Genomic DNA, 72,089 nt, shown 5'->3' with positions numbered 1-72,089 from the left:
ACCTGGCTCTATGTGAGGGCCCCTAGAACACAGCAGTGCATGGAGGAGTCTTGCGTTGGCCAAGACCATTGAGGTCTCAACTGAAGTGGTGTTTTCTGCCAAGGGCAAGCTGGCAGGAACAGGTGGGCAGGGGCATAACTTCCATCAGTGCTCCCACTCACCTCCTTCCTCTCCCCACTTATAAATTCTTGGTAAAAAGCTAATTTTCTCTGCAAATAAAGCCTAAGGCAAGTCTCCATTCCACCCAGATTGTCTAAGCCCTTCCTATTTAGAACTTCTAGAGTCCATTATAGAAGAAGAAAAATAGCACAGTTCCTGGCACATAATAAGTACTCATTAGATAAAGACCTAATACATAAGAGAATGTAAAGAAGACAAAGACACAAGTAGGAAAGTGTGTGGCATCGGAGAAGTAATATTTTTTGACCATCTCTTTTGCATCGCTTTACTTATAATAATGTGTTTGAGCTTTTGAATGACCTGGGAGATAAATGTGATTGTCTCATTTAGTAAATGAAGAAACTGAGATTTGGGGAACATACCAAACTCATTTCTGGTCTCACACCTGATAAGTGAGAGAATTTGGACCAGATTTGCCAAATGCCCAAATCCACCATCCTCCCACTGCTCACATTACCTTGAACAGCCCTGATGATGGCATAAGAAGGGCCCGATTTGGCTTCTCGTCTAAAAGTGCTGGAGGAGGAACTCAGAAGCCAATTGGGATTCTGGGGAAGACTAAAACTGAATTTTTTTGTATCTGTTTGAACTAATTTCAGTGTTCTCAGTGAGTTAGTCACATGGAAGAACATATGGGACTTGACACATAGTAGGGATTCAATACTTGCAGCACAAAGTGAACGGATGAAAGAAAAGGATAGATTAACCAGAAGGTGTTTGATTTTAACCTCAAAGCCACATAGATAAGCATGACTAATGAAAGAGAAGTGGAAATAGGGTCACTGGGGAGGAAATCATAAAGATGGTGAATTAGAGCAATCTATGAGCCTGAAAGTAATAGAAGGAAATGAGAAACAAGGCAAAAACATACAGATTTTTGCGTCTTCTGTTTAGTTCTCCAACAATAGAAATGTGTTCTGCCCATAGTTCATTGAATAATCTATTAAATAAACTCAACCACAGCCCTTGGAAAGTTGATGAAGCTTTTCAGGGTGCATTTCCCAGCATCAGGGAAGGAAGTCCTATGAGGACCCAGTACCATGAAAGAGCTACCACACTCAGATTGTGATGTTCCTCATGTTGTAATTATAATATTATAATCTTCGATATATAAGATATAATTTATTACAATATTCATTGTGAGCTTTAGTTTTTTTTTTTTTGTTTTAGGTTTTATTTATTTATTCATGAGAGACACAAGGAGAGAGGCAGAGAAATAGGCAGAGGGAGAAGAAAGATCCCTGCAAGGAGCCCGATGTGGGACTCAATCCTGGAGCTTGGGATCACAACCTGAACCGAAGGCAGATGCTCAACCGCTGAGCCACCCAGGTGTCCTGTAAGCTTTAGTTTTTAAAAAAGATTTTATTTGTTTATTTTTAGAGAGGGAGAGGCAGAGAGAGCACAAATGAGGGAGAGGGGGAGAGGGAGAGAGAATTTCAAGCAGACTCTGCACTGAGCTTAGAGCCCAAGGTGGGTCTCGATCTCCCAACCCTGAGATTATGACCTTAGCCAAAATCAAGGGTCAGATGTTTAACCCACTAAGCCACCCAGGTGCCCCTAGCATGAGCTTTATTTATTTACTTGTACTCAGTAGGGAAGAAGTTTGCTACGGGCTGTGGCTAGCAGAAGACCCACTTCACCAAATCCTGGCAGGTAAGGATGAGGAAGCATCAATGTTTCCTAATAAATATAGGAAATGGCTTTCAGATGGTACTAATATTCCTGAGATAAGCTACAGTGCCTGGGTTTGTCCCTTAATACTTTTACCCCATGTCCATTTTATTTATTTTATATATATATATATATATATATATATATATATATATATATATATATTTGAATATAGTTGACACACAAATATTACATTAGTTTCAGGCATACAACTTAGTGATTTGACAAGTTTATACATTATACTGTGCTCACAAGTGTAGCTCCCACAAGTGTCCCATTACATCACTGTCACAGTATCACTGACTATACCTTATGCTGTGCCTTTTATCCTCGTGACTTACTCATTCCATAACTGGCAGCCTAGATCTCCCACTCTCCTTCACCCATTTTGCCCAACCATAACCCTCCTCCCTCTGGCAACCATCAGTTTGTTCTCTGTATTTGTAGTTCTGATTCTGCTTTTTTTAAATTTCTTTTTAAGATTCCATTTATAAGTGGAAGCATATGGTTTCGGTCTTAGTCTGATGTATTTCACTTAGGATAATACCCTCTGGGTCCATCCATGTTGTTTCGAATGGCATGAGCTCATCCTTTTTATGGCCATGTAATACTCCATTATTAGGTTGTTTCTATGTCTTGGAGATCATAAATAGTGCTGCAATAAACATAGGGTACAGATATCTTTTCAAGTTAGTGTTTTTATTTTCCCTGGGTAAATATACAATAGTGGAATTATTGGATCATATGGTAGTTCTATTTTTAATGTTTTGAGAAACCTCCATACTGTTTTCCACAGGGGCTGCTCCATTTGCATTCCCACCAACAATGCGAGAGGGTTCCTTTTTCTCCACATCCTCACCAGCACCTGTTGTTTCTTGTCTTCCTGATTTTAGCCACTCTAAGAGGTGTGGGGATATCTCATCGTAGTTTTGATTTGCATGTTCTTGATGATTAGTGATGTTGAGCATCTTTTCACATGTCTGTTGGCCATCTGTATGTCTTTTAATACTTTCGAGGTAATGCCTTGCTGTCTCTCACACCACACTTTGGTGCGATTCCCAGAGGTAGAATTCTAATGTAAGAGGATCAGGGGTCTGCTAGAACAGGGCATTTTTTTATGCTCATTTGGCCTGTCTCCTATTCTGTGCAGGTGATGGTAAGGCTCAGGCTCAGGCAGCTGCTTTGCGGTTCTCTGGTTTGGACACCTGGACGAGGACAGGTGGGGGAAAGTGCTGAGCACCTCATACAACCTTAACTGCAAGTTGTTTTCCACTTATGATTATTATTACTTTAAATAGTTCCATGAATTTAAAGATGAGAAAATCAAGGATATGCGAACAGTGATTCCTCCACCTTATATCAGAAATAATATTGACATATGTAATAGCTACTATAGGTAGCCTTGTCCATATTTCTTGGAAAGATAGAGGAGCTCAGCTAATTTAATAGCGAGGTGGATACATTCATATTATTAATTAATCTTATAATTTATCTGATTAATTATTCATATCTTTAATGAGTCTTGCTGACTACCACACAATTAATTAGGAAGCATTTTGATACACTGACGAAATACATGGGATTTGGAATCAGGCTGGTCTTCCATCCTGGCTTGGTTATTTATTGGCTGGGTGGTCTTGAGGAAACTAACCTTACAACCTTAGTTTTTTCATTTATAAAATGGGCATAAGAGCTATAGCTTGCTAGATTGTCATGAGGAGTAAATGAGCTAAACTGTGCAAATCACTTAGTTTAAGAAGGTCTATCACATATCAAGTCTCAGTGAAAGAAAACTTGTATATTTGTTGGATTGCAAGATGTACATTTTCCATATTTTGACATTTCTGAAATTGCATGTGTCTTAAAATCTTTTCGAAGAGACTCTCCATGTGGTGGCCAGAGAACCTATTCCCATTGCTTTCCCACGTTCACATGCCAGCCTAGCCAGGCAGAGAAAGTAGGCGTTCACCTCAGCTGAGTTGATTCCATTGGTGGTACTGTGGGGGCTTAGCATTTAAATTCAATTTAGAAGCGTAACTGTAGAAATCAACAACTATTTTTGGATGAGTCTACATAATTGTACAGCATTAAAACAAAAAGTTACTGTAGATGCAGAAGACTGCCTGTCACACATCAGGCAATGCAATTAAAGAGATTAGAGAAGGCCAACTTTTTCAGAATACATCATAGGATGGATTTTCAAAGCCAGGAGAAAGGTGCATTTAACTAATTTTGTGAAGGTCCATCGCTCAAGCTCAGAACATCAGATAAAAGCCTTTAGTTGACTTTCAAGAAAGGGATGTTAAATTCCAGCGATATGTAATTCAATTAAAAATCCTAAATGCATAATCAAAGCAGAAATGAAGACACAATTTCAGATTCTTTGATATGCTTTACAATTAAATTACCAATCCAAAAATTGCAGTATCTATCAAGACAACGGGCATGGGTTATGAAAATTAGAGTAACTTTATGATCTAAAAGTGACTCAGAATTATTTTTATACGTTGTAAAAGAAACTTAGAGTCAAATTTTGATGGCCATATTGATACTGGAGACAAAAGTGGTATGTGATGGGATGAACAAACACACAATCCTGAGGCTTTTAGATAGATAGATAGATGATAGCTGGCTAGCTAGCTAGATAACACGGTCTTTGCTTTTTCTGGAAAAGTCAGTGAATGGATGCTTTTTAAGATTTTATTTATTCATGATTTAGAGAGAGAGAGAGAGAGAGAGAGAAAGAGGCAGAGACACAGGCAGAAGGAGAGGAGGAGAAGCAGGCTCCATGCAGGGAGCCTGACGTGGGACTTGATCCTAGGACTTCAGGATCATGCCCTGGGCCAAAGGCAGACGCTCAACCTCTGAGCCACCCAGGTGTCCCAAATGGATGCTTTATATAAGGGGTGATATCTTAGAATCAAGAGACTGTAATATTATAATCAAGATAAGTGGAAGTTTCATGTTGGACCTAACAATATTTGTTTGGAGTGTGTGCCCAGCTCACAGTTCTTTCCTACGGCCATTTTACGCACCATAACTCCTTTCTCCAGCCTCAGCTGATCAGCACAGGCATGCACCCCTGGTTTATGTTGGGCCAGAGTTGCTTTCCCAGAAATCTGAAATGGGGACACAGAGAAGGAATCTCTGAACTTGGGAGGGATGAACACGTGGAGACATGCCATGAACATGGAGTAGCAGAGAGGGCTGCTCTGCCAAAAAAATTAACAAGGCAGGCTACTGAGAGCAGCAGGAGAGATGTCAAGAGAGAAACCCATGTTGCTTGATGACTTTCCATTTCTCCATTCCAGTTCTCCCCCAGGCCAGGTGGGGGATATTTTCCAAGATATCCTTCCAGTCCTAGGTCCCTAGAGTTACTCCTGTGCCATTAAATTCTCCACAGTTTTGCTGTGTTAGCTCAGGTTGTTTTCCACATCTTTAACGAAAAGACCAAAAGAGTTCTCACGGATCCATTTGTCTAATCACAGACTGAGCCAACAGCACTGCATTACTGTGGTTGGCGATCCCATAGCTGGCCACCTCGGGCCATGAGCACCCTCCACAGGGCTCCAGGGACCCTCCATTTTGCCCACTATGGAATGAAATTTTGATTGCTATTTTGTACCTGGTTTCCCACAAAGTTTTCAAGTTAAAAGATTGGAAAGTATTGGTTTAAAGAATGTTTTAAGTCAAATCAACACTGGGGGGCAGTAACAGAGAGGTGTGCCTGAGGCTAATGAACTCTTCAAGCTTCTTAGAACGCGACATTTAGAGCTGGAAGGACATTTTCATCTCTTAGTGCTTGTCGCCTCTCCAGCTCTCATTCTACTCTACTAATCACCCCTTCTTAGACTTTCTTGCTGGCTTCCTCAACTAGTCCTCTAAATGGTTGGGATTTTTTTCTGGGGAAGAGAAGGCCTCTAAGGGTCCTCTTCCCTTTCCATACTTTCTCTCTAGACATCTTGCCAATTTTTAGGGCTTCAAATACTATGGCAAAGTTGAAGACCAAATTTATGTCTCTGGCCCTGGTCAGTCATCTGAATGGCTGGTTTGTAGATCTAGCCACCTACTTGATCTTTCCACCTGAATGTAACACAGATATATGGCAAAATTTACGAGTGGAAAATAGGCTCTTGGCTCCTGCTGCAAATCTTCTTCAACTCAGTAAACAGCTTCACCATCCTCTCAGCTACTCCACAAGAATCCTAAAAGTAACACTAATTTTTTTGCTTTCTCTTCTCCCCCATGTCTGGTCTACCAGAAAACTCTGTTAATTCTGTTTCTGAAGTGTGCCTCAATCTCTTTTCTCCTCTTCAACGTCATGGCCATTTATTCCATGTTAACGTTTTCTAGTCTTCCCATACTAATTCACTATTCATATATTATTAAAGATGATATTCTAAAATAGAAATTGCATCAGGTCACCCATTTTCTTAAGACCCTCCAGTGACTTGCCACTGTAGCAAAAACAAGGTCTGAAGCCCTAACCATGGCCTCCAGGATTTGCATGATCTTGTCCTTTCCTCTCCAACCATGTGTCTTGACTTTCTCTCCCTTGATGGATAGAATTCACCATACTTTTTCCTTTCTCAGAAATACCATGCTCTTTCCTGATTCTTAGTCTTTGCACATGCTGTTTCCTTAATCTTATATTCTCTCTCTGTTTTTTAAAAAAGATTTTATTTATTTATTTGAGAGAGAGAGGGAACACGAGTAGGGGGTGGGTGGGGGAGTCACAGAAAGAGCGGGAGAAGCAGAGTACCTACTGACTAGGGAGCCCAATGCAGAGTTCAATCCCAGGACTCTGAGATCATGACCTGAGCCAAAGGCAGATACCTAACTGACTAAGCCACTCAGGTGCCCCAGATTCTCTTTTCCTCACTCTATGTATCGAGGCAGCTTATTCTAAACTTAAGCCTCTTGATTGTTTCCATAATAGCATTCAACATAACATACAACTGTTAAACTATTTTATTTATTTGGCTTTATACTCCCTTATCTTTTTCTCTTCTAGAGTGCAAGTCCCCTGATGTTGAGTCAATATCTACCTTACTTGCTTTTCTACTTCTAAAATCTATGAAAGTGTCTGGCTCAATGTGCTTTATGAATGAATAAGACATTTGGAGAAATTAGTTTATATAAAGGCAGTAGATCAGCAATCTTTTGCTTTTTATAGGTAATATATTCTCTGACCATTGGAATGACATGGAAAAGAGTGGTAAAATTTTATCAGTTAAGGAGATATTTGGGTGGTTTATAAGTAATACAACTAACAGGAGAATATCTACAAAGAATAACTGCAAAGTTTTGAAGGCTCTGAAACCTGAGATGGTTGAAAACAGAGAATGGAGCTGGCCCTAAGAAACAATATTCTTGAATTGCCACAAAATTTTTATCATATTATCTTTTGGCTGCTGGTGACATATTTTATTAAAAAAGAAATGTGTTTTCTTGAAATTTCTTGCGGAACTAACAATGCTCTGCTCTCCGATTTTTGCAATTGTTAAGCTTCTGTTTATTTTTCTTTCAATGAATATGGACAGGAGGTAGAAGCTTATTAATTGCTCTGACATTTCTTTCTAATATATTTCAAACCCAGGTATTCAAGTGAGCGTGTGTCAGGTTTTAATCATTGGCACTTGTTTGTTTCATAAGGCATATTGATATTTTGTACCTCGGGGTATAAGATATGCCTCTTCTTTTTCAATTCTCTGCGTTTAAAAATCTTTAATTCTTTTGTTTTATAAGATATGATATACACTATAGATACAAAGATCTTCCTGAATACTTCAATTCATGGAGGAAAATTCTCTCCAGTGATTTTTAAAAAATATTTATTTGTTTATTTATTTATTCATTCATTCATTCATTCATTCATTCATTCATTGATGAGAGACACAGAGAGTCAGAGCACAGGCAGAGGGAGAAGCAGGCTGCCCACAGGGAGCCTGATGTGGGACTCAATCCTGAGATCTTGAATCATGCCCTGAGCCCAAGGCAGACACTCAACCACTGAGCCACCAGGCATCCCTTTTCCAATGATTTTTAGGGAAAAGCAGAACTTATCCTAGGATTATTCAATAGTAGGAATTCTGAATTTTATTCTGAGCTACCAATTCCTTTCAATGTCTAATCAAAGCCATATAATTATTGGGTGGAAAAATACATCTCTATGTATGTCTATATGTTTTAGAATGCATTTATGAATTAATGGACTGGCCAAAGCCCATTCATGAACTCTAAGCTAAAAACCACTATTTCTCAATGCTTTCACATAGACCCTGGGAAATTTCTTTAGTTTCAACCCATAAATTTGACACATCAAGAATCCTGATGGAAAGGACACATTTAAGGCTAGAGCACAAGGGTTCAATTCTTCTCACCCCTCAAAGTAAGAGTTCAGGGACTTTTTTTGCCCTGAGATCAATCCTCTAGCTTGTGAGTTATATTATATAACAGCTACCTTTACTGGTGTGCTCTCTTGAATGACAAGAACTGTGCAGAGTATTTCAAAATATTTAATTTTTATAATATACTTTGAGAGATAGATAAAACCATCTTTATTTACAGAGAGATAAACAAAATAGCAGGACTAAATGCCATAGGCAGAGGAGAACGGAATTGGGCTAGCAGACAGAAGTGCTTCTACTCTAGGGAGTTCACGTTCCTCTTAGTTCGTTCAACAAACATCTCTTGAGAGTGCACAATGGAATTTCCTCTATGCTGGAGTATTGGGCTATCACCAGAACATATGAGACATAGTTCATGTCTCCAAAAACTCACAGTGCCTTTGGGCAGATAAGACAAAACAGTTTACTAATCTAGGCACCAGGCCCCTTGCTCTGAATGACGCCAAAACAAGTATGACCTATTTTTGTAAAGACATTAGAGGACATTAGAGGACATTAGAGGACATTGCAAGTAACCATATGGCACTGATACAAAAGCAAATAAAATAAGTGTGGGTGGAGTGGAATGACCCCAGTGAGACAGGCTTCACCGGAAAGGGAGAGAGGGAGGATGGTAGATGCTTGATTTCTGTTAAGGCTCCTGGGGGCTCTGTGGGGTCCTAGACTATAGAAGACAGAACACCTGCATCTACAGACTTGTAGCACTGCCCACTGGCCATTGAGATTCTTGAATATAATGCCTGAGCCTTATTTGTCTATTAATAAATTTCTTCAGGTCTTGACATAATATTTGCCAAAGAGGAGGTGCTCTCTCCATGATGATCGCATGGAGTTAGAAAGAAAACACGAAAACCAGAACCAGCACCCCTCGAAACCACCACGGTCATCACGAAAGAAACATAAATGCCTATTTATATGTACTGTTGTTCTAAATGCTAATCAAAGAATGACTTTGGTCCTTGACCACTGGGACTTGAATGCTTAATGTGGACACATTGAGGCAGACGTAGGAAATGCTTTGTATGTATTGCGGGCCTCCTTCCTTTGTGAAAAAATAATCCAACTCATTGGATAAAACAATGTAAAAAAAGAGCCCCTAATTAGTTATTTCTATTTATATGGCTGTGTTTTGTTTTGTGTATTTTTCTATTTGGTACATGATACTTTGGCTGATAATCTAAAAGAATGTTGGTTTGCTTACTCGCTGTTATAAATTACTTCTCTATACACAGACCATCTTTTATTACTATATGGAGATGTAACACTTTTATAGATAAAGCTGCCTTTATTTGTTCTTTGCTATAATTTCTAGTAATTTATTTTCATTATTGGCAAAGCTTATATAATCCCATACTAGCGTCTACTGGAGTGAATCACAGTTCATCTTGCAGATTTATGGCATGCTTGCAGAAATAAATGCCTTATGATGCACACATTAAGGTTTAAATTATCTCCTAAAAGTCCTGAGATTGGGCCATGTGGTTTGGAGGTCAAAATTAAAAATGAATTCATTTGAACTCTTTTCTTCTTTACTTAAATAATCAGACAAGTTAAGAAGGATTGGGAATTGCAATTAGCAGGCCAAAAAGTCATTTACTCCTAACACAGGTGAAATAGAAAGCTTCCATGCATGGGAGGGTTCATGAGTACTTTCCGCAGGTAAACTACATTCCCAACCCTTTTGACTAGCAATGAGGGCACAGTTCTGTGGGGCTGCCTGGGTTCTAGATAGTTTTTCAGAGCAACCACTTGGCTGCATAGCACCACCTCCACTTGTATGGTTTCTGATTATGCTGTGCCGTCCCCAACACCCTACTGATGGCTCCCTCCAGGATCCAGTAAGAACTTAGCAAATATTTTTATGGGGGGCTGGCTCTGACCTTATATTTATGACTTAATTGTTCATTTCTTCCTTTTCCCCCTTTCATGGATTTCTCTTCCCCTTTCTTTGTGGGTCTTTGTTCCTTTGTTTCTCCTTCTATCTGACTCTTTGTGTCTGCGTCGTTCTGTCTCTTGTCTTTTTCTTCTTTTTTTCCATCTGCTCTCTCCCCATGTATTTATTACATGCCCCCATATGCCAGGCACTGGGCTCAGGGTTGGGGATTATAAAGATTATGAATAAGACAGTTTATGCTTTCCAGAGTTGTCAGCCTAACGGTGTAGGGATTGAGTAGAAGAAAAGGGTTATGGAAAAAGTAACAGTAGTGATTAATAGAGGCATAAACATGATATTAGAACAACACAAAGATGTATGTAATTCCACCTGAAAAAGATCAGGATGACAGGAAATTTGAACCAAGTCTTTACTCATGCGCAGGTGTTTTCCAAGTAAACAGCAGTGGGTGTCAGGGGAGAGGCCATTCCAGAATGCACAGCAGGTGCAAAGGTGTGGAGAAAATATCAATCACGGTGGACATAGCAAACAGGGCACCTATAGTTAGTCCATTCAGAATCAGAAATTGAGGATCCCAGAGAGCAATGGTGTCTGCAACCTAACAGTAGTCCTCACCCTCATGCCTACGTAAGTCTCACACAACTGGTGCATTTTTTGCTTTGTTTTTGTTTTCCCAATAACCACTCTGAAAAATATGCAACACGGTCATGCTGGGAAGTCATTCTCCTCCTCAGTCTGGACCGACAGGTTTGGGCTGAGGGGAGTCCTATGTTTCTTTGACTTCTACTGAAAGTAGAGGCCGAGTGTTGGAGACTTGAGGGCAGCCAATATACTATTCCACTTTCTTTCCTCTAGAGTTTTGAACCAATTAAGAGAGAATTCCCAAAATCTTTTTTTTTTTTTTAAGTAATAAAGACTAGTTTGGAGAATGTGGCTTAGGTATATGGCAATACTGAACTTCACGGCTCCTTACACCACAATCAGTGAGGCTCACCTGCTAGGTGATAGGCAGGACTAAAAACCCCGGGCTTCCCTGCAACCCTGAGGAGATGGGTTATCAGACCAGAGCTCTTTCCAGGCAGGCCGAAGAACAAGAAAATGAGGCTGAAGTCCTCAATTAGCCTTACAAATAACTTCACCCACCATGGGATAAAATATGTGAGTGTGTTGGGAGATGTCATAAGAGCGACGTTTCTATTCCATGGGAAGCTGAAGCCAAATAAAAGAAGATTGCACCACCAGCTCCGAGTCCAGTTCTATCATTCCTCTTCCTCATGGGAAGAAACTGGCACTTGGGTGAGATGTGTATGTCACAGGTGGTTGGTCTTGTGACCTTTTATATTCAGGTCCCTAGCATTAACTGGTGTAAACACTGTGTTTGTAGCTACAATTCCTCTTCAAGTGGAGGCGCAATGAATTGTTTCCCAGGAACCATCTAGATCTGTGACTCTAGATTATTGCACTCTATTAAAATGAGTGGGTTTGAGAAATACTAAGTTTATAGGTCAAACAGTATGAGAGACCCAGGTTTTCAGAAGAAGTCTAGAATTGAGAACACAAGACTGGAGATGGGTGACCACATGAGCTTTGGAGCAGGCTATACATTTGGAAGGAAGGTTCTCAGATTGTTGTTGACACCTCAAGGGTCTGTTGAGTATATTTGGCTCTGGTAACATATCACTGCACTCTCTCAAGCTGACACACCCCCCCCCCCCCCAGGTCTCAAGGACTCTTTGCTTGTCTTATGATATAGATTTTGTTGGGGTGCTGCGTTCTTTCAAGATTAAGACAGCTACTCTATTCTAGCTTAGAGAGACGTCGGTATTTTTGTGGCCTTGGTTTTTTTTCAAACAGTTGAAACAAGATTTACAATTTAATTAGTAAGGAGCAGTAATCCCTTAGCACACCATGCCTTTAATGACTACAGAGGCATGGCTGCAGGGATAAGGGGACTACAGCTCTCCCGAAGAGTGGCTGACTATCCAGGGATAGAAAATGTATTGAGACCCTAATGTTATTACCTTTCTGGTTCTGTGCCCTTGTGTCCTGTGTCCCCGCAGTGGCTGCTAGATGTGCCCACAGTCTCTGCTTTATATGCTTACTCTTGCCCTCTGGGGCACTTTTGGCCTATTGGTCCAATTTTCCCTGCTTCTGCTCTTCCTCAAAGGTAGTAAATCTCTATTCCTACTGAGCATACCAATCACCTGTGGGTGACGGGTGATGCTTGTTCAAAGGGTAGAGCCCTGGGCTGCACTTTGGAGAGTCTGATGTATTAGGTCTATGATATGGTCTGGGAGTCTCACTGTGAACTAGCCCCCCCAGAGATTCTGAGGAACGTGGTCCATGGAACTTACTTTGAAAAGCACTGCCAAGTATGGCACTCTATGCCCTGCTTAATGCTCATTCCGGTATGTGGCCATGGCTCCCCTCCAACTTCTCTCCTCACTACTCTTATCTAGGGGATGAGAACCAGAAGGCACTGGGGTCCTTTAGCTTGAGATGAGACATGTTCCATGATGTACACTGAGGAGGGGTATCGAGTTGGTGAGGTGTCTCGAGATGAAAGGGACAACCTAATTATGTTGCTAGCACACATTTTCCATAAGGGTAGAAGTTCCTGGTGTGGTTCAGCTCTGTGCAGTTCAACAGAGAGCTACTCCCGGGCTCTGTCCGCATGGTGGGCATCCAGCCTTCTAAGAGCTTGTAGTTTTAGAGAGGTTGCTGTTGGAGTCTTGTTTTTCCTTCCCAAGCAGGCTGTCAAGAAGTTGGTTGGCTTCGTTGTTGTGCTGTCCATGATGCGATTTTTTGGTTTTGATTAATAGTTGGAAATGTGGTCTGCAGACTTGACTCTGAGACATTCTATGGACTATCTGCATCTGTTTAAGGATATTTGCCCAGAGATATCAAGTCTCATTACATTGTAGCAGTGATCTCCAGTTCAGGGCAAAACCAACACCAGTCATCTTGCTTCAAGGGATCCTATTACTTCTAATGGGGTATTGATCAAAGGACTTCTGAATTTCTAGAGCCACCTGTAATTGTATCTCCTTTTTGCCCTGGAACTATGCTGATTCTCAACTTTTCTCATACTATTTAACTCTTCTAGAATATTCTTTTACCTAATATTCATTTTCGTTGTTTTTAACACTCTTATTTTACCATTTTTCTTTGTCTTTTTAATCAGTCTATGTAGTCTTACTTCACATTATACCATTCATTCTTTCTTGTTCACTTTTCAAGTTTTAATTTTAGCTATTTAATTTGATCATCCCATAGCTATGGCTTTTTGTAAACAGTGAAATTGAATTTTGGGTGAATCTTTTGCATTTTTATTTAGTAGAGGAAAATTACTTTCCAGTTAGACAGATTTGTTGTACCAGTTTTTATGACTTGCTTTGTCATCATCTCAGATCCCTATTTATACCATCTTTATGAGGAGCATGTTTCACTTGAGAGTTGTTTGAAATCCAAACTGTTCACTATATGCTCCTGTCAGGGAAGTTTTATGAGAAGCCAGCTCTTGTTAGGTGGGTGTTGGCATGGTGCTAGCAATATCAACTAAATATCAACTATTTTCAATATGGCCTGGACTACAATGGGGTGTGACCAGAAGGCCAGTAACTTAAAATTCCCCAAACAGTAATTTGTATTACAAAACTTGTGCGCCTAAGGCACCTACAGCAGGTGAAAAATGCTCATTATCTTCCTAGCTGCCCTTTGGAAGAATCTGTTATATAGTAAGTTTCATTGTCAACCCTTATGTCTTAGACAGAAATGGCCCTGGATCAATTTTTAAGATTGTTTCCCTTCAGACAATTTGGCTCTGGTCCAAAGTATCCCCATGGTATCCAAAATGTTGACACCAATTCTCTCACTTGCAAGCATGCTGACTACAATTTAGTAAAAGGATTATGTTTTCAAGCAAAGGAAACCTAAACAATAATCAGACTTTAGACAGTGGGAAGATGAGACTAGTGGAAGTCTCTGTATAAGTATCCTTGGAAGTGCAGTGTACTCAAGAGTTACCACTGAGCCCTCAGCCTGGTTGGGAGCCCTACACGTGTCATCAGTCTCTCTGGTGCTGCCTCTTGTTCTGTGTATTTACAGGTCTCTGGTCACCCATGAGGTACCCTTTACCCCACATGTGCCCGTTTCCTGGTCGCTGAAGTCTCCAAACTGATGTTATCTTCCAATATTTGAAATAAAAATAGGGAGCTGGCTTTTAGAGCCAAATACTTATTTAATCACTGTAGATGAATTGTGCCTTTACCTTTCTATGGGCATTTGTAACTGAGAATCTATGGACCCTCACATATCCTGTTCTTCCATTTACTGTAGCCTTACTTTAAAAATCAGCCAGTCCACCCCCTGTAATAACAACTAACCTATCAAGGAGCAGATTTTTTGTTTTTTGTTTTTTGTTTACCCAGGATCTTAATTTATTTCTTTAGGTTCAAGTGCCCTGTATTAGAGTTCTTTAAAGAAACAGAACTAAGAGGTTATATCCATCACTAACTCTACCATCTTGCTATCTCAATCTCTAGAGAGATTTTAAAGAATTGTCTCACGCAATTGTTGGAGGCTGGTGAGTCCAAAATCTGCAAGATGAGCAATAAGGCTGGAGGCTCAGGGAAGAGTTGACATTTTAGCTCAAGTCTGAAGACAAGCTGAAGGTAGACTTCCTTCTCTTGAAGGAGCGAGTTGGCGTGGGAACGATAACAGATTTTTTTTCCTCTTAAGGCCTTCAACTGATTGGAGGAGGCCCACTTATTTTATAGAGGGTAATCTGCTTTACTCAAAGTGTACTTACTGATTTAAATCTTAATCTTAAAAACATCTTTAGAGAAACATCTAGATTAGTGGTTGATCAAAATCTGGGTACCATGGCTTAGCCAAGTTGACACATGCAATTAGCCCTCACAATTCCCCAACTTCCTTTTGGAGAACTGCTCTCCTGACCCTAGTCCATATGCTTCAAGTGGGACTGATTTCCTTTCCCAGTTCCAAGGGTGAGCATGGGACACAAGCCCAGTCGTTCATAGCACCCTGACCAAAGAGATGGCTTCAAAAATGGGCACAAGACTCAACTGAGACCCATAAGAGCCCTTTCTGGGATTTCTGCTTCAACTACCAGGACCGAGGCCTTTGTTTCATTCTGAGTCTGGCTGCTAAGGGCTGTAAATCTGGAGATTCAGGAGACCATCTTTGCACCCACTCCCCCCACTCCATGGGGAAAACTTGCTTGAAAATGAAGCCAACCCAGGAGAAAGAAAGGAGGGCCAATAAATGAAAAACGAGAGATAATTTCTTACAGACATCATATAAACATTATTTTGAAAACCTGAATTCAGCTATCCTGTCCATGGATTTTTAAAAAATTATTTGAGCTAATACATTCTTCTTTCTGCTAAAGCTAGTTTAATTTGAGTTTCTGTCACTTGCAATGGAAATAGTTCTGATCAATACACAATATGCTGGGCACTATTCTAGGTTCTTTCCAGAAGCAGCCACTTTCAACAATTTTAGCTGTTTCCTTTCATATTTATCTCGATGTATCTAAATATGCTTTTATTGCTATTTCTTGATTGGGTTGATTTTGCTCAGTAGCAATGGATTTCCTGTTAAGATGATAGAGGATCCCTTCCTGCCTCTCCGTTTCTCCTTCCTCACTCCCTCTATGGTTATATTATATATTATCATTAATTATTATAGTTATATCAATTATTATTAAACATTAAGATGTTTAGTTAAATGGGTATTTAGGAGTTACATTAATATGACTTTATAAAGACTGTTTACAGTTGAACCAAGCACTGCTTCCTTTACAATTATGTCTTTTCTCTGAACATTTTAAGATTTATCTCACAATTAATAATTGTCCTGCTTTTGTATTTCTTTGTTTTCTGTGTACCAACTGCTGTGTGTTTTTCCCCTAAATGCTTCAACACATCTGTCTACCACCTAGACAAAAATTTTGCAAGCACTGACAATCATTAATTCCATTCTTTGTTGCATCTCCTCCAATAGCCACTATCCTGCATCCTTAGACTGGTCCAGAGCTCTTGTCCAGAAATTTCCTGGGTGTGTGTAGGAGAATCTATGCTTTGAATTTCAAGTCTTCCTTTCTTGACTCTTCTCTCTTAATTTTTTAAAAGATAGTATATCCCAGTAGCTTCTTTGAAAGATAAGCATACTGTTTGTTTGGTGGGAGAATTACCAGTTGAAAATTATTTTCCTGTAGAATTTTACAAACATGGTTCCACTTTCTCCTGGGATCCAGTATTGCTTTTGAGAAGTTGGATGTTATCTTTTTTTTTTTTTTTTTAATGGTGCCACCTTGTCTTTTTTGTACATTGCAATGAGCCAAACAAACAAACAAAAAATGCAAGTAAAGAAAAAGTTTAATCACACAGCCCTCTATACAGATATCTTAAGCAGTAGGCATTCACATCTCCGCATGAACAACGCACTGGGAAGCACAGCCCCACGTGCATGAAGCGTGGGCGGCTCCAGCGCTTCCCCCAGCCCCTTTCCACCCTCTTCAGTGCCCCTGGAGCTTCCCTGGCCCCGGGGTCCCCTGCTGCCATCACCACCAGGTCCTTCCTCGTCCGCCAGCTGGGGAGTTGTAGCTGCTGTCACCAACTCCTGGCTCCGCTCTGGACTGTGTACCACAGGACTGTTGAACATGCTAAGAGAGGTTGGGACCCGGCTGGGTTCAGGGGGACACCCGGGAGGGGTGGTGACCCTCACAGGTGACATGGAATGAGAACCAGGGAGCTGCTGGAAAAAACAGCGGTAGGTGCCTTGCTCTGGCGTCCCAGGTGGTGGCGGACGGCAGTGTTGGGCCGCGGGACCGCTCCCTGCCCAACCCCACCCCAGGGCCCCAGGAGGCGGAGGCAAGGCCGAACAAGGCCAGAGCCAGGGCTCGGGCCTTTCGCACTCAGCCCTCCTGCTAGCACATGCTGAGCCTGGGAGGTGGCCCCTAGCTGGATGTTATCTTGATGAAAGCAGTTAGCCTTGGTGTGTGTGCCTGGAGTTGCCTGATTCCATGATTATGTGACATGCAGTTAGAAATATTATTGCAATGGGTGTCTGTGGGCCTTCTCAATCTTAAAACTTTTGCCCTTAATTTTGCAAAGCTTCTTTTTATACTATTTTCTTATAACTTCCTATCATCTATTTCTTTGTTCCTTTTCTAGAACTCTAATAATCACAGATTGAACCCTTTTGATTAGTCCTCTAATTTTAAAATATTTTCTCTATTTTTCTAATTCTCTAATTTTCAATTCTACTCTTTTTTGGGAGATTTCTTTGACCTTGCTTTCCATTTCTTTTATTAAGCATTTTATCTCCATTATCACATTTTTAATTTTAACTTGCTCTGCTTGTTTGTTTTTTTAAAAAAGTACTATCCTTATTTTACAGGTGCATTACCTATGGTCTTTGATGATATTGATTTCAATGTTTATTTGTTCTGTTTTGGGTGTCACCTAAATGTCTCCATTTCTTTGGAGATCTTTTTTTTTGTGAGGAGGGGTGTCTGTCGGCTTTGAATTCGCTTTCTTATGTTGAAGACTTCTTTTCAGTGCTTATGATCCTGAGTTGTTCATATGTATGTGTGGGGCTCTAGATTAAAACCTGATTGGAAGTGGTGTGTATGTGTGTATGTGTGTGTGTGTGTGTGTGTGCGTACAGAGAGAAAGAGATAAAAACAGGGCAAAATGTTAAAAATTATTTACTCTAGATAGAGGGTATATGGGAGTTGATTGTCTTATTCTTTGAAAGTTTCTGAAGGGTGAAAATTTTTATCATAAAGAGTTGGAAATAACAAAACAGAATAAAAAATACAGTAAAGAATTAGACTCGTTTGTTCAACAGCAAAATATCATAAATGCAACTCAAAGACAGTCCAGAAATATCTAGTAAGCACTGAAGGTCAAACAGTACCTACTTCATTAGTGGGAACTGGTCAACCCAGGGACAGCAATTGGGGTCAGCTGGTAAATAATCCTGAAAGTCTTTCCACACCTACACTTTCTCTAAAGTTCAACAAAATCTTTACATAGGGAAAGGAGAGATACATGGAAAAAAAGTCTGAAAATCCTGTCAAAGGAGGTATCATTGAAGTGACTAGAAATCATTTATCTGAAGAACAGAGGAGTACAGGATAATGATAGTATCTTCAGTACTCTCTACCAAATATTCAAAGGCAATTACTCTTATTTTTTGTCCCAATAGGGCAAATATGGGATGCTTGTATAAAAGCTTAAAGGAAGAGTTAGCTAGAATTTTCTAGAAATGGAATGTGTAACCTTGTCCAAAAGAGAAACCCCAATTGTTGAATGTGCCTGATAAACTGGAAAAGTGTTTACCATCTATTTGAAAGGGAATGAACTAGACAACCTCAATAATACTCTTTTACATTTTTAAAATCTGGTGACTCTGTATAAATTACAAACCAACCTTAAGATAGAGACAACCAGGGGCACCTGGGTGGCTCATTTGGTTAAGCATCTGGCTTTTGATTTTGGCTCAGGTCATAATCTCAGGGTCATGAGATTGAGCCCCATATTGGGCTCCATGATGCTGACTATGGAGCCTGCTTGGGACTCTCTTCTCTCTCTCTCTCTCTCTCTCTCTCTCTCTCAAAAAAAAAAAAAAAAGAAAGAAAAAAAAGAGCCAACCAAAAGCATTAGAATAGGAAACCTAAACCAAAATGATTTGATATGCAGGTATGCCTGTTTTCAGGGAAATACTCTTGCCAGGATGTTCACCCATGCTCTGCCCCCATCTCTAGTCACTGCCCAGACATGGAGGGTTCTCTCTACACACACAGGCAAAGAGGGCAAAGATCTTGGCAGACAGTGTGTTCACTCAAGAAATCAACTGCCTTCAGAGGAAAGAGAAGTTCAGTGTGGAACTAGAAGGTAGCACATGTTCCCTCTTTTCCTCTCCCACAAATCACTAACGTGAGGGATAAGATGTGAAAATGAACAATCTCCCTCTTTGATTGACTTTGATGAAACACACCATTTTATTATTTCATTTTCTGCCTCTCTTTCCCCTTTCCACCAGGCTTCCCAAATTACATGCAAAATTTTCAGACAGTAGGATAAGAAAGATCTTTATCAAATTCTTCAACCAACAGGTATGTGTTAAAAGGCTTATTTTATGGTATAATGTAGAGGTAGCAAAGAAATGTAAGATATGGTCCTTGTACTCAAGTTATTTAAAACCTGAAGACAAATATAACAAGTTGGAAAATTTATCTCTCCTTGAATCCTCTAACTAGAGGGGAGATTAGACTCCCCCTTCTCTTTTCCCCAATAGTGAGCCCAGTGACCAGTAACCACATGTGTGTCTAGAAGTGGGAGCACAGGGAGTGTACTGTGATGCACAGAAGGAGACAGAGGTAACTGCAGAAAGTACGTGAACTCAGCTTTTCATGAGATGATGGCTTCCTGACCCCAGCAGCAGGGGCTGCAATTTCTCATGAGCCCGGACTTCTGATGCTTTTCCAGCGTTTGCTCTGTGCAGCCAGCAATTAAAAAACTGGTTGCTTGGCTTCCTGGCATTTGTTTGAACCTGTTTATAAGGCCACTCTCATGCTCACCCAAGACGTGGGGAGAAACTAGGCAGTGGAGACCCTGTGCTGGAGCCCTGCAGGTACATTCTGTTGTGTTGGGCCTGGTCTCACCTCTTAGCAAGATGCTAGAGAAAGGGGACTAGGGTACACTTGTGCCTTCTGCTGATAACTTTCTGTGCGCTGTGATGTTTGTTGGGCTTGTCGCTTTTCCCCTCAAACTCTTGGCTGGTAGACTATAATTTCTTCCCTTGGATAATTTACTTTACTCTCTGAGCTACCGTGTAGTCATCTGTAAAATACTGGGGATGGTGCCCAAGGGTTTCTAAAGGCTGAAATATATATATGTTCTGTGATTTAGTGACCCATGTATTGTTCAAATTCTATACTTTATTTTCTAAGTAAAAAAATTTTTTAAAGATTTTATTTATTGATTTTATTTATTTATTGAGAGAGTGAGAGTGTGAGTGGGGATGGGGGGAAGTGACAGAGGGAGAAGGAGAAACAGACTCCCCACTGAGCAGGGCGCCCACCCAATGCAGCTGAATCCCAGGACCGTGAGATCACAACCTGAGCTGAAGGCAGATGCTTAACTGACTGAGCCACCCAGGTCCCCCTCAATACTATACTTTAAGCAATATAGTCCCATTAGTGGTTTCTACTATTGAACAAAATAAAAAAGAAGCTAAAAAAACACCTTTTAGGTGACTTAATGAAGTCTGTTATCCACTTTGATCTCCATATTTACTGCCATTCTCAATCTCATTTTAAAAGTTAAAGGATATTTACTGTAAATTATTTTATTACCATAATAAATGGATATCTAGTGTAGCATTTCAGCTGTACATTCCACATAAATTATCTTTAAAACATCGCAGTATAATAATGTACATGATGATATGCATTTTTTTCTTTAGTTTCTAGGAATAACAGATACTTCTTTGTTGACTTGCTGACTGCCAAAAAGATTATAAGTATTATAAATTTCCACAATTAGGAATAATACAGAGATCACCAGTTAGATTTTGGAAGGTAAAGCCACCCAAAATATTTTTTCTTCCTCTGTCTCATAACTTAATTAATAGAGCTTTAGTTTTTGTAAGAGAAAGTGGATGTGGATATAATGATAAAGCACTGCAGGCACCTGGGTGGCTCAGTGGTTGAGTGTCTTTGGCTCAGGTCGTGATCCTGGGGTCCTCGGATCAGATCAAGTTTGCAGGGAGCCTGCTTCTCTCTGCTTATGTCTCTGCCTCTCTCTCTCTCTCTCTCTCTCTCCCTCTGTGTGTGTGTGTGTCTTTCATGAATAAGTAAATAAAATCTTTGAAAAAAAAAAAGCACTGCTTTAGCTCAGAGTGGAATTTGTTAGTAAGATCAAAGCAAAGAAGGTGACAAAGGCCAGGATGAGCACATTTAATCTGACCCAAATCAACTTACTTATTGCATCACATAAGGAATCAACATCTTCTAAAAAGACAAAGGACTAAAAAATACTTGAGGAAGAACTTTGCATAGATGCTTTACAATATATTAGGGAAAACTTGAAGAGAACAGAGAATGTATAGAAAATTTTCATTGTTAAATTTGCATTTGTAGTAGGCCAGGAAGTAAGGAAATATTTATTGAGTGTGTATTCTGTGCTCTCTCCCATGCTGGCATTTTACTGATTATCTTTTTGATGCCTATAATGACTCTATGGGTTTCTGTTACTTTCCCTTTTTCTTAGAAGAGAAAACTGAGCGTCAGAGAAGATTATTAGCTATGTGAAGCATTCCCTTCTGCCCCCACCAAAACAAAGTACATCATCTCTTGAATAATATGGGAATAATCCATGCATTCCTAAAAGGAAGATAAATCCTTTCTAGGGAAATTATTTATTTTAGTTATGAAATAAAGGCAAAGAGACTCAATTTAATGGGGGGGGGCTCCACTTGCTCATATCTGTGCCTTTATTCCAATAAGCATAGCTCATGATTCTTGTAGATATTGTGAAATTTGGGCTAGTGGATCCCATTTTAGAAGCAGTAGGAATTTGGCCTTAGAGTAGGAGTGAATATTCTGAGGGACAGAATTGAGAACAGGCAATGCTAAGCGCAAAGTACAAACTAAAACTTTCACTTCAAAATCAGTGGAACTATAAGAGATTCCAGATGCTCCGTCTCTGGTTGAGGATAGGGAAGAGTTGGGGAAGCAGGTAGAGACACTCAGAGATGGTTTTGGGACCTTGATATATGAAAAAGAGCTCTCAAGCTGTTGTCCAGAGGCCTAAATCCAAATCCAGCTCCAACAGTGACTTGATTGTGTGATCAGGTGATTCATGGAGTCTTTTTTTCTAATTTCCTTACATGTCAGGTAGTTGTCACCTTGCTCCCCCTATGTGGTTGCTCTAAGAAGCAAACAAAATATACATGATTGTGGAACTGCATTGTGATCATAAGCCTAAGCTGTGTTCAACTTGGGAATACTCCTAGGACTGGTAGGGCATATCTACTAATGATTTACTTGGGAAATAGCTTATTTTAAGGAAAGAGAAAGCTGAAATACACAAGTTTGGTTTGAGAGTAGTGGCCATAGAGGAAGCTAGAGTGATTCAGAGCATAATACAACTTCGATATATCCTGAGAAGGGATGGGGTGAGGTTAGTTTCCAATAAATTAGCAAGCCAAAATGTAAGCCCATAGTTTCTCTTAAATATCTGGGAAATACTGGGACCATAAGGAAGGTTTCAGCAGGTTGGGGGCAGCAATTTTAGTGTCCTTTAAAGCCCCTTAACGGCACCCTCAATACATGAGCACAGAAAAAAATGGGCTCCTGGAGAGGCAGCCACCCCACTGGGCTCCATTCAGCAGCAGTGGCTTTGGTGGGTTCTTGTTAGCAGCAGCTACTGGAAATTCCACCAGCTTGAATAGAAGTGGGAATAGAGGGAACTAATATTTGTATGTGACTAAAAAGAAGGCTAGTTCAGATAGCACATGAGACATAGCCTCGGGGAGTGACTTCTGTGACAAGTTTGAAGATAAAGTGGGAAGTTTGGTCAGAGGGTCCTCTCAGAGAAACTGGGAGCAGAACCTCCCAAATGTTTATCATTTTATGACTTTGACTGTAATCCTATTTGTATTCCAGCAGGAATGGCAGAGGAAACTTGAATGATATTTGTTAGGTAGCTGTACAAATGTAAGGGATCATTATGAAGGCATTTTACCAGTTCACTTGTGCTTCCATCTGGTCGGTAGACCTCAGATAAAGCAGGAACAAAAGTGGCAAGTCCCCTTCCCCAGTGTGAAATTGCATTGAGTACCTCTGGATCTCAGAGTTGTGTCTTTAAGGTTTGTTAGGTTTTTCGCTGAATAGCCAAATTAATGCTTTGAAATCAGATTTTAAAATAGTCTAAATTTTGTCAGTCTAAATAGAAAATGCATATAGTTTTAATAACTTAAAACCAAATTGCTGTGCATTTCTTTAACAAGCATTTGCTGAGGGCGGTCCCAGTGGCTCAGTTGTTTAGCGCCACCTTCAGCCTGGGGCATGATCCTAGAGACCTGGGATATAGTCCCATGTCGTGCTCCCTGCATGGAGCCTGCTCCTCCCTCTGCCTGTGTCTCTGCCTCTCTTTCTGCGTCTCTCATGAATGAATAAATAGAATCTTTAAAAACAAACAACAACAACAACAAAAAAAACAAGCATTTGCTGAAAAGATATAATGCACCAGGCAAATGCCAGGAAGTCGTTAATGAACATTTAGCAAGAACTCTGCTCTTGTCACAGGGATACAGAAGAGACAAGAAAGACAATGTCACTCTTCTCATGAAGCTCAATTTAAATGAAAGAAGTCAATCAACAAAGAAACAAATAAGGAAAATACCATATAGCAGTATAAGTACTAAGTTCCAAGTAGAGAACTTATAAAGGAAGTATGACAGGGAGCAACTAGGTGGCTACTTTATATTGAAGCATCAGAGGAGGTGTCTTTTGCAATATTTGAAGGCTGAAGAGTCAGCCATGTGAAGGAAGGTCAGGAGCAGCACATTCCTGGCAGAGAACAGGAGGACAAAGGCCATAAATCTGGGATGAACTTGACCTATCATTTGGCCTTAAAATGAGATTGCATAGCACAAGGTTGGAAAAGAAGGCAGGGGTCAGATTCTGCAGGACTTTGCAAGTCAAGTTAAAGAGTTTGGCTTTTATTGTGATTTGATCTGTGGCTGCTATGCAGAGAAGCCTTTTGGACAGTGGGAGTAGAACCAGGATGCTGTGACAATAGCCACAATGAGAGGTGACGAAGGGTTGGCCACGGACCATAGCAATGAAGAGAGAGGGCAGGAGAAAGATTCAGGGTATACATTAGGAGGTAGAATTGATTGGATTTGCTGATAAGATTCTAGGTAGGAGTTCAGGAAAGACAGAACTTGATTCCTGGAGAACAGAAATGTGAACCAAGATAGATACAATCCTTAACTTTAATTAATTAATTAAGTCCCTAAGGACAATGCAAACGTGGAACAGTGATAATGTTTCAGAGAGATTTTCAGTGTTGTGAAAGGATTGAAAGCAAGACACAAGTGGGTGAGGGAGATCAGGGAGGGTGGTTTTGGACTCAAACCCAGTTCTAAAGCAACACACAGAGGAAACACCCCATTTCCTCAAGCCTGGTATCCTTCATCCTATCTAGGGGAGGCTGGTTAGTGGAGGAAAGAGTCGAACTTCTGCCCAGAGCAACCTCACTCCCTTTCCCTTATTCCCACAGTCTACAAGAGATTCTTTTTTAAAAAGGGTTTAAGAATGTTCAAGAACAAAAGGGAAGAACTGTGTAAGCGTGTGCCCAGACGTTGCCTGATTGCAGGTTGCAGAGGTGGGCTGCCTTCCCCTCTTCTACATCACAAAGTCCACTGAAAAGAACAAAGACTTATTTCTTTCCCATGGGCCGGCCAGCCAAGGGCAGCAATGCTGTTTTTCTCCATCATTATTATCTTGTGAGCCTTTATCCCCCCCCACATTTGAGAAAAATTTGGAAGGATTTCTTGCCTAGGATTTGACATCAGAAGTCCCAGCTTGATATCTGGCCCTACCACTCACTGGCTCTGTGCGTGACCTTGGGCAATGTCCTCATCTGTATGTCGGGGGAATAGTAGTGGCCACCCCATATTGCTGTGGGGCAGTGAGGAAACTAGTGAATGCCAAGCCCTTCATGTAGCGTCTGCCTCTGTGAGTGATGCAGATGTGCTGCTCTAACAAATTACCACCAGTGGGAGGCGGGCTTAAAACCCAGCCCATTACCATCTTACAGTTCTGGAGGTCAGAATTCTGAAATGGGCTTCACTTGTCTAGAATTGAGGCATCACTGGGGCTGCATTCCTTCTAGAGATTCTCCAGGAGAGTTCATTTCCTCACCTTCCTAGCTTCTAAAAAAGCTGTGTGCCTGGGCTCTGGGCTCCTTTCATCTTCAAAACCAGCACTTGTACCTCTTTATCCTCTACCTAGACCACAGTACAAGAATTGGGAAAACTGGGGTGCGTTCCTGGCGTGAAGCCATCTACACCCATGACCAAGGGTGGGGATCTCTGTGGCTTGTGTGCAGGGGCGCAAAGTAAGTGATACCAATGGGCTCACCTCAGGTTTTGGCAGACCTGAAGCATCTGGACAGTCTCTCCAAGGCAAGAGAGAAGCTCTAAAGATCATAAGTAGGTTGACAGCGTGATCCAGGAGACAGTATTTGGAGAATGTTGATCTGGCTAGTGGGCAGGGCTGGTTGGGAGTGGGGAAGACCCAAGGCTGGGGATCCAGGTGGAAGGCTGTCGCTCTAGAGCTGGAGTGAGGTCAGGAGGTTAGCAGATCTGGGGTGGGGTGTTGGGAGTGGAAATGAAGGGAAAGGTCTGGTCCTTCTAGAGGTCCAATGGTGAGTGGATGTGGATGGTGGGAGAAGAAGAGGATCCAAGAAAGCACGGCCTCAAAGGACAGGCGTTCCTGTGATGGGCAGGATCAGAATACCTGGTGTTTGGCAGTGACTGTGTTAGCTGTAAAGATTTCATGGTAACCTGCAGCATGGAGCAAACCTGCTTCTATGCAGTGATACCTGGTAACTTTGAAAAAGAAAAGAAGTTTGGCATGCAGACGGGGTGAGTCCGTCCTCTTTCCAATGACATAAACCTCTAATACTTTAATACTTACTGAGCCCCTGTAAGATCTTCCGACTGTCATCTGCGGTGTAAGCGTTCACTTAGGGCAGGAGACGGTACTGTTTTCCTCCCAGGAAGCACCTAGATGAAAAGGAAATCTATAATAATCAAAGGAAGACTGAAATTCTGATCCTTCTCTTGTCTCCAAGGGGAGAGGGTCAGAAAACTGCCTTGTAACCTGCTGTCTGAAGCCCCTGAGATCAATGCGCAAGGGCCCAGGGCCGGCCATGGGAGCGCTGACTGGGGTTGGAGACCTCAACGCCTGGCCCCACCAGGGTGCAGACCAATGCTGTGTGATCATTCCCAAGGGGCATGGAAGGAAGATACTGGAAAGATGCCCCCGCGTCCAGGCCCATATGGGGCTGGTCGAAATTCCTTAGGCTTCCCAGAGGACATTTTAGTCTTGGAGTGCTCCTGCCAAACCACCCATCTGGCCTCACTGAACATCAGGAAAAGCCTTCTCTTGCTCCCACCGGTGGTTCACAGTGTGAGTTGGGTAGAAGAACCAGGGCTAGACGTGAGCCTGGGCCATGTGTTTTCCTGTGTTGTCCTGGGGGCTGCACTTGCTTCCTTGAAGCAGAGGGTCAAGCCGGTTGTGTGGAGCTTGGGACAGCCCTGCTGGGAGGCCAGGGGCTGACGGAGGCCCTCAGGTAAGTTAACAACTGGCTTCTGCTCTGTTGTTGCTTCGTCTCTCCAGAATTTCTCCCAAGGTCAGAAGCACACCCTCTCCTGTCGTCAGATGAGTGATCAGCTCTCCCCATTAGAGAACGCCCACACTGGGGAAGCCCTGGTTCAAGGCCTGTGTCCTGGCATGATTCAAAGTATCTTGGTGTGGGTGACAGACAATATGGTCACCCTCTCCTCTCAGCGTTGGCCTCACTGGGCGGTTCGTCCTTCTGGTGATGGGCGAGCTGAATCCACAGTGGCTTCATGCCTGGGATTTCCCCCCTTTGCTCTGCCTTTGAAAAAGCCGTCCTCATGGATTCCATGTTCAGAGAGGGAGACTCCAGTCTTAGCCCTGCCTTGGAGAGGTGTCCCTCCAGCAGAGCCCAGAGAGAATTGCATTGCGGCTGGCAAGAAATCGAATTGTTCTGTTTCTGGGCACCAGAGAATTATACTTAGAATAGAGTGCCTTAGCCATTGCCCCAGGTCCCGAGGGCCTGACTGCCTTTCTTAGGGGAAGTTTATGAGTCTTGCTCAAGGTGGTGGTGGGTACACATGCCTATGGGGTGGGGTGGGGGGGGGATTGTCACCTCAGCCTAGGTCCTCTCAATAACCTTCTAGAGGGTAGTCAAGCCTTAATTCTTTTACCCTAATTATACACAGAGTTTCACGAAATATCAGAAGTATATATGTAGCAGTTAATAGGAAATAAATGCAATTACAAGAGCATGAGAATTCCTTCAATCTCATGGCAGTGCCCCAGGCCTCTCTGGACTTTATTGAGAGACCAATTTTTGTTCAGCAGCCATAAATGCTGCTTGCAATTTACCGAATCCAAGGCACTGTTTCCCCCGAGGTTATTTATAATATTTTTCTTCCCCTATTAGAAAAGTTTTTTATAAAGCAAGGCTCTATAAAGAGTTTTTAATAAAGAATTTTATAAAGGTAATTATTATTGAAATTAAGATGAGTAATTATGACGTGTAATCAACTTAGAAAAATGGTTTGCTTTTACAAGAAAGTAGCAATTATTACAATCTTTCTGTGTAGTCTTCAGGCTTGCAGTTAATTGGTTTTGGTGGAAAGAAGAAGCAGCTTAGCTTAAACCGGCTCCCTGGATTGATTATAGTTACATCTCCAGGCAGCATCTTGAAGAACGTGTTTGTGTGACTCTCTGTATTCAAATAACCACTCCAGTGTTTAATATGACTACATCAGTGGTGGTTAAAACAATGATAACACATCTGAACAATTTATTAAAACAAATACAGTTCCATATTTTTAAAAAACCGTTTCTCTTTATCGTCTTCTAATGAAAACTTCTAACTTTGGTCAAAGATAAAAGCTATGCATCTCGCTTCTGTAATTTACCTACTAAGTGCAGCTGAGGGATTCTTTTTTGACCTGAGAGAGCCTGCCTGTTTTTTGATCACTAGCAAGCTGCCCAGCGTGGCGAGATTCCACCAAAAACTCATGGGCCCCCGATGTCTTGTGGAAGCCCCTCAGATGTATGTAAGGCATATATTTTGTGGTAAGCTACAAAAATGGCCACAGATTCCCATACTACCTATATCTACACCCTCGCAATATCAGTTGGTAGCTCTTCCCATCCAGAAACAGAGTCCTTCTTCTAGCAAAAATGACACAGAGACCTGCAAACACACCAGTACATTAGGCCTTGTCCTCTTGCTGCTTTTGGGGACTTGAGCTGCCACTTGCAGCCTGGGCCAGCTTTCCAGGTGATAGGAGACAGGTGGCTTAGTCAGCCTGCTCCCGCTGGTGGTTAGCTGACCCTCAGGAGCACAGCCACCCAACTCACTGTCTATGGTCCACCTTTGCGTGAGTGAGCCCAGCCCACGCCAGCCGAACCACCAACCAGCTGAGCCCAGCCCAAATTGCTGGCCCTCGGGATTGCAAGCTCAATAACAATGCCACTCAATTGTGGAGGATGGAGGGGTTGTTACATAGCACATCAAATGATGTAACTCTTTGAAGTCTCCTTTGAAATCTCCTTTGGGGAGAGCCAAACGAAAGGAGGAGAAATCAACTCATTAGGTATGTGCTATGTGCCAGACATAGTACTCAGCGCCTCATGTATGTTATTTCGCTGAGACACACAAAGTAGGTATTAATCTTTTCCACTTACGAATAGGTAAGTGAAGCCTGAGGGAGATCATTAGCTTGCCTAACCTTGTAAGTGGTATAGCCAGGATTCTAAACCAGCTCTATTTTGCCCTAATTTAGCTTTGCTCAGAAGCAGACTTTGAGTTAGAGATTCAAGTACGTGTCGTTTATTTGGGATGTGAAGGAAGAGTGGGGCAATGAGACAAGAGGAAGACAGACAACCAAGGACACACACCTAGTATGCCACTGGTGTGGGCAATGGGCACTTTGCTCTGCTCTGCAGCACACATCTCAGAGCTCCTCCAGTGACGGGGCAAGGGCTGGCATATTTATACGTCACCTCCTATAGTCATTGGCTGAAGGTAGCCAGAGGGCAGAGCTATGGCGTGTGTGTGTGTGTGTGTGTGTGTGTGTGTGTGGCGTGAATTATCCAGAGTGCATGGATGTGGGGTTCTGGTTTTGCTAGTCATAAAAATCACCCAAGCAACAAGATACAGGGGCCAGTTGGCAATTCTTGATATGTGCTCAGCCCAAAGGGATGTGAACTGGTCACTGAAAGCGTTTGCTACGGCCTCCCTGGATCATGCACTATGTTTTGGCTCTTTGTTACTATTTCATTTTTGTACAAATAATTTGCTATGAGATGGAGAGGAGGACAGAGAGACACACACAGAGACAGCCACCTACAGAGACACAGTCAGTAAAGATATAAGAGTCACCTAAAATAGCGAGTGGTTTAGGGCCAGCAAATGAATTAGTGGTGAGAGGTAGACTCTTTGTGGTCTGCACAAGTTGACCCGAGTCAACCATGTAACGCAATGGTGAGGACTAATGTAAAACCAGGAAGAGAAAAACATGTTTTGGCTCTCCTCTATTTATCTTTTAGTCAGGCAACACTTGAAATATACTTGATATAATTAGTTTGCTTTCTTATTCCTCTATCATATCACTTCAGCAGCTGTGTACTTGCTGAGCTCTGATGCTCCTGGGCCCTGAAATACTCCCCTGAGCCCAACATACATGGTGTCTGTATTTAGGAATAAATTAAATGCAATGTCACTTCATAGAGAAGGAGGACCTTTGTCAGATGAGTAATAAGAAAATGCCAGACGGGGTGGCTTAAACAATGGAAATTTATCTTCTCACCATTCTGGAGGGTAGAAATTCAAGGTGTCAACACAGCAGGTCTTTCCTGAGGCCCATCTCCTTGCCTTGCAGACAGCAGCCTTCTCAAGTACCTCACGTGGCCTCTTCCCCTGTGTGCACGCGCCTCTGGTGTGCCTTTCCCTCTTCTTGTGAGGGCCTAACCTTATTAGCCTCATTTTACCTTCATTGCCTCTTCGAAAGACTCTATCTCCGAATACAGTCTCAGGGATTAGGACCACCTAGAGGACCTCATTTCATGACCTCTTTGAAGATCCTGTTTTCAAATGCAGTTACATTCTGAGGTACCAGGAATGAGACTTCAAGAGAAGAATTGTGGGGGGGGCATGATTCAGCCTGTAACACTTGTGTATCAATCTACTTTTATTGGGAAATCCCTAATATCTCACTTTAAGTACCTAATAGTTCATTTGCCAATTTATCCAATAGATCTTCCATGTCTGAATGCCATACTCTTCCTCTTATTGCTATGGAGGATGGAATGACATGTCTTAATGATAGATATTGGGTTAACATGTTACCACTTCTGCAGTACTTTCTGGGAATTTTTGAAAAATTCAGCCTTGGTAGAAAGGAATGAATAAAAAATTCAGCTTCTGTGACAGCTGGGAAGGGAAGATATTTTGCCAGGAGAATAATTGAGAGCTCCCCAGACGACATCATCTCTGAAAGGATTCACTCTACTGCTCTGGACAGCACACCTTGCTTCTCCATAACTCTGGAAAACTAAATAAAGGGAAAGGAGTTTATATCATAACCCAAGTAACTGGGTTGTATACCGCACCATTTTCTGACTCAAGTTTGTGGGTTACTGAGCAGGAGGTGTTAACTGAGAATATTGTTTAAGTTCACTTTTTAAGATTTTATTTCTTTACTGGAGAGAGAGAGAGAGAGAGAGAGAGAGAGAGAACAGACTGTGAGGAGGAGTAGAAAGAGAGAATCTTCAGCAGACTCCTTGCTGAGCAGAGAGCCCGATGTGGAGCTCTATCCCAGGACCCTGAGATCACGACCTAAGACAAAACCAAGAGTTGGTTGCTCAACCGACTGAGGCACCCAGGCACCTCTGAATATTGTTGAAGTTCTTTTGTTAACTTTGAACTTCAGGACGTCTACACAATTCCATATTAAGCTTTGTTGGCAGTAGTGTGTGACCCAGTTCTTGGGCAGGACCTGTCCAGGCTTATTAAGGAAAGAGGTAAGAGTCTTGTCCCTTAGGGCCATTACTGTTTGTCTAAGTTTCCTTTTTGTTTTTTTTTTTAAAGATTTTATTTATTTATTCATGAGAGACACAGAGAGAAAGAGAGAGGCAGAGACACAGGCAGAGGGAGAAGCAGGCTCCATGGAGGGAGCCCGACGTGGGACTCGATCCCAGGCCTTCAGGACCAGGCCCTGGGCTGAAGGCAGCACTAAACCGCTGAACCACCCAGGCTGCCCTAAGTTTTCTTAAGGAGCATTGGAAGGATGGGAGGGGTGAAGGTGTATCACCAAGTCTCAAACTGATTTGTTAAAAGACCTTTCTTGTTTTTGAAAATAAAATACCAAACTAAAGATGGTTTTATCTTTAAGTAGTCCTCAAATGCAAAATAAAATAGTATTTGCAAAAATCATATCATCCAAAAAGTGATTCACTGTGGTCATTAAGCTATACCTTGTCTAATTATCAATGCAAAGCTCTGGGGTATGCTTTTAGGGTACAACATCTCACTCTTTATTATTTCCTCTATATACCGGTCATTGTGCTTTAAATCCATTATTGTGCTTTCCATTAACCTTCAAGTAAGGCACTAAAGAGATATAATTGGGAGGGGCAATATCCACCAGCTCTTTACACAATTTATTAGATTTGCTTTAGAATAAGGTTCTCAAGAAATAAGACACGAACAGGTAAGTTTTGATAAGAGAGGGGGTTGGAGGTTTGGGAGAGTGTATAGGAACACAGACTTCAAAGGGTTTAGCTGGCTGTGAAAAGAGAGGGAGTTAGCAATCGAAGCAAAATTCTTTTTTTTTTTTAATTTGAATCTCATATGTTTGTTTTATTTTTTAATTTTTAATTAAAAAAAATTTTTTTTTAATATTGGAGTTCAATTTGCCAACATTTAGCATAACACCCAGTGCTCATCCCGCCAAGTGCCCCCCTCAGTGCCCGTCACCCAGTCACCCCAACCCCCTGCCCACCTCCCTTTCCACTACCCCTTGTTCGTTTCCCAGAGTTACGTGTCTCTCATGTTTTGTCACCCTCACTGATATTTTCACTCATTTTCTCTCCTTTCCCTTTATTCCTCGAAGGGAAATTCTAAGTTCATCTCTGGTCACTTTGGTTTTGTGTTTGGCTGGGCATTTCTAAGACTCCTTTCCCAGGGAAAGGTGAAGGTCCAAGTAGAGGTGTTCGTCACTCATCCTGGTGAATTTACTTTCAGCCATTTCTCTTGTGGCCTTGTCCACCACCAGAAATTCACCCTTGTGAATGGGTGGCATGGTGATAGCATCTATTCTCTCCAAATTATATTTTTGGACTGGTTTTCCTTGCATCTCTACTTGAGTGTAAGAGTTATGTCTTCACCTGTTTGCAACTTTCCAATATAATCAGCATGAGGACACATTAGGTAACCGGTAGTGAATGTGTGTCTCAAAGCAAGAATGGAGAGAGCCTAGGGTGAAACCAGTCCTCCATGTTGGCAGGCACAGATCTTCACAGGGATTTGTGAGATGCCATCGAAATGGCCCTGTTCCCAACTCTCCCCTCCCTCCCCACATAGCTTCAAATCCCAATTGTTAGAGATCAGTTTCCCTAGGTTAAAAAAATGAGGTTTCTGGGAGTTCCCTTTGAACATTAAACCCCTGTGGGTGGGGAGTGAGGTACAGTGGGGTAGAGGCATTTCGGTGCAAACAAATTCATCAGCGACCAGCAGTCAGGTCTGTCACGGTGGTAGATGCAGACGGCATGTTGACGAGCAAAGAAGGGATGAGTCCAGAGAATGTGGTGCCCTGCTAGAGAGGAAGGCTAGAGTGATCTATAGGTGAGGCAGTGAGTTGGGACTTATGTACCGAATACGCAGGAGGGAATTACCTGATCTGGTTTGTGACAAGCCTAAGGGGGTAAAAAGAGTGAAAGAAACTGAAGAATACTTTCATTTTGTTCACAATTGGGCCGAGAGCTGCTCCCACCCCTGCTGTTTTAAGCAAGCTAGGATGTCTCTACTCTGGACCAAGTACTAGGTCAGTTGTCTTCCTAATTTCTGACAGCGTGCACTGGACGCTGATGCTTTACGCATATTAACTAACTTGATTTTCAAACACCCCTTTGCGTCTGGTACCATTACTTTCCCATCTTACAAAAGAGGAGACGGAGATACAGAGAAGTTGAGCTACCCAAGGTCACATCGCTGGCAGGCGGCAGAGCTTGAACTTGAACCCAGCCATCCAGCTCCACAGTCACACTCTGAACAACTATGCTGTTCTTCATACGTGCTCTTCCCTCTGGGATGACATTAGCTTGTCCTAAAGTCTGTCCCTTCATTCAAAAACTGTTTGCAGACTCGGTGCAAGGGCATGGGAACCCACAGTCCCGAGGGATTCCCAGGGTGCAGGGCTTTGAGAACTGGAACTGGGAGGGTCCCAGGCAGACTTCAATCGGCCATCACCCTAGGTTAATATGATGGTCATAAAAATAAACATCTGACCTGCCCTTGTAGAGCTTACAGTCTGGTGAAGCATTGCATGTGTGTTGATGAATTTAGATAAGGCTCTGAGAGAAAAGCCCAGGTCTGTGAATGCAGGCAGCAAGGGGGTAAGGAGGATAGAAAACATGGTGCCTAGTGTCACAAAAGCAGAAGCCCCCTCAGGCCTGTTAGCTGTGTCTGTCTCCTGGCCCAAGAAGAGGCAGGTGTGGGTTAATTTTTTCCTGTTGGAGGGATTGAAATTGTTACTACATTATAAGACTGGAGAATGGTAACCAATAATCAAGATTTATACCGCTAAGGCCTCACTTCTCCCAAGGATGCTTTCATATCACTGTTTAAACCTGATGTCTTACCCGTTAAATAATTATCATGACACATGTGTATTTTTTAAATCCCGCTTTTGTTTTTACAATTTACAGCTGCAGAGAGCCCCAGGAGGTGTTTTTTAAAGAGGATTAAGGCACTGCATCCAGAAGCCTCCATTTCTAGTCAGCAAAATCCACAGTAGCTATGGAATTAAAATTAAATATCATTACATGTATCCCAAGAAGTTTAAGAGAATATGGAGGTTAAGAAATGGAAAGATTAAAAGCAGCAGGGATGCCCTATGTGGGCAGGAACCCTGAGGGCAAGCCTCTTGTGGGTCTCTGTGACTGGAGACAGTGCTGGGGTCTCCCAGAGGCTGAAGACTTGCAGGCAGAGCTGGGTCAGGGCCCAGCTATCAACTGGGTCCTCTATCAACTCATGTTCATTCTCAGACCATTGCCGTCAGCCTTGTGTTATGAGAAAAATTGAACCAGAAGACACCTTAAGTGCAGGTCAAGCAAGGGGCAGAATTAATAAAAAAAAATCGAGTTATCCCATGTGTTAGGTCAGGCTGACAACATAACAAAATACCAGACTGGTATGACTTACACTAGAAGAACTTATTTCTCACTGCTCTGGAGACTAGAAACCCAAGATCAAGGCTCCAGAAGCTGGTGGAGGCAGGGGGAGAGAGGGAGGAAGTTCTCTGGTATCTCTGATAAAGGGCACTAATCCCATCCTGAGGCCCACCTTCATGACCTCATCTGAACCCAATTATCCCCCAAAGGCCTCATCTCCAAATACACGGGGTGAGGGTTTCAGTGTATGAATCGGGAGGAGGGATGCAATTCAGCCTGCAGCAGCTCATTTTTCAGTTTTGTGGCAAGAGTAGGAGGAAAAGTCTCAATTCCAAGGAATTAGCAGAGAGGCAGGAGTTCTTTTCAGCAGGTTTGGAGAAGGTGGTTTCATCCAAAGCCAAAGAACCCAGCTCTGGGTTGATGATACAGCAAATCCCTCAACCGGAGAGTGCCCTGCACAGAAGCAGTGAAGTGTGGTGGGAAGGAGGCTGGATCCTGGAACTGGCCTACCTTAGTTTGAGGCTCTGAGCTGCCACTTACCAGCCAGATGAGTGGGAATCACCTGTGACTCAGGTTATTGGCAATGATGATGGTACTTAATGCCAAGGATGATAGTACTTAATGCCAAGTGGTGCTGGAGGAGTAAATGGCTAATGGAAAATGCTGTAGAAGGGATATGGAGGGTCTTCATACCAAACATGAGTGCTGAGGTCCCTGAGGGGAAACTGAGGGAGCAAGGAGCTGGGGAGTCTGGCTGGCTGTTGAGGCTGGTCTTGATGAGGCACAGACTTTGTGTTCAGTTTATGGAGATGATATGTTTTGATGAATCTACATGAAGAAAATCTGGCCTCACACTAACATGTAGTTGAAAAAGAGAAGTGTGTTAAGCGAATTTTCAGATGACTGTGGATATCATACTTTGGTACTACCCAGACCTGGCTAGTTGTACTTTCTTAAAGGTTATTTGCATTGTGGAATCTGAAGCCATATTAATGAACTTTTCCTACTTTATTACATGAAAGTCTATTGGTCTGTCTTGTACTTTGGATCTTTTAAACAATGCCATGCTTTGATGATTTGGAAAATGTTGGTTCAGAGTTATACAGATCTTTTAAATATCTACGCATTTCATTATGTAATATAAAAACATATACTCATCAATATCATCACTGATTTTAATGGAAAAATCTTTCAGAATGGGCAAGTGTCAAGCTCAGGTCATGGATTCAAGTTTTCTGGAACCTACCTTTTGCTTGAAAGCCCAAATGTTATTATTGGTAACAAACACTGGCAATTGTCTTCCTTGAATCGGTAGGCTTCCTTCGTTCACTCTTAAAAGAAAATGTTTTTGATGACACTAAACTCATATCTTCCAATAGTAACTCTGAACGTGAATGGGCTTAATGACCCTATCAAAAGGCACAGGGTTTCAGACTGGATAAAAAAGCAGGACCCATCTATTTGCTGTCTACAAGAGACTCATTTTAGACATAAGGACACCTACGGCCTGAAAATAAAAGGTTGGAGAACCATTTACCATTCAAATGGTCCTCAAAAGAAAGCAGGGGTAGCCATCCTCATATCAGATAAATTAAAATTTACCCCGAAGACTGTAGTGAGAGATGATGAGGGACACTATATCATACTTAAAGGATCTATCCAAGAGGAGGACTTAACAATCCTCAATATATATGCCCTGAATGTGGGAGCTGCCAAATATATCAATCAATTAATAACCAAAGTGAAGACATACTTAGATAATAATACACTTATACTTGGTGACTTCAATCTAGCTCTTTCTATACTCGATAGGTCTTCTAAGCACAACATCGCCAAAGAAACAAGAGCTTTAAATGATACACTGGACCAGATGGATTTCACAGATACCTACAGAACTTTACATCCAAACGCAACTGAATACACATTCTTCTCAAGTGCACATGGAACTTTCTCCAGAATAGACCACATACTGGGTCACAAATCAGGTTTTAACTGATACCAAAAGATTGGGATTGTCCCCTGCATATTCTCAGACCATAATGCTTTGAAATTAGAACTAAATCACAAGAAGAAGTTTGGAAGGACCTCAAACACGTGCAGGTTAAGGACCATCCTGCTAAAAGATGAAAGGGTCAACCAGGAAATTAAGGAAGAATTGAAAATATTCATGGAATCTAATGAGAATGAAGATACAGCCATTCAAAGTCTTTGGGATATAGCAAAAGCAGTCCTGAGAAGGAAATACATTACAATACAAGCAGCCATTCAAAAACTGGAAAGAACTCAAATACAAAAGCTCACCTTACACCAAAAGGAACTAGAGAAAAAATAGCAAATAGATCCTACACCCAGCAGAAGAAAAGAGTTAATAAAGATTTGAGCAGAACTCAATGAAATAGAGACCAGAAGAACTGTGGAACAGATAAACAAAACAAGGAGTTGGCTCTTTGAAAGAATTAATAAGATAGATAGATTTAACCTTATTAAAAAGAAGAGAGAGAAGACTCAAATTAATAAAATCATGAATGAGAAAGGAGAGATCACTACCAACATTAAGGAAATACAAACTATTTTAAAAACATGAGCAGCTATACTCCAATAAATTAGGCAATCTAGAAGAAATGGACGCATTTCTAGAAAACCACAAACTACCACAAACCACAAACTGGAACTGGAAGAAATAGAAAACATGAACAGGCCAATAACCAGGGAGGAAATTGAAGCAGTCATCAAAAGCCTCCCAAGACACAAAAGTCCAGGGCCAGATGGCTTCCCAGGGGAATTCTATCAAACATTTAAAGAAGAAATCATACCTATTCTACTAAAGCTGTTCGGAAAGATAGAAAGAGATGGAGTACTTCCAAACACATTCTATGAGGCCAGCATCACCTTAATTCCAAAACCAGACAAAGACCCCACCAAAAAGGAGAATTATAGATCAATATCCCTGATGAACATGGATGCAAAAATTCTCAACAAGATACTAGCCAATAGGATACAACAATACATTAAGAAGATTATTCACCATGACCAAGTAGGATTTATCGCTGGGACACAAGGCTGGTTCAACACTCATAAAACAATCAATGTGATTCATCATATCAGCAAGAGAAAAACCAAGAACCATATGATCCTCTCATTAGATGCAGAGAAAGCATTTGACAAAATACAGCATCCATTCCTGATCAAAACTCTTCAGAGTGTAGGGATAGAGGGAACATTCCTCAGCATCTTAAAAGCCACCTATGAAAAGGCCACAGCAAATATCATTCTCAGTGGGGAAGTACTGGGAGCCTTTCCCCTAAGATCAGGAACAAGACAGGGATGTCCACTCTCACCACTGCTATTCAACATAGTACTGGAAGTCCTAGCCTCAGCAATCAGACAACAGAAAGAAATAAAAGGCATTCAAATTGGCAAAGAAGTAGTCAAACTCTCCCTCTTCACCGATGACATGATACTCTACATAGAAAACCCAAAAGCCTCCACCCCAAGATTGCTAGAACTCATACAGCAGTTTGGCAGTGTGGCAGGATACAAAATCAATGCCCAGAAGTCAGTGGCATTTCTATACACTAAAAATGAGACTGAAGAAAGAGAAATTAAAGAGTCAATCCCATTTACAATTGCACCCAAAAGCATGAGATACCTAGGAATAAACCTAACCAAAGAGGTAAAGGATCTATACCCTAAACACTATAGAACACTTCTGAAAGACATTGAGGAAGACACAAAGAGATGGAAAAATATTCTATGCTCATGGATTGGCAGAATTAATATCGTGAAAATATCAATGTTACCCAGGGCAATTTACACGTTTAATGCAATCAAAATACCGTGGACTTTCTTCAGAGAGTTGGAACAAATTATTTTAAGATTTGTGTGGAATCAGAAAAGACCCTGAATAGCCAGGGGAATATTAAAAAAGAAAACCATAGCTGGGGGCATCACAATGCCAGATTTCAGGTTGTACTACAAAGCTGTGGTCATCAAGACAGTGTGGTCCTGGCACAAAAACAGACACATAGATCAATGGAACAGAATAGAGAACCCAGAAGTGGACCCTCAACTTTATGGTCAACTAATATTCGATAAAGGAGGAAAGACTATCCATTGGAAGAAAGACAGTCTCTTCAATAAATGGTGCTGGGAAAATTGGACATCCACATGCAGAAGAATGAAACTTGACCACTCTCTTGCACCGTACACAAAGATAAACTCAAAATGGATGAAAGATCTAAATGTGAGACAAGATTCCATCAAAATCCAGGAGGAGAACACAGGCAACACCCTTTTTGAACTTGGCCACAGTAACTTCTTGCAAGATATATTCCATGAAGGCAAGAGAAACAAAAGCAAAAATGAACTATTGGGACTTCATCAAGATAAGAAGCTTTTGCACAGCAAAGGATACAGTCAACAAAACTAAAAGACAACCTACAGAATGGGAGAAGACATTTGCAAATGATGTATCAGATAAAGGGCTAGTTTCCAAGATCTATAAAGAACTTATTAAACTCAACACCAAAGAAACAAACAATCCAATCATGAAATGGGCAAAAGACATGAAGAGAAATCTCACAGAGGAAGACATAGACATGGCCAACAAGCATATGAGACAATGCTCCGCATCACTGGCCATCAGGGAAATACAAATCAAAACCACAATGAGATACCACCTCACACCAGTGAGAACGGGGAAAATTAACAAGGCAGGAAACCACAAATGGTGGAGAGGATGTGGAGAAAGGGGAACCCTCCTGCACTGTTGGTGGGAATGTGAACTGGTGCAGCCACTCTGGAAAACTGTGTGGAGGTTCCTCAAAGAGTTAAAAATAGACCTGCCCTACGACCCAGCAATTGCACTGCTAGGGATTTACCCCAAAGGTACAGATGCAATGAAACCCCGGGACACCTGCACCCGGATGTTTCTAGCAGCAATGGCCACAATAGCCAAACTGTGGAAGGAGCCTCGGTGTCCATCGAAAGATGAATGGATAAAGAAGATGTGGTTTATGTATACAATGGAATATTCCTCAGCCATTAGAAACGACAAATACCCACCATTTGTTTCGACGTGGATGGAACTGGAGGGTATTATGCTGCGTGAAATAAGTCAATCGGAGAAGGACAAACATTATATGGTCTCATTCATTTGGGGAATATAAAGAATAGTGAAAGGGAATAAAGGGGAAAGGAGAAAAAATGAGTGGGAAATATCAGAAAGGGAGACCGAACATGAGAGACTCCTAACTCTGGGAAATGAACTAGGGGTGGTGGAAGGGGAGGTGGGCGGTGGGTGGGGGTGACTGGGTGACAGACACTGATGGAGGCACTTGATGGGATGAGCACTGGGTGTTATGCTATATGTTGGCAAATTGAACACCAATAAAAAATAAATTTATAAAAAAAAGAAAATAAAATGTTTTTTATTGGAGTTCAATTTGCCAACATATAGCATAACACCCAGTGCTCCAATAAAAAAATTAAAAAAAAAAAAGAAACCGGGGAACATACTATAGAGAAAGAACTTACAAAATAAATTATGTGAAAACAATAAAATGTGTGTGTCCAAAACAAACTAAAAGGAACAGGAAATATATTTGCAAAGATTATTTCATCAAACGACAAATAAGATCTTGCAATCTATTGTCCATAAAATGTCAGGAAAGTAATTAAAATCATTAAGACTCGAAGGGATATGTAAAATACATAAAGGTCAAACAAGAGGAAATAAAAACAGTGAACAAATATGTGAGGGAAGTGTCAAAAATCCTTCCTAACTAAAGACATGCAAAATTAGCATTGTGATAGTGTAATCTGATCATCGGTGAAATGTTATAACTCTAAAGTTAGCATTTTGTAACTATTAAACTAGTAGAAATATTTAAAAATAAAATCCAATTTTGACAAGAAAAAAAAATAAAATAAAAAATAAAATGTTTGCCGAGTCTGAGTAACTGTAGTTTACTCTCCACTGTTGTTCCGAGTCAAAATGATGTCCCATGGAAAAGCAGCTTGGTCAGGCCCCAACCCAAACCTTTAAACAAGTACTTTTCCTTGAGACAACATCGTGCTCCTGGGCATGACAGAAGAGCTTTGCGTAACAGCTTCCCATTTACCACGCAGAACGTTGAAAAGACATGTATTCGGGATTGAGATGTCATTGAATCCATCATTTACACTCATCAGGGACATTTCAAAATGAAACAGTTTTTTTTTTTTTTTTTTAAACCTGTTAGTATGTAGGCAGGAGTGCACAATATAGTGACTATATATATTTTTTAAACCTGTTAGTATGTAGGCAGGAGTGCACAATATAGTGTTGCCATGAGTTTGTTTTGCACTAAGACAGCACAGTTTCAGTACTGGAATCATCAGTGCCAACTTCAACAGCGAGAAGTCCTCAGTATTGTTGGGGATCTAGTTTTGGCCTTGCAGACTCTCTGTGAGAACCTCTTCCCGAGGGGATGCATGCCAAGGCTCTCCAGGAGGTGGAGTGCAGCTGCCTGGAGATCCTTCCGCTCCCATTGAGAGCCAGGAAAACCTCTCACTTGAGGGAGAGGCTCAACGCAGGATGAGCATGATGGCAGAGGCAGGACTGCAGACTGGAGTGTTACTGCACAGAATTCAAACTCAGAAACAGCAAAAGGCGAAACCAGAAGCAGTAGCCTGTATATGTCAGACATAAAACGAAAACCTAACAGAGCATGATCCTTGATAAATCCACTTAGTAAAGAAAAGGGGTAACAATCCTGACAGGTGACAGAGAAAGATTATTATGAAGTATCTCTATCATATTGCTAGAGATGTAATTTTTAGGATTTTTTTTTTTACAGTAACCAAGTTGCATAAATTTTGGCTTGAGATCTCAAATTACATTATTGACATGCTTCTTGGTTTTTCCTTGTTGAGTTGAAGATAAGAGTCACTCTGGATTTTAATTGGCATCATCGACTAACATGTTCCTTTTTAAAATTATCTGTATCAGAGTGGTAACATGCCAACAATGTCTTTGGGTGACTTTTCTTGAAGAAGGTCACAAGTCTTTTGCTTGAGTATTGTCTGTGGTTGAGACATGACTCCTGGTATATTCCCAAGAACATTCCTGTATAGTGAAGGAGGACCTCCAGCTTCTTAAGGAGTGGGGATGGATGGCCCTTATGAATTTTGAAATCCTTCACCAAGAGTCTCCATCTGGCAGCTGGCAAACACAAATGACATCCATTCTCTTTGTCTACTAGATTGCCTAGTCGTTGTGAATGAGATCAAGTAGAGTTAGAACTGCATTTGTTGGAGAGAGCATGATTTGTGCTCAGATCCCGAGACTGCATTCATGACTAGAAGGGCTGGACATATGCAAGAGAAGAAGAGATACTGGCCTTTGGGGGTTGCTGCTAAGAAGGTCTGCTGCCTCTAAAATAGAATTTTTGTATAGCTTCTGTTTTATGTGTTGCGTCTTTTTTTTTTTTGTTGCGTCTTATATAATATTTAAGTTATATGTAGTATGTCTTCTCTTTTTAATTTCCTTCTTGGCTTTTTCCATCTATCACCATGACATCCTCTTGCCCCCCATTCCCATCTTGTTTTCTTTCTTTCCTTGAAGTGATGGCCTCTATGTGCGAGGAGAAGGAAAGCCAGAAAAGCTCAAGTCGGCTTGCTTTCGCCCTTCTCTCAGGCTGTGTTACTTTTCCATACAATTTCGTTTCTACACGTTTTCTTGCATGCTGAGCCACCTTCACTGCATCTCTGCCACTGCAGCATTTGTATCCATAAAATTGGTGGTTGTGCCTCTTAGAGCGGGATCAGAGGGTTATTGTATTTAGGACTGGAAGAGACCTAGGGCATCATCTCATCTAACCTTCCCAAGTTTTAGAAGAGAGGAAGTTGAGGCCCAGACTGGTGAAGTGATTTGGACAAGTTCACAAAGTAAATAGCAAATCCAGGTGCCCTGTGTGAAGGAATGAGCATCTATTGTGGGACTTCTGTGCTTCAGCTGCTGTCCGACTACGCACTGGTGTCAGCATGGTAAGCACCCCCCTCTTCCGTAAATGGTGAAGCTGAGGTTCAAAATGCTTGAGGCACCTTCCCAAACCCAAACTGCAAAACACTGGCCAGCTAGACTGCGAATTCCACATTTCCTCTCTGCCTCTGTCCCCCACCGACAAGACCGAGTAGCAATATGTCCCACCAGTTTATGGCCTTCCCCCGCTGGTTACGAGCTGTTGCTAAAGACCATTTAAAAAGTAGCAGAACTCTGTCTCTTTAAGACTTCAAGAACTGATCGGTGGAAATAAACTTTCTTGGAGACCTTCTGCACGACCTGAAAGTTCATTAAAAACATCTCTTCAGCACCATCCCTGCTTAGCTGGGTTCGTGCTATAGAAGAAAAATGCTAAGTATAAAATTTATGCATCAGTATTTTAATCAAGTCAGAAACCTCCTTGGCTGCTCAACATGGGAGTTAAAAATCTGCATTTAAATTGTGATTCTAAAATATAAATCCCAAGGACCCAAGAGGCCTGTCCCCAGAGGAACAGTATACAGAGAGTATGAACTTTTTGCTTATCTTTGATCCTGCCAGCTTTTGGAAAGTTCAGGGATGAGCCGGAAAGAGGAACAGCTTTAGGAAATAACAAGAAAATGCTTAGGGATTTGGTATAGAACTTCATTTAATGATAAGATTTTCCCCATTATTCATAAGGGCTGAATCTACATGATCTGACATGAATTATGGTGCGGGACTGCTAATAGGCAATTTATTCAACAGCTGTAGGAAGGCTTATTGCTTTTTGTCAACAGTCCCACATATTTGTTTGGTGGCGACACTGGCCAGCTGCTGGAGAAGGAGTAGGGTCCCTTAAGTGATGGGCACACGGGATTTTCACTCAAGCTTTGCACGCAGGAGTGGAATCTGCCATGATCACCATCCCAGAGCAGAGGAAACCTCAGTTTAGGGATAGCTTTCACTGGAAAGAAAACTCATGAGTATATATGCATGAGAGAGAGAAAATTATACCTGTTACCCTGCCAACTACCCCCCCCCCAAAAAAAGTTTCTGTGTAGTCTCAAGCTTTCCCACTTGTGTGCAACCTACACATCCCGATCCGATTCGTTTTCTTAAAGCCAGTTCTGGAGGCGTGTTATTGGCCTGCACTGATACATTCCCTGACCCCGCATCACCTGGCATTTGAGAAATTTCTCCACCACAAGGACCTTGCCTATCTTTCCATCCCTACCCCCTCTTCCTTCTCCATGCATCCGATTCTCATCCAAATCAAACAACTCTTTTCGAGTGTGCCTTCTACTCTAGTTCCTGTTATTGCCTGTGCAGGCTCCTCTCTTCTTGTCTTCTTCTCCTCCCTCCTCTCATCAGCACTTCCATAACCTTGAATGGACTCTGACAAAAAGAAACACAAAAAACAAAACACACCACCACCGAATCGCTCCGTGATGGTTGGGAATTAAATGTCACTTTTTGTGACTCAGTTTCCTCATTGGGATTGTTATTAGCATCAAAAGGTATATATGGAAATGCTTTGCAACTGTAGCCAAAGTCTGGGTTTTAAGTTTTTGATAGGGGCGGGGGGAGGGGGGCGGTGGTTGGTTAGAAGCCAACAAGAAGCCAAGGTTGGACTTCAGTTTTTGTCGGCCAAGTGTTTCATGGGAAGTGCAGTCAATGGGAGGCAGTGCTACCTTCCTCTCTTCTGTTGTCCCCCTCTGTTCAAAAGGGACATTCCAAGCCACTGGCAAAAGTTGACACAACTTCTGAAGCCACTCTGTTCCCCCCAAGTGGGGAGCTGATAATTAATCAAATGGGAGGTGCTGGTCTCCTCCATTATTAGTTAATTGCTGTCACCACAGGCTCCTGTTCTTTATCACCACGCTTTCTCAAACTCCAGTTTGCCTACTACTGTGCATCTTTTGTTCTTTTTCAAATACTTCACAGAGCTCCTACCACGGAACCTTCTTTCCTGCACTTATTCCAAACACTACAGATTTTGCTTTGTAAGGAAATATAAAGATTTCATCTTGCTGCACAAACAGATCCTTTCAGTCAAGGGCTCACAATAGTTAGGTGTTTATTAAATCTGCCTAGGGATCATCAGCAGCTCCTTGGCTGGTTGGTTAAGTTTCAGAGTTGAACCCTTCCCTTGTTCTTGCCTTCATCTTCTGCCGGAACTAAGTCCTTTGCAGCTGACCTGATTACTACATTTTGATTAATTCCACACTGCTGCCCTGCCTGGCTGTAATTGCGGCATGCCAAAGCGAAAATCTTAATGATTTACACCAAAATCAGATGCTGGAAAATTGCTTTCGACGTTGCTGTTGAAGATGATTTCTCAGGGGCTCTGTTTGTGGTAAGCATTACTTAAATGTAGCAGAGTGAGTCATTTGGGTTTAGGAAAGTCAAGAAAGTGATGAGTGGAAAGGAAGGGAAGGGAAGAGGGTAATATTTTTTGTTTCATGTTGTGTGTGTGTGTGTGTTGTGTGCATGTTATGCTTATATATTTTTCTAATGTGTCAGTTTCAGTTAGGTTTTGCTCCACACGACATGAAAACCCAATATGAAAGAGTCTTGAACAGCACAGAAACTATTTCTTTCTCCTGTAAAATGAGAACAGTTGTAGGTAGTTCAGTCCTGGTATGTGGTCCAGTGAAGTCCTCAAGGACCAAGGCTTCTTCTAGGACTGACCAGCCTCATAGCCCAAGATGGCTTCAGTCTACACAAACAAGTATGGGTGCATGATGGAAGATGAGGAGGATGTGTCCCCTTATGTTTAGAGAGCCTTGCTGTAAGTCCCACATGACACTTCAGATAATATTCTACTAGCCAAAAAATAATTCTATGGATACACTTACCTTCTAGAAAGGATGGGAGTGTAGTCCCTTAGTGAGACACCAAGGAGACCAGCTAAACTCAGATTTCTGTCGTTAAGGAAGAAGGTGCTGATGGAAAGAGAAATAACTGACAGTTTCTTTCATACCAATCACTATTTCCCGTCATCTTGCAGTTTAATTTACTTCTGCAGTCAACTTGTCTCCTGAACCCATTTGCATTTCCACATGTTTCTTTTGCTCCTGTGGTGTCTTCTCCACTTGGAAGGAATGTCCCATACTGCCTCCAGGTGGTGACAATCACTTTTCTATGAATCTTTCCCTGAGTGCTCCCCTGAAAGAAATCTCTCCTATTTTGGGATTTCTATAACACTCATTTTCTCAACCATTTACATAATATTTATCACAGCTTACCTTCTATGACAATCACTTGTATAGACTTATATATGTGTGTTTGTTTTTTTAAGCAGGCTCCATGCCCAGCATGGAGCCCAACATGGGGCTTGAACTCACAACCCTGAGATCAAGACCTGAGCTGAGATCAGGAGTCGGATGCTTAACCCGCTGAGCTACTCAGGTGCCCCACTTATGTATATGTTTTATTGGTATATGTTTATCACAGTCTATATACTAGATTCCAGAGATCTGAGGGCCTGGTTTAGGCATGATTACATCCTCAAATATCTAAGACTTTACTTAGATCATAGTCACTCACTCAACAACGATGGGTTGGATGGCAGCCATGTGCCAGGCAGGACACCGTGATGGGCAGGAGTGGCATGGCTTTGGGGGGAGGTAGGTTAACACGCAGTTATAATGGAGTGTGGTAAGTGGTCACCACCTTGCATCTCTCACTATAGAACTTGCTGAAGAAATCCATGAGTTTTACTCCCTTGCTTCACTTATTTTACAGCTCTAAGTGGAAAAAGATAAGAATATTTAGTCTTACTAGAACAGAGGAATAGATTTTTAGAAAACCACAGCACTGAGTTCTGAGTAAGTATGATATCCACATGTGTAAGAATATCATCCGTAGTTAGTAGATAATACAAAATCTCTAGAGAGGATGGAGAAAGTAAGCTCGGACTGCTCTAGAATATTTTTCCTACCATCTCCCCTTCTCTTCTTTCCCCCTTTTTCTTTTTCTTCTTTCTCTTTCCTGGCTCCTAAAAAGTATGTGGGGCAACTTACAAAAATAGATGGTATGCAACAAGATAAAATATAATTGAATACGAGAGTGGAACAATTGCATCAAGAGAAAAATGGGGTGGGGACACCTGGGTGGCTTAGTGGTTGAGCGTCTGCCTTTGGCTCAGGTCCTGATCCCCAGGGTCCTGGGATCAAGTCCTGCATGGGGTTCCCCACAGGGAGCCTGCTTCTCCCTCTGCCTGTGTCTCTGCCTCTCTCTCTCTGTGTCCTCATGAATAAATAAATAAAATCTTAAAAAAAATAGAGAAAAATAAGAGGACATCAGACATGGGGTTAGTAAACAGAATAAATTCATCAATGTTTTAAGGATTTATAAATTTTGATAGGAGTATACTGTATATTTAAGCTTTTTAACAGCCAGTGCAGAGGATAGCACAGTCAATTACATGATGCAGTGTCTGTTCTTAGATGATATCATGAGTAGAAGAAAAGTCTGATTAAAGCACATCTAACAATCATTTTCTAACTAATTACCTACAGGGATTAAGGGGTGGGGGGTGGTCACTGCTAGTTACAGAGGTTCTTTTGCTGTTCTGGCTTTGGTTTGTTGGATATGCGGATGGCTCAAAGTATTTGTTGGTAGAAGCACATTGCTCAGAACTGCCTCTGGACTGAGATGCCTCAGTCTACTGTCCCCTGCCCTGTGCTGTCTAAATCAAGTTCAGTGTGTCAGACTGGCTTTCAGGGGAGCTCTGCCTCCTTATGGTTGCAGAAATTCTACTATATTAGATTGAGTTTAAGCAAGGGGAACTGTTTGTTTTTTTTTTAGAAGAATTTTTTTTTAATTTTTAAAGATTTATTTATTTATGAGAGAGAGAGAGAGCGCTTAGGGGGGAGGGGCAGAGGGAGAGGGAGAGAATATTGAGCAGACTCCACCCTGAGCATGGAGCCTGATGTAGGGCTTGATCTCATGACCCTGAGATCAGGACCTGAGCTGAAACCAAGTCAGACTCTTGGACTGAGCCACCCAGGCACCCCTGTTTAACTGGTTTTTAATGAGCCTGCTTCAATGATAAGCATAACATAAAGCCCTCTCTCTGACTGTAGCTTTTCAGAGAGAGAGAAAAAAATCATAGTATGAATATTGGCTATAAAAACTGAAAAATGTTTATTAATACATAACTAAGCTCATTATTACCATATCCAATAAACCTTGAGTTCCCTTCAGCTGATGGCTTTTTTATAACTGATGAATAGAGTTCACTGTGCTGAAGAAAAGTGGTTCACAATCCTAGATTTGCATCAGTTGCTCTTTTAGAGTTTTTTTTAAAAAAGTACATCTACCCAGGTTATGTATCTGGAGATTCTGATTCAGTAGATCAAGGGCTAGGTCTGGGAATCTGCATTTTAATAATATTCAACAAAAAATTCTATAAACTGCCAGGGTGGAGATTTGCTGTTCTGGACCTCACTGGATGCCCTGACATATCACTTAGGATGCCAAGGGGCTTGATAAACCACAGGTGATCCTCCAGTACCTAAGTCTAAAAGAAGATGGGCCAATGGTGGGATTCTGGCATTACTGACTTCTTAGTGGTCGGCACTGCTGTCTCATATCTGGTCTGCAAGTATCCCAGGTGGTGTGTGCTGGGCTTCCAGTTTTGATTTCCTTCATTTCAGATATGACAGGCACCGGGGCACCTTGGAAAGCACACTCAATCTTGAAATCTGGAGTCCTGGGTTCGTGTTCTGTCGCTAGTACATACCAATCCTGCAACTATAAACAAGTCATTTGGTTTTCCTGAGTCTGTTTGCTTTTAAAAAAGGCAATTAAATTATCTGACCCATCTCATGATGTCATTTTGAGGATTCTATCATATAATCTATGAAAATGATTTGTGAATGTCAAGTACTCCGTAAAGAATTATTTTTAATGAGATTCCTTTTCATTAACCCATCAACAATCTCCTGTTGATAGAAAGCTGTAGCCAGTTGTGGGTCTTCTGGATATTCATTCCACAACACCGGAGTGTTGGAGGGATACCAGGAATGCAGTAGGCATACCTAAAGGCCATCAGGTAAGCATCAGGACCAGAATAGCTAGGTTACACAGAGAAATCCCAAAGACTGAGGCAGACACCTGCTATCTGATTGCCTCTAGCTTATAATATCTCCTCCTTCTCCAAGAAAGACAAGAGGGCACCTGTATACACACCCCTCTGGTCAATATCCAAACTGGAGCAAGCAGACTCTTAAGGCAGAAACTGATCCCAGGGCATTAAGAGCATTGAGCTGAGAATCTACATGGGATCCTCTGTGTTTGGGAGATAAAGTTAGGGGGTCAGTTTTGAGGGTGATCCTTGACAAAGGTTTCTTCAAGGGCATACCTACTCAGAATCTTTTTTGATGTAAATTATTGTTAGGTACACCTATTTCCAGTGGTTAGAAAATCTGAAATATATTAATATGTTTTCCTACTGAGAGAAAAATCTGTTGGTCATTTCTAGTAGTTTCTGGAAATGATGGGACTGAAAGAAAGAGGTCCCAATTTTTGTGGCTAGTTTTGCTAAGTCCATGGAAGGTGGACTTAGGAAGTCCATCTTAGGAAGGTGTATGATGGCCAAGTACCAGAGATGAAAAGGAGCAAGAAGTAGATGTTTATAGCTGTTTCTTAACTTCCCGCTACATGGAGGAAATTTTGGATCGATTGTAATGCAGTTAATAAAGTGGAGATAAAACAACTCTTTAATCTTGAGGATGGAGTTTGATAAGAGGGAGTCTCTTCTTATTTCTTATGCAGGCACTGCTAGGAAATGACTTCCAAATTCAGCTTTAGGAAAGGAAGACAGGTGGGGTGGAGCAAAAGAAGATTTGGGAGTGTTCCATGTGGAGCCCCCTCAAGCAGGAGTTTGGGAAAATTTATCTTATCTACCTCATGATCTTCAGCACCCATTGTTCCTGTGATGCCTTCTGGCCACTCCAGCCTTCCCTTTCCAACCCCTTCCTCCATTTTGACCCAACCTTTCTTTCGACACTTAGAATCACCCCCCATCAAATCCCATTTCTATTGTGGAAAAATTCTATTTCCTCCCAAAACCGTATTTCTGATTGGTTTTGGGAGGAAATAAAGCAACCTGATGAAATTCATTTGTTCTTCTGACTCCCACAAATTGGAGGCCATTTTATATTTGACCCAATACTCTGTTTAGGATACTAAGACCCTCACTTTCTGTTCTATTATAATAAACTCAAATGTAAAACTGGATACAGGAAAATACCTGATGTCTATGCTGATGTATGCTCTGTTGAAGGGAATTCTAAATCTTAGTTCAGTATTACATTACTTCAGGGACTTCCCCCTCACATTGGTTTATTCTGTAAATTGGTTTCGAGTTATCATCATTGTTTTGACTTAACTATGCAAAGTTCAGTGTATTGTTGCTTGATGCAAAATGCCTTTCATTATCTAATGAGATGGAATTGATTTTCTTCTCTCAGTTAATCATTCCCCTGGAAATATAATTAGGATCTGAAACATACTATTTTGTAAAATCAAAACCAGTTGATTTTAAAAAATCTTCCTTTTGTTTTACCCTAGGAAAATGTCTCAGTGTATGTTGGTCACTGATTTAAATTCCTCAATCTTCTTGGGGAATCACAGTACATCAAACAGGACTTGGTACCTTAATCTATGGAAATTCTTTGGCTTTGTGACCCTGTACAAAGTTGTATGTAGAAAGAGGTAGATGAGTTTTCTGCTCAGGCAGATGGTAGAGCCCAAGAGACTTTTGGTTGGCAAAATAATTATTATTTAAGATCTACTATGATATTTTCTTGAAAACACCTTGGCTTCAGCCATTTTTAGTTCTGGAAAAACTCACTGATAATTAATTTAGCAGAGAGCCAACCTTACTGACTTAGGTCTCCTTAAATTTGCATTGTTAGATTCTGTGTTCATAAATTAGACTTGGAAGATGTGCTTTGCCACTAATTGAACATTTCATCACATTTCAAAATTAATAAGCCAAAGTCTTTTCTTCTAGAATTTTTAAAGTCATATTTATAGAATAAAAGCTTGTTTTTCTCCCCTGCATTTTCCCCCTAAGGAAACCATATAATTCACTGAGTGCTTGTAATGGTTACGAACTGATCAGTAAAAATGAAGCAGAATGGTGGATCTGACTGCGGCCACATGTCTGCTCATCTGGTTTGTGTTAAAAGCATCGTTTACAAAGGTATTTTACTAATGAGTTCACTTGATCGTATCTCAGGGTCAGGGCAGACTCAAAGGACTGGGTTAATCAACCTTAGTAAGGATTCCTGAGCATGATTTGTATTTGTGTTGAAGGAGCCTTAGGGAGCCTTGGGATAAAAACATTTGGGATAAAAACGTTTTCCATCCATTATCAAATGCTGAGTATTATTCAAGAACTGGCTTACATAAATATTTTCTTTTCTTAAAAATGCTTCCCCAGTCCGTAAGGCATCTGCCGTTTTGATGCCGGGGTTAAGTGAAAGAGAAGAGATGAGAGAAACGTACTTCATTTTCTGTGCAGCCAAAATAGACCTCGCTATCAGCAATGGAGAATTGGAATCCTCTTGGAAACATTTTTCCAGAGTGGACTTTGGGTTATGCCTGAATTCCTTCTCTTGGGATTGTGATGATTAATAGCCCACCGTTAATGAGATAGATAGCTACGATTAGAGTATAGTATCTGTTCACAGAACAGAAATGCAACATCTGCCTGGTATTCTTAACTTCATTATAACTGTGCCAAAAAGTTAGCTTATGTATCCACTAGCAGGGTCATTTGCAAACACAAAGAATCATGGATCCAACATATACATCAAAAAATCTTCGAGAATATGAGTTGAAGGGAGAGTAGTTTCTAGGGGTCCCTGCGCAGACCAGTCACTATTCTTCTTGGTTCTACCATCGGTTGACCTTGGGGTCAGAGGAACTCAGGTAGGGCTGGAGCTAGTGGTAGGACAGGGCCAGAGGTTACAGCCATGGAGAGTGTGAGGGAGGAGAGGCGAAACCTGACTCTGAGCTAAGGCCTAGACAGAGCATTATAACAACCGCATTTCTTCTTGTGTCCAAAAACATCATAGATTTTGCATTTGAAGGAATCTTTCAGATCACAGGCTAATCCCCTCATTTTTCAGTGGAGGAATCAGAGATCCAGACGTGTAAGGCACTTTCCCCAAATAAGACATCTAGTTGTGGCAGAACTGTTACCACACACCGTTTCCAGTCAACCTGTCACCAACACCTCTTCCACTGACATGATCATCCCTGAACACTTGGTCTCTGTGTGGCCAATTGCTCAGTGAAAAATTGTTCCATAGAAAACGAAGAGCCTCACTTTTCAGTAAGTATCTTTTGAGTGTTGACTACATGCCAGGCACTGCTCTACACAGTAGGCACTGATGTTGCGAGAGTGGCATATTCATATTCTTCATTTTTCTCAGTGGCTTTTTTTCCCCTTGGGACCTTTTTATCGCTCCCTTCTGAGACTCATTTTCACTACCTTTAGCTTCCTGTTAGTTCTTGAGTCATGGTGGGGTGTCAAGAAGAGTTTTAGGGGGGTGTCTGAGGTCTGTCGGAAGTGAATGCTCATAACTTTGCATTAGACATTCCCAAAATGCCCACAGAGGTTTATTTTCTTGAGTTGTTTAGAAAATCAAACGGGCATGATAGATTTTCACTGAGGAAGGAATAAATCTTGGTTGTATTTAGTTACAAAAGCTGCCTTTTGCATAAGAGTTTGCAAATAAGATTTCTTGAGAAATTTGAAGAAGGCAAAGGGTTTGGGGATGAGCTTGGAACAGAATTATCTTTTATACTGAGGAAAGTAATAGATAATTATTTTCCCCCATACAGTAGGTATTCTGCTATTTATTTTTCTAGGACTCTTATGAAATCCCAAGTGGAAGATTATCTTAACACTTCACAAATAACTAGAGATAAGCATTCTTCACTTATACCTGCTGCAGAAAAAATATGTACCTCTACTACTTCAACTTGAGGAATATAAATATTACATTGATAGGGCTATGGCAGAAATTTATTTGATATAGAAATAAGTCACTTCCATAGCTGAGAGTTTGAAATGAGAATTATCTTAACATTTTGAAAAATCTTCCTGTAGGTGAGGTAATTACCTGCCTTTCAGATCAACACAGGACTCATTTCACAGTCAATGAACACTCTTTGATTTTTCATCTTCAGGAGGATTCTACAAGTAAGAATATGATTTGTTAATTCTACATAGATTTAGTCTTCATAGAAGAACTGTTAGGATTCAGGGTTAGTTGTTGCATTGTTAGAAATTGCACTAACCAATACGAAATTTTGGGGATGGGTTTCTACAAGGAGAGATTTTATCCTGGTTATCTAACCAACATCTCTCGCAGAAAAGAAAATTGGGCAGAGAAGGAGAGGTTTGGTGTGGTTCACTGTAATTTTGTTTATTTTTTCCCATCTGGTACACTTATATTTAGTTTATTTTTTAAACTCTCTCAACATTTTTGAGTCTGTTTTAATGGCTTATGCCAGGATAAGAAAGAATTATTTGTTATGGGTGGATGTGGTATATAGAATAATGCCATGCCCATTGTCCACCCTTCAAGTCCCTGGGACCCATGAATATGTTACCCTACATATGAGAATTTGCAGGTATGATTAAGTTCATGACTTTGAGATGGGGAAATTATCTTGGGTTTTCTGGGGAGCAGGGGTGCCCTGCATAGGTCCAATCTCATAGCCCTTAAAAGAGGAGAATCTTTCTAGGCTCTGATGAGAAAGACGGGATGATGGAAGAAGAGTCAGAAAGATGCTGTGTTGCTGGCTCTGAAGACGGAGGAAGTGAGCCATAAGCCATGAAACGTGGGCAGCCTCTGTAGCTGGAAAAAGCAAGAAAATGGATCACCGATTAGAGTCTACAGAAGGGAACATTGTCCTGCTGACATCTTGATTCTTGTCCAATGAGACCTGTGTCTGACTTGTAACCCCACCACTATAACACCTGTGTATTGTTTGAAGTCACTACATATGTGGCAATTTGTTACAGCAGCAAGAAAAATCCATACAATTGGAGATTCTATTTACTAAGAGAAAATGAGGGGTCGATGGGCTTTTCTTTAGATGGACAGGTGGTAACATGTGGGACCTTAGAGGAGTGGTAGTGGAACCTGGACTTTTAAAACTAAGGTTTTCAGAGATAATTTAGAATTAGGATTGCCCAGAGACGCTCCAGATTTCCTTATAATCATGTTCTTTTCTAGATAATGAAACGTCAAACTTTGCCAAAGTGGGAGATGAACATCTCTGTGGCAAGTGGCAGACAATAACTTGAGGGGGAAATGACCCAAAGTAGGGAGTGGTAATAGCATTCAAACATATGTTTTATGAGCTGCTTTTACCTTCTGACCTGGTATCTTTAATACACATTTCGAATCTAGTTACCTGGTGTTGGTACCAGGTGTCCACCTGGTAGGACAATCCAGACAAAAGACTTTTACATTAACCTCAGGCATTGTATGCCTATCACACCTGGAATTAGTGTAGAATAAAAATGGACAGCTTTCCTCTTCACAGGAGCAGAAAACTTTTAGCTGGGAGGAAAAAGGGAGAAAGAAATCAGACTCAGGGGAGGCTGGTGTGACTCACCCCAGAATCAACCCTGTGAGGAAGGAGAGATATCAATCCTTGAAGGACTGTGCTATGCAACTTGGGATAAGAACACCTTTAGGGGTGAGTGGCCAATGTCATGAAGGAGAGAAAGCTACAGGAACATTGTGGATCATCTTCATGGATGTCAATGAATGGAATGATTTTTGGGAAAAGCATATTGTTTTAAATGCGAAGTAATCAATTATAAAATAGAAGGCATGATCTGTACCCACATTCAAAATAGAGAACCTCAAAGGAATTTCACGCAGCCACAGACCACAAAGGTTCCCTCTCTGCTCCTCGATAGGTGGGAAGGCTTAGGAAGCATTGGTGTAGGGCAATAATCACCTGCCACCATGACACTTCTTCCACATCCCTTCCACAGGGAGGGACGAACGGTGGGGATTTTCTAGATAATTACATTATTGGCCTAAGTGTATTTTATGATCTACTCCATCTTACACATTTAACTACAGTGTGTGTGTGTACTCTTTGTAAGTTTACCTGAATCTTTCTCTCCAGACTACCTCCCACTCCTCTTTACTGTTGCCCTCATGTTATAGCAAACTGGTCTTTATCCATTCTCAGGGCAGTGTCCCAGGCTGGGTTTCCAGGAGAGCAGACTCTGAGAGGGAGATTAGTGTGAGGGAGATTTATTCAGGACTGTTCTTTGGGATTAATGACAATACAGGGAAGGAAGCAGGATTGGGCAGAGAGAAAAGCTGGGCTGAGATGTATTCTCAGTGAAAACCTAGTTTGGCACCAAAGGAGATTCTGAAACTAGGATAGCCCTTCAGAGTTGTCCCACGTTGGAGTGAGGAAGCTAGGCTTATTGGGTTCCAGCTGCCTAGGTATATGGCTGTTAGATTTAGCAAATAAGAATGCCATAGGCTTAGTGAAATTTGAATTTCAGATCGACAACGCATAGTTTTTTTAGTACATGGGTGTCTCGGGAAATATTTGGACTATACCTATACTAAAAATTATTAATTGTGGATCTGAAATTCAAATTTAATTTTAATTCAAATTTAATCCTGTACTGTCTCTGATTACCCTGGGATGGAAGGGAGCGGGGCCATTCAGAGAAGGAAGGAACAGTTGTTGGGGGGATTTGGAAAGCTGTCTAGAAGAGGATGGTATTTGAGCAGGGCCCCGATGGGCAGGCTAGATCTGCATGTGCAGAGATAGAGGTGCGTGTGTAGGGTGTGTACATGGAGGTCATTGTGCATTTGGGCCAGGTACAAGTTGTCTCAGCGGAGGCAACTCCCAAAGGAGCTGACAGTAAGGACTGAATATGGGCAGCAGCCCCAGCAGTTGGGGACACAGGTCTTCTAGTTTTCCCCAGGGGATCCATGCTGAGCATCTGTCCTAGGCACACATCACTTCCCATTTTGCATCACCATTGATTGTCAGTGTGAGTCAGGTAGGTGTGCATGGGCTTTTGTGAATCAAATAATAGGATTTGGTGGAAATAAAACAGGGAGGTTTTGTGGTTCTTTTCTTTCACGTAAAAAAAAGAAAAAAAAGATAGTCCTTCAAGATGACTGAGGTGAATGACCTCCCTTCCTTCCCTAATCTCCAAGAGAAAGAAAAAGATCTTCTCCTAGATCCGAAATGTATGGTTTTATTGTCAGCAACTGAGACCAACTTGGATTAACAATGGATTCTGTTAGGTAATAGTTTCAGCAAGAAGAGCTACAGAACAATGATAATCAAACTCAAGTTCTCATGTGAGTAAATGTCTCTGGATATTTAAGTCCCTTATGGAAAATATCTCTAGCCAGGAGAGAAACTTATTTGCCTAAGTGTATATTCTGCAATTACAAGACACTAAAAGTGCATGTTATTTTAGGGGAATCTTACTAAGATGGTGTAAGGTTCAGATGAGCCATTGGGTATCCTGCTTTACGTTTTTCCTAGGTTAAAAACTTAATAGCTATTAAACTAGAGCATAAACATTGGATGCCATGATCATCAAACTGTCTTTATGTTACCATGAACACCTACTCTTATTTTTCAGTTCAGGGTTATGTCATGTTTAGACTCCTTGTTCTGATTTCTAACCCAGCTTAGCTGAGCCAAGCCATAGAGCTGTATGCTTCTCAGGAACATAGAATATCTCTTCTCTAACTGCGTTTGGGAAATACAACCCCAATTGCAGCTTCATTATCATGATGAAACCTATATTTATAAAGGGTTATCTAAAAATACACAGCTTATCGATTCCTTTAGACGTCATAAAACTCGTATCTTTGACCACCAAAAGCTACATTCTTATGCCACATTGCTGGGACTTTCATAGAATTGCCTTTTAAAATTTTACCTCATTTTAATTTTGTCTTGTATACCTTAAAGAATATTATACGAAAGAGTTCTGCGAATCCTCCTGATAATATGTTGATAATAATAACATTATTTATTATATGATAATAATTCATGAAATTCCTTCGTTCTTTCAATAAATAGACATTGAGCAACTTCTATATGCTAGCTATTCTTTTAAATTTTGGGACTGCGGAGATGGAGATGAGATGGAAAAAATCTCTACCTTCATGGAATTTATATTTTAGTGGCAGGAAGACAGATTAAAAGAGAGATAAAATGTAAGTTGATGGTCAGTGCTACAGAGCTAGGAAGGGGGATAGGGAGTTGTGATTTTAAGTAGGTGGCCATTGAGGACTTCTCCAGTGATGCCTACGGTGACCCAGATATTTGGCTGAACATTTTACATCAGGATGTTGTTCAGTATTCAATCCTGTGAAGGTGATGTTCATTATATTACACAGTATCCTCATTATGAGGACCCACGGGGGAGCTTTCCCTTTGGTGGTAGAACTAGCAATAGTTGGACTTCTCCTGAGTAACTGGTTTCTTTTCATCTTCTAGGCAACACGAATCATGTAACAGATCATGTTTACCTCTTTGTTTAGGCTCCAAGGAAATTTAAAACTTTGGCATGAACTAAAAGTACTGACCTTACTCTTGGCTTTGTCTTACTTTTTCTACCTCATTTTAGCCCTTGTCCCAATAGATTCACTTACTTATTTTAAATTTTATTTTATGTTGTTCAATTTATTTTGCTAAGCTTCCTTAAATTTCTTTTAAAGATTTATTGATTTATTTTAGAAAGAGAGAGAGAGAGACAGAGAGCAAGAGCGAGGGGAGGGGCAGAGGCAGAAGGAGAGAGGGAATCCTCCAGCAGACTCCTCTGAGCCTGAAGCAGGCCAGTCCCAGGATCCTGAGATCATGACCTGAGCCCAAATCAAGAGTCACCTGCTTAACCGACTGAGTCACCCAAGTGACCCTAAAATTTTTTTTGAGCACGTTAAAGCATGAATAAAAACAAATACTTAACTGCTTACATGCATACACACATACATATACATAAACAAATCATGCTGTGAAGGTGTAGTACCTCTTCCTCATTTCCTCGTACCTTGGACCTGCAGTTCTTATCTGAAAAAAGGTTTTCACGCTTCCTGGTACCTTCCGTCTACAGTTGCTCAATAAATATTTATGGGATAACAGTTTGAGTAGCAGTTAAAATTTAAATGAGAAAGATATTCATGAATATCTTAGGAGTTTTTTCATTTGAATGTCAAACAAGTAAACTTTTGCTGGTTTCGCTTTTTGAATGATATTTAGAATATCAAACTTTTTAATATAAATGTATGGGGCAAATCTGGAACACGATTGATATGTTATTATGACTCTTTTAAACTACTTTCTAACCATTTTCAATCCATGGATTTTAGTAATTCTGAGATGATGAAACCCTTTGAAAACTATCATTCTCTCTCCAGACAAACTTAGTTACAAAAAGTAATGTGCTGCCTTAAGAGGAGTCATCACAAACTGAAGCCCATCCATCAACCAGCCCCAGATTATGAATGCTTGTTGCATATTTTTCTTTTTAAGTAATACTACATGTTCTTAAATTTTTAATACCTAAAGCGGAAAGAAGCAGAAAAGTTACCTCCAACTCCAGCGCCAAGAGACAGCTATTTTTCATAATATTTGGACATAGTTATCTTTGATCCTTATATTTTCATTTTAAAAAATGTATTGAGTTTACGTTATTCATGTGATTTTACATCCTGATTTTTGGCTTAACAATGTTTAGTAAGTAGTTGCCAATGAAATTAAAATCTCTTTGTATACATTATTTTTAATGGTAAAAAAAAAATATATATATATACACATTGATAAACATACGCACTGCAATATTAACGTTATATAACCACCAAAGATGAGGTCCCAAAACACAATGTGCTGAAGCATTTTTCTAATGTTGGGGATTTACATATTTTCCCTCTCCCCTTTTATTTGCTATGAAGTTGCTGTGAACACCTTGGAACATAACCCTTGTTGATAGATACAAAAATTTCCTAAGGATTTCAAAAAGACGAATTACTAGGTGCAAATGTATATCGGAACTAAAACTAATGACACACCCATCCAGGTTGTTTTTCAGAAAGAGGATTCAGATTACAGGGGCAGGAGCAGTGTATGAACGCTGTACGAACAAGGTATGTGTTTTTACCTCACTCCTGCCAGTACTAAGTAGCAGTACCCATAAAAACAGAATTAACCAGATGCACAGAAAACCTCCTTTAATTTGCTTGGTGAAAAGTGATATCCTTTTTGCTTTCATCTGCATTTCTTTGATTACTAATAAAGTTTCCTTTAAAAAATATGTTTTCAGGAATTTGCCTCTTTCACACGTGGTCATGTGTTTGGTTCACTAATAGGTTGAGGGGTGCTTTTTATTCCCTATCTTTTATGTGCTTTTTTATACAACAAAGTCTTTTTGTAAAGGTTAGTTCTTTTTCATGTAAGCCCATGTTTCTAAAGTTCATCTTAGGTATTACTTTTTTTTGTTGTCGTTGCTGCAGAGCAAAGAGAATTTTTCTATGATTATAATTTCTTTTTTTTTTAATTTTATTTTTTAAATAATTTCTTACTGGTTATTACCACCATACATAAAGGTGATAGGTTTTTATGTGTTAATGTTCCGGTGGATTTTCAATTGAACCTCTTGGAATTTGTAGGCATATTACCATTTCTTGTCTGCAGAGAAAGGTTCCTTTTTTTCTAAGATGTATGCCTCTTACTCCGTTCTATGTGTTCCACTGGTTAAAGCATCCACAATGTCAACTAATGGTGATGGTATTGGATATTACATACTTTACTTCTTATTTTAATGGGGTTATTTCTAAAAGTTCACTGTTAAATATACTAGCTCTAGGCTAAAGATAGATCATTAGGGACGAACTTGGAATTTTATTAAATGCCTATTCTGCATATATTATCATGATCTTATGTTTTATTCTCTACTGGCTCATTGGTGTGATGCTTTTTGTTTCCTAATATTGAACCAATTTTGCATTTGCTTTATTTGATCATGACAGATTATTCTTTTAAGGCTTGATTGGATTAAATTTACCAGCATTTATTTAGGATTAGCATCCTAAAAGTGAGACTAGTATATAATTTTCTTGTTTAAAATTACTTTCGTCAGGTTTGGGGGTCAGACTTGGTTATGCTAGATTCGCCGAATGAATTGGGTCACTTTTAATCTTTTTCTATTCCCTGAAAAAATGATGTAGCTTGGGAATTATCTGTTCCTTCACATATGCAGATATGTAGCCATAAAATATTTTAACTTAGATCTGTTACGGAAAATGATTATTTGATGATGCTTTACATTTTTTTCCTGTGGTTAGTGACCTCTTCACACTAATATTTTTAGAATCCCTTTTTAGATTAGATTTCTTTCACTTCCAATTTGTCCTCATCTCGATGATACTCTATTTAACCTATTAGGTTCATGCCTGTTAAATGTCATTGTGAGTTCCAGTCTAATTGATAGAAAATGATCCATAGTCCAATTTAGTGACCTTTTGCCTTAACTTCTTTTTACTTTGGTAATTACATTGCTTCACCTGCTTACTTGTGTGTCTTCTCCTTCCCCTTCTCTCTCTCCTTTTTTTCTTTGCTTTCTTCCTTATTCTGTCTCTGACCTTCTGGGATTTTTCTGATAGAGCTGTAACTGGCTTATTGAAATTGGTGAAATGGTTGGGACATAGTTAAGAACAACTTTATTTCTCTCAGGTTGCTGCCTTCAAGTGTGCCCTGCACGTTTCTCTTCCCTACTCTTTGGTACCTTGGACCAAAAAAATGTCTGTTCCAGTCTGATGTAAAACTCTAAATCTCTCATCCATTTGCCCCTTCCCCAGGCCCTCTACGACCCGAAGCTCAGGACAGTGATGGACAGGCAGGGTCTAATTTGCCCCCCTACTGTTTTTCTTCCCTCTTTTTTAGTGGCTCTTCTGGGATGTGTTGGGGATGCATATAAGAGAAACAATAAGAAAAAAATGCAAAAATCTTAATTTCTTTTCGTTGTTTTAGGTATAAGAGATCTTGCACTGTACTAATCTCTTGGTTAACACCATCTGGCCTTAGATACTATCTGTGTGGTAGGACACGGTGTGAGTCAGGATTCTCCAGAAAATCAGAGCCAATAGGTCATGTGTGTGTGTGTGTGTGTGTGTGTGTGTGTGTGTGTATAGGACATGAACAAGAGATTGATTTTAAAGAGCTGGCTCACATGATTTGTGGGGGCTGATAGCTCAAAGTCTATAGGATAGACCAATAGGCAGGAGGCCCTGGAAAGAGTTGATGTTGTAGCTTGAGTCCTAAGGCTCTGTTGGCAGATTCCTTCTTCCTTTTTTCCTGTTAGGGCCCTCAACTAATTGGACCAGGCCTACCTACCTTGTGGAGAATAATCTGCTTTACTAAAGTCTACTGATTTAAATGTTAATCTCATCTAAAAATATCTTTACAGAAACATGTAGAATAGTGTTTGACCAAATATCTGGGTCCTATGCCCTATCCAGGTATCCAACCTGACACATAAAATTAATCATCACAGGCTCTCTGCACAGGTCTGCAGTGGTCTTATGATCCCTGGCCATAGCTCCTACCCCAGCAGTACACTTCTTGCGGCTGAGTTTTTTCACTTCAGTAAGTTACCCTCTTTGGAGGGGCATCTTTAAGAATGTTTAAGGCTGTCCACCTTCCCTGCATCCTCTTAGGCCACACAAAACTCTCCCATCTTGTCCCACCACACTGTTGCCTCTCTTCCTCTTTCCCAGTCCTTGCTACCCTAGCCAGGCTCCAGCTTTCAGACTTTTCCAGGGGAGCACTGGACACTTGTCTCTATGTTTATATAAGTCCCCAGACCCCCAGGGATACACATCAAGCTTCAAAGAACTTTCTGACCACATGCCCCTCTGTTCTGAGGGCAACACCACGATGAGTTTGCAAGTCTCTGCGGGTCAATACGGGAGACAGAGATGCAGATGTCCTGTTCTTAAAGGCACCTCAAACTCTCTAAATTGCTTTTACAGAGCTGTTGGGTATGCTCTGTCTTCCCTTGTGCAAGGGGGAAGAAAATATCAGCATACTTGCCCAGTGAGACGTATTCTAACATCTCTTCCAATTTAACAAAACTTCCTTTGAATTGTTCATTTTTCCTTACATCAGCAGGTTGGGACATGGTATTAGTGGTTTCTGTAAGCACTGAAGGGTGCACGAAAGCCACTTAGTCCTCTCTTCAGAGTTTGGCAATATGTGGTCTCCAATATACTCAGCTATGGGGTGCTAAGCAAAATTCTGAGATGATAGGAAAAGTCCTATTCAATATCAAACATTTACCATTGCTGTTTGTTTTGTTTTTAATCTTTCTTTGTTGCTTTCGTTTTACTATAAGTTATAAGCATTATTTGTATTTTAAAATATTCTAATTTGTGAAAAAATCCCTTTTAATAAAACAGTAGATTATCTTTACACTTTCAGCATCCACCTGTATTTGGTTTTCTTTGCTGCTTTTTTGCTATGTTCCTGTATTTCTTATTTCATGCCTTCTATTATTTTCTAATTTTGACTACACATGTGAAATATTTGTTTTGTCTTTTGCAAGCACTTTTGAAATTAAATATTTTGCCTTTATTTGTACTAGTGGTTGCCTTTAAGATTACCAAATATGGAATTAATTCACATTTCTCCCTTTACCGAAGCCAAAAACAGAATGCAACTTTTGACTCCTTCTTATGGAATTCCTAAGGAATACCAGTTGACCTGTATGCCTATGTCATGAAGTCCCCACGCTTTTCCTTTCTCTACTTTGAAAGCTTGTTGGTTTAAATTAACATATTTTAAATTTAATGTAGCCATATTTTAATTAAATATCAATTATTGTTTTAATAATGGAAATTATCTTTTAAGACTTACTGGAATCTTGGACTTTGAATTGAATTTTTCAAGCATTTTAAGCCCAGCTTATCAATGCTTATTCTTATACTAAGCTGTTCATGTTATAGCTTTTCTTCTTGCATTTGTAAGTTTGATCACTTGGTCACATATACAGTGTTTTTGTGCAAAGTTGGCTTCTTTATTTTATTTTTTTGTTGTTTTTTTGTTTGTTTGTTTTTAAGGAAGTCTACTGTTATATTTCCATGGACTTTTTATAACTAGGGATGTATTTTTATTGTTTCCATACCTGAGTGAGATTTTTTTCTGTTTTTAACTCTTGAGTCGAAACAAGAATTCCCTCAAAATTCTACTAAGCATTATTTAACTGCCTACCAGTATTTAGTATTTCCAAGAAGTCTAAGGACAGCCTGGTATTTAATTGCATCTTTCTGCCTTAAAGCTTCTAGTATTTTTTTCTTTCCATTGCCATTTAGAACTTCCACTAGGTTAGACCTAAGTACTGGTCTTTCAAGATTAATTATCTTAGAAATACTAGTAGTTTTATAATTTTCAGATTGGACATTCTGATTTGAGAGAATTTTACTAAGGGAAGGATTTTACTAATATTATTCATTAAAAGATTTTTGAATCCAAAGAGAGAAAACTCAAATCTCAAAACTTCCCAAAACAGTTAAATGAGGTTTGTTAGATTCAAAACAACAATCCAGAGATAGGAAAGCATATAAGCAACATATACCCCAGATTCATGTCGTTAAAAGGGTGTCAATTCTCTTGGCTCTCCCCTTCCTTAATCCTTTATAAAGTTTCCCCTCCGCACACATTTAGGTGAGATGGTGGCCAGTAGTTTCCAGGGCAGCAGCCTTTCTTATTCACGTCTAGAAGGGAGGACATCTATTCTCACGTTTGTTAAATAAAACTTTGGTGCTTCACTTTGATTGGATAATCACAGATCACAGATTGCAGATCTGTTCTGGACCAATCACTATGTTGGGGGGGGGGCGGGGCGTGTAGGGCTGCCTTGGTTGGCTTAGACTAGTAACTTCTTTCTTTCATTTTGTTACTGCCTTTCTCATTGTAGGCATTTCTTACCCCTTTCTATTTTGTTTGGGAGGCTTTTTCACGTTTGTCTTCCACATCACTGAATAGATTTTCTTCTTTATCGGATTTACTTTTTACTGCCTCCATGTGAAGTTAAAGGCAGCTTCAATGAAACTTTTTAGGGATGCCTGGGTGGCTCAGTTATTTAAATATCTGACTCTTGATTTTGGCTCAGGTCATGATCTCAGCGTTGTGAGATCAGGCCCCAGGATGGGTCCCAGCTAGGTGTGGAGCTGGCTTACGATTCTCTCTCTCTCCCTTTCGCTTTGTCCATCCCCACCCACTCAGACTCACGTTCTGTCTCTCTTTCTCTTTGTACCTCAAAAAAACCAAGAAACAAAAAACCCAAAACTTTTTGGTCACCTCTCTGTTATCTCCACCTTAATTTCAGTCTGTTCTCTTTCATTGGTTCCCTGTACTGTCCTCCACCTCAGAAGCTATCTCTCTATTTTGGGTGGGCATAGGAATACTGTAAAGGAATTTTTAAAATAGGTTCTGTGCTGTATAACAATGTGAATGTACTTAATGGCACTGAAGTGCTCCCTTAAAAATGATTAAAATGATCCATTTTATGATATGTATATTTTACCACAATAAATATATATATATAATTATGTTTCTACAGAAAATAATTTTCATCATGTATTCTTTTCCTTGTAATTTTTCCTTTCCCTTGTAATAAAATACTTTATTTGCCCATCTGTTTTATTTGCTTATTTTTCTGTTAACTGTCTCCAGCATTAGTAGGATTTATCCTGGCTCAGTTTGGTCAAGTCAGAGTCCCAGTGTCCCCATTATCTTTTTGAGTAAAAATAACTCTCTGTGATTCAGACCTGGCATGGTTTACATGATCAGAATCCTCAGTGCAAATTCTATTTTTTTTTTTTTTTTTGGTGGGAATTGACTGGGACATCTGTTCTTACAGCTTCCTTTCTCTCTCTCTCTTTTATTTATTTATTCATGAGAGACACAGAGAGAGAGGCAGAGACACAGGCTGAAGGAGAAGCAGGCTCCATGCAGGGAGCCTGATGTGGGACTCGATCCCAGGACCCCAGGATCATGCCCTGAGCCAAAGGCAGATGCCCAACTACTGAGCCACCCAGGCGTCCCCCCCCCCCTTTTTTTTAATAAAACATAAGAAATAGTATTTAATTCTTTTGCATGTATGCAGTTGTTTATATATGAGAGTTATGCCCTTTGTATATATAGCTCCCAGAAATTCTAACTCTATTTTTGTCTATGGAGCATTTTTGAAGAGGTCCACACAACCAGGACAAAATATGCTACAGCCAGGCTCTCCACTTATTGCTGTGCTGGGAAACATGATTGTAGTTTCTCAATAAAGGTAGAAGAAAAGTGACAGAGGTGGAAGAAGCATGGAAGTCACCTGGTCAGACAATAGTCCTTGAGCAGTGTGTATGTGATTGTGTGTCTCTGTGTGTATGGGTGTGGGTAGTTGACTGCTGGAGTTTCTGGTCACTGTAGCTACCACTATATACCAACTTCAGGATAGACTGAAAGACTGAGTAAAATTTTTTCCTAATTGACTTGATGTTTGGGGGGTTCTAACTTAGAATTCTAAATGTGTTTTAGACAAGAATAATTTTTTTTAAAAAAAGGTCCCATTGATTCTGCAACAAGTGCAAATGGCCCTGGCTTTTGTCAAGTTTTCTTCAACGGTAGGAAACAATTTTCCTTGCAAGATCTGCAGATAGAATGAGTATAGTATAATTACTTACAAGAAGGTCAAGTTAGAACCTGGGGTGCAGACTAACACTTGAACAATGAGAAAGTCTGGTGTCCAAACAGGAAAGTGTCAAGTGTCAAGCTGCGTGGCAAGGACGTGTGAATCAGTGTTGGTGCTGAGAGCTCTGATTTGAGCTGTAAGGCATAGACAAGAGCCAGAGGAGAAGAGCCCACCGCTGTTATAGCCACTGGATAAGATGTGCATGTGAAAGAACATGGAAATGCACAAAACACTCTAGAAATTGTTATTAATGCTACTGTCAATATCGTAGAGCAACTACCCCATCTCTTTTCCTTGTTGAGAGGAAAATGGGACGGATTTTAGAAAATCTGCCAAGTCATGTGTGATGAAGTTGGCCAGAATCCAAGCAGAGCTTGTAGAGACTGCAGAGACCAGAAGAGGCAGGTGCAGTCTAGATGTTTCTTTAGTGGTACCTAAGAGGTACCTGCTATGGTACGAAATTACAACTTTGGCAAGAGGTGGACCAAGGCAATGTCTAAAATCTCCCGCTACAAATACTCAGAAATACTAGAAAAAAATAATTTTGAATATATAGTTCTGGTCACAAGAAAGACATATTCGGTATCAGAAATGAAGAAATGAGTAAAACCAGAAAGTAAGGAATGCTGATGTATCTGCTCTTGATATGGGTATAGGTTGGGGTGAGAGCTTCTGTCTTGTTAACCTTAAGCTTGAGTCAAATGATGTGTTGTAAATGAGACCCTTGCATAAAGCAAAAAACCTCAAAGAACTCTCCTTAGGCAAGAGGTATTAGAAAACAGTCCACCACTTTTGGGAGATAAAGGGGAAATTCGCTCTTGACCTGAGCTCTGGATTACAGAAAGAAAATTCTTGGGGCACCTGGGTGGCTCAGTTGGTTGAGCATCTGCCTTCTGTTCAGGTCATGATCCAGCATCGTGGGATCGAGCACCACATCAGGTTCCCTGCTCAGCGGAGAATCTGCTTCTCTCTCTCCCTCTGCCACTCCCCTTGCTTATGCTGTCAAATAAATTAAAAAAAATATATTAGAAAAAGGAAAAGAAAAAGAATATTCTCCTCAGAAGAACCTATAACTCAGGCTTGCATCTCACATGTTTGGAGTCTTAAGAACTCTGTAGGTGTGCACAAAAGCTCTAAATTGAACAAATAAAATTCATCACTGTGTGTTGATACCCCTGGGGTACCTGGCAGTAGCAAATGCAAAACTGCTTTGAAAATATACGTCCACAGACAGGCCAATGGGTTTCTCATAGAAAGACAAAATCATTCTTTTATCTCATGTTCAAAATTATCAATTATGAGAGAAAATAATTGAGAGAGGGAGAGAGAAAGAGAAGGAGAGAGAAAGCAAACAATACACAAGGAGAGTAGAGTTCCTGAACTCAACACAATGTTGGGAATGAGAATACAAAATAAGTGTTTGAAAAGATCTCTTTAGAGTTTTAAAAAATCTATATAAGTAAGTCACATTACACTGAAAAAAAAAAAACAAAAATGTTTGAAAAGGAACCAGATAGAACTTCCAGGAGTGAAAATCTAGCCAATGAAGTTAAACTCTGTGGATAGGTAAAACATCAGATTAAATAGCCTCAACTGGTGACCATTTACCTTGAAGGGAGAGCTGAGGAAGTTATCTGGGGCGCAGCTCTGGGAATGCAGAGCTGGGAAGTGAAAGAGGAGTGGAGAAGCACATTGCATATAATGAAAAGATACAGAATATATGCAGCAGGATTTCCAAAAGAAATGAATAAATAAAAAGAGGGAAAGGAAATATTTAAGGAGATAATGGCTGAACATTTTTTCGAATTGATGAGAGATATCAACCTTCATAATTTATAACAAGATACTAATATTCATATTCGATAATCCTGAACAGAGGGAATAAGAAACAAATCCCTACAGCAACACTCCGGTGGAGTTTCAAAGGCACAAGAAAAACCATGGAAGAAGCCAGAGAGAAGCAAGAGTTACCCTCAAAGAAACAAGTTTATCACACCCAAGTTTTCTCAGAAGTGTTGACCAGCAGACAACAGAATATTTTTAATACTGCTGCGGGAAAATAATAAAATATACAAGTAGAGGACCAACCATCTTATCTGTGAATAAGATAATCCATGAATAGGAGGTCCATGGAAATTTTCAAATAAGAATAATTAAATTCAAAATTCAGTTATCATTATAAAGTAGATACTGCAAACCAACTGAAAATGAATTCTGGTACAGCCCCATTCACTTGGAACAATTATTTTCTTTAGAACTAAAAGGGCTTTAAGATTATATGACGTGAAACCAAGTGTGCTGCTATTGTGGAAAGGATTTAGGATCCAAGATTGGAAAAGGACAGTCATTTTTAAAGGTCCCATGAAGAACTAGCAGCTACTATAGTAGCTGTTTGGGGGATTATGAGGAATTAAGAGATCTTGCACGAGGTTTGCCCAAAAAAGAAATAATCTATTTTGTCCCCTGTGTGCCAAACTTGAACAATCACAAAGATCAAGAATTGGAAGTAAATAAAATAATAGCTAAGACAACTGACTACAATCCACCCCCCCCACACACACACACAAAAAAGTGTGTATAATTTAACTAGCTATTAAACGGGAAAATTTCCTCTCAAACAGGAATGAATGCCCAGTTTGTCCAGGACTGTCCTGGTTTTAGCTCTGAAAGTCCCCATGCTGGGAGAAGCCCCCCAAATCCAAAGCAAGCAGCTGGGACAGCTGGTCACCCTACACCACTGCCAGCAGTTGAAGTGTCCTCAGAGAGTAAGAGTAAAAATTAACATGTGACAAAGACCGAAAAAGTCCACCCCTTGCAGACCCTTGCTGACACTGGATGATAGAACCATTGAAGGACAGCCCATGAAGGGTAGAGCTCAGGAGAGAGTGGGCTCTCAGAAGCAATGGGGTTCAAATAAATGAGAGAAAGTGTGGATCAATATAAATGAGCATTGACTCTACAAAGTCATAGTTCAGATAGCTGTGAATTTTGGAGATACGAAAAGGGAAGGGGAAACCCCATGACAGTAACCATGTGTAAGACCGTGGGGTGGGAGACACAGAGGTACAGGTATTAAACTCTCTAAATTGAATTGATTAGGGTGAAGACAGGAACTTGGGCTAACTTTATACTTCATTAGGTGTGCACATTAAAAATCTCTGGTACCTCCCGTCCTTCTGCTTTTCTTCCTGAATAATTCACCTTTTTAAAAAATTTTTAAAATTTTTTTTTATTTTTTATTTTTTTATTTATGATAGTCACACACAGAGAGAGAGAGAGAGACAGGCAGAGACACAGGCAGAGGGAGAAGCAGGCTCCATGCACCAGGAGCCCGACATGGGATTCGATCCCGGGTCTCCAGGATCACGCCCTGGGCCAAAGGCAGGCACCAAACCGCTGCACCACCCAGGGATCCCTGAATAATTCACCTTTAAAGGTAGGAGAGCAAGAGAGACATCATGCTCAGGTGGATAGGTGCTAGACATGGTGACACAGAAAGGGGGTGAGCAGAGCCCAAGCAGAAGGCGAAGCCCAAGCCGTGGGTGGCTTGGTGCAGGGTACAGAAGCTCGGGTGGGGTAAGGAGGGTGTCCAGGCAGCCATGGGTGGAGGGCATTTATATAGGGGCTACCTGACAAGAAGGGTGGAGGCCACGCCGGGCAGGGAGGGAGTCTATGTGGGCTGGGGGTGGCAGTCTGACATACTGTTGGTCTGAGGAGGGTGTCCATAGGGAAGTGGAGATTGGAAATTAGTTACACAAAGGGGTGTTGTTTAAATGAATAAATATATCGAGATGCCTGGCTGGTTCAGTGGTTGAGCGTCTACCTTCGGCTCAGGTCATGATCCCGGGGTCCTGGGATCAAGTGCCGTGTCAGGCTCCCTTGGCCTGTGTCTCTGCCTCTCTCTCTGTGTCTCTCATGAATAAATAAAGTCTTAAAAACAAATTAATTAATTAATTAATTGAATAATTAAGGAAAATTGGGAGCTAGACATCTCAACATGAGAGAGAGGGGGAGAATTGCAAAGTAGAAAGAAACCAAAGAAGATTTGGAATTGGAGGTGTCAGTGTGAACTCAAAGTCCTCAGAATAGATAGATTTAAGGATAAGTGTAGATTTATTTTTTAAAACGCCATTTATATCTTTATTTAGATTTTATTTATTTATGTGAAAGAGAGAGAGAGAGAGTTAACTAGAGAGTTACATGAGCAGGGGCTAGAGGGAGAAAGACACCCCACTGAACAGGGAGCCTGACACAGGGCTTGATCTCAGGATCCCGGGATTATGACTTGAGCTGAAGGCAGACGCTTAATCGACTGAGCCTCCCAGGTGCCCGAGTAAATGTAGACATAGAGGCATGTAGGTACGTCCTGCATCCGTATATTTCTTAGCCCACTACACTCGGATGGCATGGGCGCCAGAGAGGGGACAATTGGAGCATCTTGGCAAGCGTGACTGTCACATGAGATAGTGAGAGTAATAGATCATCGCACCCAGCACGTGGGTGAACAGAGGTTACCAAACGAATACATTGAAATTTTGATGAGAAGGGGAAATTTGCGTAATTTCAAAATCCCCATGAAATACTCATTAATGACAACAACCGAAAAAGAGGGACCTTCCAGTGGAGTGGCCTGGTAGGCACAGCCTCATCCGGTGAACAAAAGCAGACACCGGTAGTACCGAGACATTGAAACGGGATGTGCCAGCTACAAAAACGCAGCGACAAGAGATGCAGCCTCCCTTCTGGGGTGTGTCTGCCAAGGGCGCACAATCATCACACGGATCTACACTGGGGAGAATTTTACAGAATAACTAGCCTTTAATCATCAAAATCGTCAAGGCGAGAGAGAGGAACTGTTGAACACCAACAAGACTATAAAAAGGCACAACAACGAAAGGGAGCAAATGACTCCGAAGTAGATCCTCTTACCATGAAGGACGCTGAGTAGAGCATGGGGATTGGGATCTCATGGTGAATGTCTTGAGTTTGATGGTCATGTGAGGTTTCCTAGGAGGAATTATCCCCCCCCCCCCCCCGGAAACATGGACTAAAACATCAACCTCTGGGCATCGGCATCCTGCTGGCAACTTGGCTTAAATGATTCTGGAAAAATCCTACTGTGCTCACAACTTTTCTATAAAAGTCACCCCTTTTTAGGATCTTAAAAAATGTTCTCTAAAACTTTTCTTCTGGCAGCGCTGTGGACTAGGTGTCCCAAGGAAACCCTCTAGGTCAGGATGCTTTAAATGCAGAATAGAAAGCAAAAGCACTTCTTAAAAGTATGCAGTAAAAAAAAAAAAAAGAAAGAAAGAAAAAGAAAAAGAAATATTTAGAGACTAGAAATGTCAGGAAGGATTGATTCCCCAGGAGTGAGTGGGCTCTGGGGCTCTGGCTTCCCCGGAGCTCACTTTGTGCCCTGGAGCTTCAGCTTTAGTTGCTCACTCCCAGGAAAGGAAAGGGAGAAAAAAAATAAAATTAAATAAATAAATAAATAAATAAATAAATAAATAAATAAATAAAATTAAAAAAATATATATAAAAAGAAAGGAAAGGGAGTGGGCCCAGCGCCTGAAAGGAGAGAGGTCCACTGAGCAGCTGGAGCCTGCTCAGTGTCAAAGAGGGAGACCCGTCTGTCTTGGTGAAACACAGAGTGGGACAGTGATTGATGAAATTTCGAGAATTCTTTTTTTTTTTAATTTTTAAAAGATTTTTAAATTTATTTATCCATGAGAGACACAGAGAGAGGGGCAGAGACACAGGCAGAGGGAGAAGCAGACTCCCTGCGGGGAGCCTGACGGGGGTCTCCATCCGGGGACCCCAGGCTCACGCCCTGGGCCAAAGGCAGGTGCTAAACCACTGAGCCCCCCGGGGATCCCCATCTTCAAGGATTCTCAACCCTGAGTCTATACTGCATGGCTGTGGGCTGCAACGGGCAGGCCGCCCTGATCTGGAAAGTGTGCAGGTGCCCGCTGGGTTTAGGAGTGACCCCGAGGAAGCGCTAGGCAGTTGGCTGGGTCTTGGGTGACACTGACACAGGTCCTGACCCAGGGACTTAGAATTCATTTGGGAAGCGCGAACCCGGGCAGCTGGGGCGAGGGGAGGGAAGCCCTGTAAGGAGGGCTCCGATGGGAGCTGCTTCAAGGCAGTCGAGGTGAGGAAAGGAGGGGCACCTGGCACCTGCACCTCCCATCTCCTGCTCATCCCGCCTCCCGGCAGGTGGCTCATCTGGACCCGCGCAGCCATTTGGGATGCCCCGTCCATGCTCCGCATTGGGGTGGGGTGTTTTTGCATCAGAAACTAGTGGAAGAGGCCAGACACGTATGTGTGGCTCGTGGCCTGGACCACATGACAGTGATTGAGGGGGGGGTCCAGGCACACACAGGACGATTCGTGTCACCCCCCAGATGTGGCAGCAGGGTCCAGGAGCGAGGGGGGGGGGCAGGGAATCTCCGAGAAGCTGTATCTCATCAGCAACTTTCTAAGCAGGCTCTTCCCTTCATTTAGGCTCCGTCTGTATTTTTCTTTTTTTTTTTTTTTTTTTTAAGATTTTATTTATTTATTCATTAGAGACAGAGAGAGAGGCAGAGACACAGGCAGAGGGAGAAGCAGGCTCCATGCAGGGAGCCCGATGTGGGACACGATCCCGGGTCTCCAGGATCAGGCCCTGGGCTCAAGGCGCGCTAAACCGCTGAGCCACCCGGGCTGCCCGTCCGTCTGTATTTTTCTGGGACTGCTCCAGGCGCTCAGCCTCCCTTTACCACCGCCAGGCCTGGGTCCCCTCCTGCCTGGTCAGCAAACAAGCTGCTTTGTGCTGCTCGCCGCCTGGGGTAGTGGCCCAGACCTTCACCGAAACCTTTCACTGTCCTGCCCTGCCCCTGCTG

This window comes from Vulpes vulpes, chromosome 7 (genome assembly GCF_048418805.1).
Source record: "Vulpes vulpes isolate BD-2025 chromosome 7, VulVul3, whole genome shotgun sequence".
In the NCBI taxonomy this organism is placed as follows: Eukaryota; Metazoa; Chordata; class Mammalia; order Carnivora; family Canidae; genus Vulpes; species Vulpes vulpes.
The sequence above is the reverse complement of the archived record's forward strand: the minus strand, read 5'-3'. Positions refer to the sequence as shown.